This window comes from Lissotriton vulgaris, chromosome 5, assembly GCF_964263255.1.
Source record: "Lissotriton vulgaris chromosome 5, aLisVul1.2, whole genome shotgun sequence".
Lineage (NCBI taxonomy): Eukaryota > Metazoa > Chordata > Amphibia > Caudata > Salamandridae > Lissotriton > Lissotriton vulgaris.
Window position 1 is genome coordinate 177,910,692 of NC_141693.1, and position 72,089 is coordinate 177,982,780.

A 72,089-nucleotide genomic window follows, 5' to 3' on the forward strand; every position below is an offset into this window, starting at 1 on the left:
CAGGCACCATAACCCATACTAGGACCTGCCTGAGCTAGAAACATACATCTAAAAGGCCTGACAACCGGCTAACCACCAACAATGCAGTCCGATGTTCGCTGACCACTCCCAAGGAACATTCGCTTAACTGAAGCAACTGGTAACATACCCTCAATTAATCCATATAACCTTTACAATAACTGCATGATGTGCTCTTGTGGTTGTCCATATTAGTGCTCTCTCCCATCTATATCCACCCTAACCAGGCAACCTGCTCCCTCTTGGGACTGGCACACTCACACCCCAGCTGACAGAAAGTACCTATTCGTGTGTAGCCCATAAACTTACATGTATTGCTGATGGTATACCAGGGTATGTCGAAACCCAACTAGCTCTACGCTGAGTGCGCGTTGCCTCCTCACAGGTATGTCTTTGCCAATCCATTTCTGGCTGCAAAGTAGATGACATTTCCAGCCCTAATCCCGGGCGAAATAGAAAGAAGCTATACTGCTACCCACGTGAGCCGCTGCAGGTGCTAACGATGGTACAGATAGCACTGGCAAACTAGATGCTGTACTGTAGCATAAGAGGGCCATTGCAGCCCTTTTTTAAAGTCCATGGCTAACCTACTCACAGTATGGAGAAGCCAGATAGGCTGAAGGTGTAAAGCCCATTGAGATGATCGCAAGATAGACCAAGCAGGGGGTGTATTTGAGCACGCTGTCACCCTAGGGGTCTGCTGTCTCTGACAGGGAAGTGACAAGATTATGCCTGCTAAACTGTCCCCAAACTCCGCAGCACACCCATGTGTGCAAGCTAGCCAACCACCACGTCTGCAAAAGTATGCCAACCCATATCATGCTTACTTTCCTTTGCTCGAGGCGGGGCAGTCCTGTCCAAAGCCGTTTGTATTTAACCACATGTGTCCTGTGAGTAACTATGATCTGAGTGCAACTGACTAACTCATAGTACCTGTTGTTGTTGTTTAAATAACTAATAGCAGGCCAAAAAACTTCAACAGGCATCCTCCGCTTCTTTAGGCGTGTTGGATTAAGGGGATCCAATGAAAAGGAAGGTATCTCCCTTGGCATGCCATCCCTTTTAGCACCACATTTACAGCATTATGTAGTTCGCTCAACTAGTATACATCATGAGTTTAATGCCTATTAGTTTGAGTCCTGCTCTTAACAGCATCCCTTCTAACCAACAGCGTTGGGAACCACTCATGTTTGCGTTTAGTACACGTCGTCCCTGCTAACCTGGCACTGTCCGACCCAATGCACCTTTGAACCAACTTCCTATTCAAAGGTATATCATGTAGCACAACCTGGAGCACTTACTTCCTCCCTACGTATGTTCTGGCCTGGCAATACTGCCAAAGGTATCCCCTTTAGTCCTGTTTAACCACTAAATAAGCTGTATAAGGGAACACAATGTTTCCCGTGCACCTCGCCCTCGGCATGAGTATTGTCAAATACATAACTGCGGCGCGAGCTACACGGTTCCTAATTTAACACAGTGGTGTTGCATGAAAATCCTCATCATATGCAAAGCTAATTACTAGGAGAACATATTGATTTTCATAAGCATAAACATGGAACCCACAAGTCTTCATTCTATAAGAGCCCGTGCTGGTGTCTCAGGCTTGGGGAGGGGCAGCTTACACCTGATGAACTCCCCGCTGGCTGAAGTCGCAGCTAAACTTAATACAAGTGTATGTGCTCGGGCCTGTGGAAAGAAAATGGAATTCCATTTCTCTTGTTGTGCCAGGACTCACAGCCGTTGCTTTCTATGGTTCAATACTGTCCTGCTGCAATGGCTTCCTTGAAGAATATTGAAAATTGTTATGTTCTGCAATGAAGGGACTACGAGAAACAATGAGTTACTAGAACACTACAACCTCGTTCAGCACTCCACAAGATTACAGCTATATCGAAGTGTAGCATGGGTAAGGGCAATCTGTCAAAGTATCCAAACGCAACTAAAACTTCGAACCTTACCTTGAAAAGTAACATCACTGACCCGGAAACTAGGCAAACAATGCTATGGGCACTCAGCAGCCTCCCTTAAACTTCCCTGCAGGTTGTTTGCTCAAAAGACTCGCAGGTAATAGCTCATTCCCCCGTCTGAACCCTGATTGTCATCCCTGCCAGAGGATGGGCCCAAAGGTCTACCTCACATGCACCATTTTTCACCAGCTCCTTAAGACCTTTGTCGTGCTGCAGTCGCCAAAGAGTCTGGCTCTGCACTAGAGGCTCTCACTTCGGCATTGGATCAAAACAATTCACCCGGAACATTCCACAATCTGAACCGATCAGACTGAGAGAAGGAAGTCGTACCTTATGAGATTTTCAAATACCCTACACATCTGTGTTTCTACCCTCCCCCAAACAGAGGTCTAAACAGGGTTGTGTCTTTGTCCCAACTTATAAACTGTATGTGGCTGACATGGTCTCCAACCTTTACAAAAGACAGTTCCCATCCACACTCAGGATCATTGATCCAATTGGAAATGGCCTGCCACCTACACTCCCTAATGCGCAGCCGCAAAAGAATGAATCCGGAAAGGCCAGCCAGCATCCCCACACTGGCTAAAGATCAACTGGAAGGGTGGTTGGCGCATAACAAGGCCATAAAAGATGCCGACTAGTACCTGGGCCTACTGTTACCATCAAAGGTTTAATCTCCAGACACTACGGTTTGCCATCAAAGGTTTCATCTCCAGACAATTGGAGGACCGCAAATCATACGAGAGCGGCTTGATTCATGCTTCCTTGCTTATTCATTAATCTGTCAGGGCCCCGGATACCATAATGTTGGATGGCCTGATTTGCATGCACCTATTCAAATGTGCCCCTGCAGGTATACAATTATTCTGTCGTGCCACTCTGTGGTCTAGTGATTCAGACCTGAACAGATTCTCTGCCTTGGTCATAGGGTCAAAACATCATGCTGAATGTTTCCCCATAGGTCCTGCATGGATCACCCTCCTCTGTCATTGCATCCATACAATAAATCCACGGCTAACCTTCTGCCTACAACACACCAGGGCCCTTGCGGTGGTTGCAATTGGAAGGGCTTAAAAGGTATCCTATTACCTCACTGGAGGGCAACCTCTTAGTCCAACCTCACACCAAGACAACGCTCACAAACGAGTTCATGCGCATGCCAGGCGGGAGTGAATAATGTATACCTGTGCATGTACTGCTGACAAAGGGTGCATATTTTCCCTATGAGCTTGCCAGCCTACCACCTGCCGGACTGCTAGAGGAATCACAGCGGCCTTGGTGACCCGGATTTTGAATTGTAGCCAATGCAGCACTCTATTAAAGACCCTGGGTAGCTGTCTCCCAGGTGGTATAAACCAAGAGTCTGTGAATTTGAAGCCTTGGTCGAATATGTAAAATGTGAATCACTGACTTGTGGCAGGGTGAAATATGTTCGTGCCCTTCCCTCTGCAGTATTCCCAATGTCCTCACCAATTGAATGTAGCTGAATGAATGTGATACTCAACCCTGTCAATCACATGTCACAGAGGAAGCTGAGCCAATATGAACAACATAGCCGCACCACCAGTACCTGGTCTGAGGAGACGGTGGAGTGTGCATGACACGGACTACAATGAGGTACCTGTGATGATATGGAGTGGCATCACCACGTAAGATACGAACAGTGGGTCTTTACATGCCTTTAGGGCTCCCCACTCAGCCTTATTTGCTCACGCGGTCATCCAGCATGCTGAATCGCTAGGCCCCCAATAGTACGTTTTTTTACAGTGCAGGAAGCTGTCGGCTGGCCTAAACTTCATTCCCTGGTGATCGGGGGCACACCAGACCATCTCCTGGAGAAGATGGTCTGGTCTCCACCACCTGGATGGCGCTCGCCTGGTCGATAACAACGCCAGGCACATCCCAAAGCACGCACCATGTTCCTTTCTCCTAGCAGCATGGCTCCTTGGCTCACCTCACTCTCCCGTTCTGTATGCTGCTTACAGCGCTGGGCAACTGCTGCTGAGCCGTATCACCGATGCTGCCTGAAACATGCTACACGACAGCCACTGGGTGCCGCCCAATCACGCGCCTGCAAACAGAGTAGCATGACCCTGCCACCAAACTACTGTGAGCTTGTTGCTCACTGCTTCCCCAACTCGAGGCTCCCCGTGCCCAGGAAACCTCCCGGGGGGGGTGAAAGGCCTGCCCCGAACTGTTTGTACGGACTCCACCATTGCCTATGTAATGTTGTTCTTGTGTTTGAGTGTCCTCCATTTAATGCAGTATTAAACCTCTACTTGTACATTGTACACTTATGTAACCTGCACACATGTCACTTTTTTCCTCCTGTAATGCACCGTTTGCTGCCTCTTGTATTTTGTTTGCTCACGATTGTCACTTTTGCCTCATGTAATGAACGTTTGCTATTGTAATTTGTTCACTTGTAATGTTCTCATGTATCAGTACTGTTCCTATTGTGAAGCTCTCTGACGTCTTCGGGTAAAGTTTGCACGAGACAAAAACTCATAAATAAATTCCTGGGGACCTGAAGCAGCTGGAGCCAACAGTGCGCCGCCTGCCTCCCACCTCAGACCCTGCGAGGAATGATTGGAGGTGACACTAGCTTGCACCGCTCCGAGGCTCACACTGCACCACAGCGTTTGCTGCCCCCATACGCCCCTTACATTGGTCGCCGACTCGGGGAGGGGCACGGCCTCGCTGACCGCTGTGTACGCCACTACCTATGTGGTCCCGGTCAATAACCGTCCTGAGCGTGTCAGCCCACCGGTTGCCCGCAATTACCGGGAATGTGCCTAGAGCAATTCCCGCGCGCCAAAGAAGAGGATCTGCAATCAGTGAGACCTACAACTGCTGTGACAACGATCGGCGCATACCCCTTCTAACCCAGTGCTACCCACAAGACCAATGAGGCCCCTCTGAACCTACCAGCACTCCTTTTACATTGCTGCATAGCTGAGCAGGCAGACCCAAAGCCACAGCACCCACCGCCAAAAGAACCGACCGATAAATGCCTCAACAAGGCCAAGGCAGCGCCCAAATAAGGGTGGAGAAGCCGCCGGGAGATCAAGACCTTCCCCCGACGAGTCCAAGACACGCTTCCTGGACCTCAACGCTGCCATCGTCACCTGAGTGCAGCGCGGTATCGAGGTGAGTCGCTCAGTTGCCCCCCCCTCGTTTGCCAGAGCAACGGTGGTGTTGCCCTCCATTATTTGGCAGACGGAGATGCCGGATATTGCCAGAGACCCAGTGGTGGGTGATCCTTCCTAGCCAAACCAGCCTCGCGGTAATGATGTCAGCCGCTCAAGCTGTGAGCATGACGGCATGATAACTGCCGAACCGGCATCACCCTGGAGCACCCGCCTCGTGTCCTGCACCTCCCCCCCCTTGCGTGCTGCCCCGTCACAACACCAGGGAAGCAAAGAGCCGCGACGAGGCTCGGAGACCTGTTGCGTGCTGATAACAAATTGAGGAGCAGTAAATGCCAATCCCGCATGTTGTGATTACTATTGTCCCTCCTGGAACACCGCAGCCTATGTATAGGTGTGGCCCTCGGTCAGGGAGAAAACGGGGTCATGTACCGAGTGCCCCCAAACTTAAGGAGACACACGGCTGGGCCCAGAGCCATCCGGCCCCACGTCATGTCCCCCCCCAACCCCCAACTCCATCCGAAAATGTTTTGAGCTTTTCGGTTAATGAGGTTGAAAGGGGTATCCAGGGACTAACTAGTAATAAGGCCCCGGGCCCGGGTGGTTTACCACCGGACCTTTTTAAGTCCAGTATTTCCTTTTGGGCTCCCGTCCAGTGATCTCGGGGTGCCCAAATGCGTGGGGGTTATCGACCATAGTCCCTGTTTTTAAAAAGGGCGACCGTAGTAGCCCATTATGTTACAGGCCGATATCTTTAATAAATTCAGTAGCTAAAGTGGTAGGTGGAATAATTCTAAACAGGCTATCTACATGGGCTAAAGAAAACAATATTTTATCATCTATAAAATACGGATTCAGACCCGGTCATTCGACAATTACACAGTGTCTGAACCTGTATTTGATTTTAAGTAAATATACCCTGGCCAAACAAGGAACTGTCTATATGGCATTTATGGACTTATCGTCCGCTTTTGACTGCGTGGACAGAGGCATACTATGGGCTACTCTGATAAAAATGGGCGTAGATAGGAATCTTGTCAACTTTTTGGCCGATCTGCACTCGGATACAAGAGCCAACGTTCGTTACACCCAAGACCTAAAAGTAACGGGCGAATTTAGAATAAATCGGGGTGTACGACAGGGGTGCATCCTGGCTCCATTCCTCTTCAATTTGTACATCAACGAATTGGAGGAATTTCTTCTAAAGACTGAAGCAGACTACCCCTTTGTAGAGCGCAAAGGGGTTCCTGTGCTGCTTTACGCAGATGATGCTCATTTCTAGAACAGCAAATGGCCTTCAGAAACTATTAAATTCCTTCTTTAAGTTCATGGAGTCCCGTGGCCTAAGTATTAACAATTCTAAGTCCTACGTTATGAAAATAGGACAGGGTACACGGAAAACTAACTCTTTCTGCATAAATGGGGAGAAAATCCCTACCACCAATACCTTTTCATACCTTGGAGTCCTCTTAGATCATAAATTATCCTGGGGCCCCGCAGTCATCAAAAAGAAGGGTGCGGCAACACGTGTTAATGCGGCCATTCTTGGCTTTGCGAAAAAAATAGGAAATTGCCCAACGGCCGCCCTGCTCAAACTATACTAGGCAAAAAGTGTTGCTGTCGCCTGCTATGGAAGCGAGCTTTGGGGCTACTGTAAGATAAAGGACCTAGAGGTCACAGAAAATAACGTTCTGAAAAAGATACTGAGGCTACCAAGGGGCACTGGGAATTTTTCGGTACACCAGGAGTTGGGTGTCCCCTATTTAAGTGACAGAATAGCAGTGAACCCGGTACTGTGCTGGTTGAATTGTTGGCTTAACAAAGATATACCTCTCACCCAAGCTTTATTAAAAGAAGCCCTAACACTTGATGGGAGGTTTAAAGTTCCATGGTTGAAGTATATAAAGGACTGTCTGACGGCAATTGGCCGGCCTGATTTGTTTTTTGCTCCCAACTTGATCACGAAACCCGATGTTATCTTTTGTAAAAAATGCTATGTTAATACTAAGATGCTCAGACAGAGAAGAGGTTGAGCTACAGAAGGTCAGCGTCAGGAAACACCTACTTCTCAAAACCTGTCTACAAATGGAACCTTATTTGTCATGGCACATGTCTGGCTATGAACGTTTTTTGTTAACAAGGTTCCGCTTTGACCTATTCCATCTCTTACTGGCGGTTCCAAGTGGGGCTCATCGGGGTGAGGTGTTGCCAGCTTGCGGCTGCGACGGGAAGTCTCCGCAAGATATGGCACACTTTTTATTTATTTGCCCTTATTACACTGTACCACGGAAACTATATCTTAAACCGTGCCTCAAAAAACTGAACTTCGCACAAATCAAACCTGCACTTTACTATATCCAATTGCTGAATTGTGATTGCACTTTATTTGTCTGTAACTTTTTAAAATCAGCCATCACTTTCAGGAAAAGTATGGATGGATAATTATGCTGCTAATGCCTTAGGCACTTTTAACTTTTATAATGAAATTATTTATGTTTTTAATGTACTTTTAATAATGCTCTTGCTCATGTTGCCCGCTGCTTTCTCTTTTCTACCTTATACTGTGTATTGGATCCCTTACTTGTCAAATGAATTATCCGGATTGTTTTTAATTGTTTGTTGATGATATGTACTTTTATGATTCTAATGTTTACAATCGAATAAAGTTATTTGAACTTGAACTTGAACTCATGTCCCCCCCAACCCCCAAGTCAGCATGCCTCACTCTTCAAACCAGCCAATATCGGGCCTGGCAGACCAAAGAGACCGTTGCAAGGATGAAACCCCCAGGGAACGCACAGGAAAGGCGGTGGACTGAATCAAGTCTACCTATACCGTGGCCCTGCCCCACATCGCTGAAGTGCCGACGGTGCCCGGGGGCAGGCAGCGTACTAAACGCAGGTAATATCACCCTCCGTGCAAACCCCAGACTGCAGCTATAGACCCGCTGCTGCCCGCGAGGGAAGGGTGGGGGTGGGGATGGGAAACAAGGCTAAGACGCGCCGTGCTCAGCTTCTGACCTGAAAAGAGAGGCGACGGGCCCAGGCCTCTACCCTTGACACCACGTGGTGCCCTCAAGTACGAGCCCACCGCCTCACTGCCTTCGAGTGCGGTGATCGCTCATGGTGAGAACTCCCACACATCGACGGCCGTGCACTTCAAGTTCCGTGCAGGCCAGCGTGGCTGCCTCCTACCGGACCGCACCCCCCTACCGCACAGGCCCATCTGTCCCACTAACTTGCCCCCAGTCACCCAGGACGTGGACGCTCCCTCACGGGGACTAGGGGCACAATATGGGAGGGACGAGTCCCCACCGAGCCTAGCCCATTAGGCTGAAGCCTGGGTGGAGGGGGGAATGGGGGGCTGATAACTAACCTCATGGTCCTCGACGGTAGAGCAGGGGTCACACGACCAAACAGCGCGACGGGCAGCGGTAAAGAGACTGCTCAATGGACGAGGGGAAGGTTTTGTACCCTTGTCCCCCCTCCCACTGCCAGACGTGACGTGGCTAGCTAGACCCCTTTGGTCACTCACCCAGGGAGCCTGGGCAGCCAACTGCTGTGCCTTCCTGTGGCACTAAGGCGGCTGCCCTGTTGGGAGGGTCCCATACGGGGCCCCCCGGGCAGCCTTGGCAATACAGCTGAGGGATTTTCACCTACTTCCGGTCGGGGCACACTAGAGCGGCCACTGTGGCAGGGTGACGCTCTACTGGTTGTGAAGCCCTTGACTATTTCTGGACAGCATTGCGCCGACACGTAGCATTTAGACAGCCTGAGAAGTTGAGCGGCTGCAGGCTGCGCTAGCGCTTTACTGCTTACTCTTTTAACAAATATCTGCTTTTAATCCTTTCACAATATATATTTCATGTGCTGTGCTCACCATTTGTAGTTTCCTACTGACGGCCTCCCCGGTCCACCGCAGCTCATTTGTGCTGTTTGAGTGGAGGGAGTGTCAGCTCTCAATACAGCTGAGGGATTCTCACCTACTTCCGGTCGGGGCACACTAGAGTGGCCACTGTGGCAGGGTGACTCTCTAGTGGTTGTGGAGCCCCTGTCTATTTCTGGACAGCACGGTGCAGACGCGCAGCGGGCACGCCACTGGTGCTCCAAAGGCAAGCCTGTCTGCGCCCGTCTACGGCAGAACGGCGGCCAGGGCCAGAGATGCTGGCCAATCCAGCACGGCTACGAGGTACATCTATACACAGCTAGAGCTGCTAGATCTTAGGCCCTACCCGTGCCCATGCCTGCCCTCTTCGAACCTCGGAGACACCACTGTGGTTTACACTTGTCGCTACTGTGATTTCTCCATCAATGGGGTTAGTCCGCAAAGCTGCACTCCACCGATGCCTCTTCAACTCCCTCCGGCCCCACAGGTAGCAACACTCAAGGCCGGGCTGATTAACTGCAGGTCCCTGGTCAAACATGCACTGGATATTTGGAAATCCATCACTGATAACAACTGGGACTTGTTATTTTGACAGAGACGTGGCTCAGGGAAGACACCAATCCCGCCCTTTCCTTAGCCATCTGGGATGGCGTGGGCATTTTTTGCACCAATAGGCAGAATGGGAAATTGGGGGGGGGGTGGGGGGGTGGCCATTATTTATAAATCTAAATGGGAGGATACAGCAGCTTCCTTTGAGTTAGTGGATTCTATGGAGGGGCTATCTTTTTGTATGAAGTCCACTGCAACTTCCTCTTTCTCAGGGCTCCTGCTATAGAGACCACCTAGCTCTAGCATGTCTGAAATTGCGATGATTGCCGACCACATCACGCAAGCAAGTATACGCTAAGCTAAATTTACTGTTTTAGGGGATCTGAATTTACATGTGGGCGATTCCTTATGTCCATATGGCTCTAATTTTATTGCCACTTTAACAGGTTAGAACATGGCCCAACATGTCTTGGCCCCAACTCACAAAGCTGGCCACACGTTGGACCTCAGTTGTTCTAATTTGCCTGATATCACAGTATCTGCGCCGATACCTGTGATCTGGTTGGATCACTTTTTGATCCCGTTTCAATTGAGATGGCCTAGTCCTAAGAAAGCTGCCTCCTGCTCCAAAGAATTCAGAAGGAATTGGAATAACATCACTTTAGACTCAATAATGCAACTCACTCAGAATTCGAAACCCATCCCCTCCACTGATCTTGAGGTCAGTATTCTTCACCTGAACAAGTGGGTCGGTGGGGCACTGGAAGCCCTTGCACCATTGAAAGTAGTAAAATCACCTAGGTCCTCTCCCTCTGCGCCATGGTTTTCGGAGGAGCTTAGACAAAAAAAAGGCGGAATGCAAAAGACTAGAACGTAGATGGAGGCTGACGTATTCTGCTGAAAGTAAGATAGGCTATCGGATACCCTTTAAAGAATTCCGTAGATTACTTATAAAATTCAAAAGAGAGTTTCTAACGGACAGAATAGACAATGCTAGAAACGCTTCCACTGAGATTTTTAAAATTGTCAAATCCTTTACCGACCCTTTAGCTCTTACCCACAATCATTCCCCCTCACAGAACCTTTGTAACAAACTCTCTGAGTTTTTTGAGGAAAAGATTGCCGTGATATATGCATCGTCCCCGGAGCCAGGAGATGAATCCCAAATCTCTATTGATTCTGGCCCAGGAGAGCCTCCTAGCTCAGTCCTTTCTAAGTTTGCTGAGGTTTCAGAGAAAGCCTCGCTCTTAGAATTACAAAAATGTAAATTGGGATCCCCGAGTGATCCGTGGCCAGCCAAACATTATAAATCTCTAGCGGGGTTCCTTAACCCTCACTTGAATCCCATTTGGAACTCATCACTAAAGCTGGGAATATACCTGATGGCTTGGAAACATGCCTTTCTCTAGCCAATTTTAAAAAAGTAAAATGCGGATTCGGAAGTGCCGTGCAACTATAGACCCATCTCCCTTCTGCCTGCCCCAGCAAAGATCTTGGAGAAGCTAGCTTATCAACAACTGGCTGGCTTCATTGAGGCAAATGATCTCCTTCATGAGTCACAATCCGGCTTTAGGGTCGGATTGTGATAGCACAGAGTCTGCATTAATTGAAATGCCCGACTCAATACGATGGGCGGTAGATGGGGGTTTAAAGGCGGTGCTAGTGCTGTTAGACTTGTCTGCAGCATTTGACACCGTCTCACAATCTATCCTCCTGAAACGACTTAAGGCCATAGGAATCCAGGGCATGGTACTGACTTGGATTACGTCCTACCTCTCAGACCGTACACAGCAGGTCAGGACTTATCCTTTTACATCGTTGGTTAAACCTCCTAAATGGGGCAAGCCACTGGGTTCTGCCTTGAGCCTGCTTCTTTTTAATGTCTACCTAACCCCGCTTGCAGAGATAATCTCTAAAACTGGGATCAAAATTGTTTCTTATGCTGACGATACCCAGCTGTTATTCACTTTCAAAGAGGTATTTGTCACTACTTTTGATCCCCTTAAAACGTGTTTTAAGAATATTGCGGCCTGGATGGACCGCAATTTCTTGAAGCTTAATGCTGATAAGACGGAGATCTTATTCTTTAATGAACCCTTGCCTCTATCCCCTAATCTTTGGTGGCCTGAGGAGTTGGGTGCACCCCCTATTCCCAAAGAATCGGTTAGGAATTTGGGCGTCAGATGGGACACGCAGATATCCCTAGGAGTGCAGGTGCAAACAGTGGCAGCTGTCTGCTTTGGAAAAAATTAAAACCATCAGAAAATGTATTAACTACCTGCCCAACTCTGCGCGCAAAACGGTAGTCCATGCCTTAATAACCTCCCATTTGGACTACGCGAATGGCTTATACCATGGCCTATCCCGGGGGTTGATACGCAGACTACAGACAGTACAAAATAAAGCTGCCCGTTTAGTCTGTTGTGTTCCTCTCAGACAACATATCTCCCTCTTTTATCGCCACCTTCATTGACTCCCCATCGCTAAGCAAATCGAATTCAAGGTCCTGATGCTGGCATTTTGGGCGGGCAAAGGGCTAGGTCCCGTCTATCTCAGAAGGAGACTTCGCCCTTATGCCCAGACCAGAACGTTACGGTCTAACATCCAAGGCCTGCTGATTACACCCAGATTCAAAAAAGCCAGATCTGGTGGAAAATCATTCGAGGTGGGGGCCACTAAATATTGGAACAAACTTCCCATGCACCTACGCCACATCCAAGCGGAACCTCTGTTTTGTAAAGCCCTTAAAACCTTGTTATTTAGCCATCCGGACTGGTCTAGCCGGGCTGTCCTGCCCTCCCCACTGTCTGCGATAGCGCTGGGACACCCCGTTGGGGTAGCTGCGCGCTTAATAAGTGCCTGTTTATTATTATGAATATGTGGCACGACTCAGAGAGTTGGCCATCAAATGGAAATTTGGCCCGATGACAGAAGAACTCATACGCAACCAGCTAATTGTACAATGCTGCAACAAGAAAATCCAAGAGCCGCCGATCCCTCGTTGAAGGTAGTCATCAAATTAGCAAAGGTGGTGGAGGAGTCTCAGAAATGCATGAAAGAAATGCAACAAAATGGCAATAGGGAGCACGTTGAAGTTTCCGAAGTAAACAGTGCTGCCAATTCTATTAATTTTGTAAAGAACAAGCCTACCACTCCTTCAAGTGTCTGCAATTCTTCATCTAGATCTTTTGTTCCTTCTCAAGCCAGATGCAGTACACTGATCTCTTTCTGTTGTGGCAGCAACTCACATCTTGCCAACTCCAACTGGTGCTTCGCTCTGGGCCAGGTCTGTAGCCTGTGTGGTAAAAGAGGACATTTCACCCACATGTGTAGGACTGTCTCCAACAAACCTAAAGTTTCTGTTGTCAATGAGTCAGAAGAACTCTTTCAACAAAAAGTAATGATGATGGTGGACTCAGACTCTACTCTACAATGTGCAGATACTGAAAACTTCAAGAGATACACTCGTCCCAAAGCAGACTTTCTTATTGATGGGAAGCTTGTGACTCTGATGGTTGACTCGGGTTCTTAATACACCATAATTGCCAAAAACGCATTTGAAACTGTATGGCCCACCAGAACACTGAATATTACTAATGTTATACTGAAAGTTCACCAAGGGCCAACATAGGCGTTAAAGGCTACTTTGAGGCTAATATCTCCTTCCGGGAACGTTTTGTTGCCACTGAGGGTCCAGCCATTTTAGGGTGGTCTCATCAGTATGATTTACATATTGTAGTCAACCCTAGGGCTGACGAACAAGTGATGGTGGTGTGTTAAGATGACGTCAACCGTGTACTAGAGCAATTTGCTGTTGTTTTTGACAACAATCTGGGTAGGGCTAAAGATTACACCCACAAAATAATTTTACACAAGCATTGGCATAGCCAATAGGTCTCGCATTTGGCACCCGCGCTTTGCTTTTAACATTAAAAGTGAAGCACGGGTGCTGCGATTATAGGAAAAGTAAAGAAATCGATTTTGTTTCTATTTCTTTACTTTTGCTATAATCTCAGGACCCGCGCTTTACTTGTAATGTTAAAAGTAAAGCGCGGGTACCGCGATTATAGTAAAAGTAAACAAATAGAAATAAACATCTATTTCTCTACTTTTGCTATAAACGCGGCACCCATGCTTAACTTTCAACATTGAAGCGCGGTTGCCGCGATTAAAGCAAAAGTAAAGAAATAGATGTTTTTTTCTATTTCATTACTTTTGCTATAATCGCGGCACCCGCGCTTTACTTTTAATTTTAAAAGTAAAGCGCGTGTGCCGTGATTATAGCAAAAGTAAAGAAATAGAAGAAAACATCTATTTCTTTACTATTGCTATAATCGCGGCACTCGCGCTTTACTTTTAAAAGTAAAGCGCGGGTGCCGCGATTATAGCAAAAGTAAAGAAATAGATGTGTTTTTCTATTTCTTTACTTTTGCTATAATCGCGGCACCCACGCTTTACTTTATTGCTAAAAGTAAAGCGCGTGTGCCGCAATTATAGCAAAAGTAAAGAAATAGAGAAAAACATCTATTTCTTTACTTTTGCTACAATCGCGGCACCGGCGCTTTACTTTTAATTTTATGACGAGATCTGTGGTGGGGGAGGGAATTGAAGTGCGGAGAGAGGCACGCCTACATGCACTCAAGCTCTAGGCCGCCCATGGCAGCATTTTTTAAAGCCCTTACTAAAAGTCTCGCCAGACCAGTGCATGTGCTGGGTCAGGTGTGACCTAAAAAGGATGCCATTCCTGTTAGCCACACCTCTAGGAAAATTCCTATTGCCATTAGGGGAGGTGAATAAATTTATTGATCAAATGGTTGCCAATGGGGTGATTGAAGCTGTTGTATCCACTCAATGGTTATCCCAGCTGTGATCACCAAGAAGGCTGATGAGTCTTTAAGGTTCTGTGTTGATCCATGCAGCCTCAATCAGAATGTTGTAATGGACCGTTTCCCTCACCCAGATATTACAGAGCTAGTTTTCCTCTTGGCTGGTGGGATGTTCTTCTCAAAACTGGACCTCAGGAGTGCATACCACCAGGCCCTGTGGTACCCTGACTCTAAACACCTCACTGTCTTTGTCACTGCTGAGGGTGTCTTTCAATTCAATAGATTGCCCTTTGGCTTGTCATGCGCAGTCAGCTCATCTCCAAAGTCCTGGTTAGTGTCAAGGACGATATATTGATTTTCGGTGACACCATTGAGTCACACAATAAAACATGGCGAATTGTCCTGCGCAGGGTACTGGAAGCTGGTCTCACTTTGCGCAGGAAAAAGTGCAAATGTTTGGTCACAGAGGTGGAGTATCTGGGCTATTGAATTTCGAGTGAGGGGGTCAGGCCAAAACTCAACATCGTAAGTGCCATTGTGAATGCACAAACACCCATTGACAAAAACATGCTGCGCTCCTTTATGGGTATGGTCGAGTACTACTTGAAATTTGTTAAGGACTTTCCGACAATATCTGAACCTTTACAAGTTTTACTTAGAAAGGGGCAGAAATTTGAGAGGGGTGTATCTTAAAAAAATGCATATTGCACCATTAAGAGTGATATTTCTAATGCTAAAATGTTGGTTCATTTCCAGTGCAACCTGCAAACTATACTTACTGTCGATGCCAGTTCTGCCGGACTGGGTGCTATACTTTCTCAAATGCATGCAGGTACTGAAAATACTGTAGCCTTTGCTTCCCGATCCCTCTCTTCCACAGAGAATTGTAATTGAGTGGGAGGCGTTGGTGGCAGTCTGGACCACTTCCCACTTTCGCTCTTTCATATTGGGATCCAGGGTCACCTTGAGGACCGATCATAAACCTCTTCTAAAAGTGTTTGCACCTTGTGGTTATGACAATTACTCAGCCTGCCTTGCCAGGTTGGCTGTTAAGTTACAGGAGTGTGATTTTTCAATTGAGTATGTAACTGGTTGGAAAAACAAGGTTGCAGTTTGTCTTTCGAGGCTACCGGATAAAATGTGTGAGGATGTCGAGTTTCCTACAGAAGAGGTTGTTGAGATCATTGGAGAAATTCTGTCTGCGGCACATAGTGCCATTTCTAAAGGGGGGTGGCTGGATGCTTCTGCCAAGGACTTTAAATCTTTGCTCTTCACAAAAATATTAACCAAGGTGTATTGAGGGAGAGTGTTTATCCTCACAACGTCAGACCTTATTGTAGAAGAGCTCTCTGTAAATTCTGATGGCATCATTCTTAGAGGTGAGCAATTTATTTCTCCTGAGGCCCAGACTCATTACCTTGGTGCATGAGGGTCACATGGGCCAAACATTTACTTCCAAAAGGGTCAAGGAAAACTTTTGGTGCCCCAGAATGGAATCTGATGTCAAAGACTGGATTGAGAAATGCCTTCCTTGCAAAAAATCTGAGAAAAGGTTGAAATTGGGGGGAAGTGTTGCTAAGGATTTACCTTTTCACACAGCTGAAGCCGATTCTGTTTGGGAAAAGCTCAGCCTTGATTTCATTGGTCCCTTCTCATTCCTCTCTGAATATGAACGCTTGCAGCGGTCTTGGTTGATGCCAAGCCACGTTGGTTTGAGGTCATTTGTATGAGGAACATTAGCTCCAGATCCACCATGTCATGTTGGAGGACATTTTTAGAAGGAAGGGTGTCTGTCTTAAACTGGTTACCGACAATGGCACGCAACTCACTTCTTCTGACATACAGTCATTTTATAGTCACATTGGTGTTAAACAAATATGCACTTCCTTGTACAACCCACAAAGTAACGGCCAGGTTGAGAGGATAAATAGGTTAGTTAAGGGCACCATGGAGTTAGCCATCAGAATGGACAGAGTGCAGTTAAAGACATGCTCTGGGCGTATTGCACCAAACCCAATGCAGCCACTAGTAAGACTCGTTTTGAGATGATGAGGGGTAGGGTGCCCTCCTCCAAAGTGTGTCCTTTTTTGATGTGGAAAAATGAGAATTTTGTTACTCCCAAAGATACTGTTGCACCTTCCAGCTCAAGTTTCTTCAAGGTTGGTGACTTAGTGAAAGTCAAACCAGGTGGTTTTAAAGCTGGCCTTTCCAAATTTCATGGCCCCTTTAAGGTCATTCAGATTGGCCACAACTAGTTGAAGTTAGACAATATGCAAATTTGGAACATGAGAAGAGTTGCTTTGTTTCAAACGGCTGGCACTCGTTCCACCTTACCCAAAACCTCTAGTATTTCAAACTTTCGCACTATTGCAAATGACAAATATAATGATAAACGCACAGTATTGCCTTTTGACAGACCCAAAAGAAGCATGAGACCTGTAGAGTCTCCCAAATGGCTCAATCATTTTGTAACTCATTGACTTGATGTTTCACTCTGTTTTTCCTTTCTGTTCACAGTGTTCAAATGTCTTGCCTTATCATTCATTCATTTTCTCTGTTTCTCTTTGTGCATCTATTTGTCCGTGGGGATGTGGGTGGTGTCCTGTGCCAGGTTCCCTGTGTTTTTGCTTTGTCTGTTTGGAAGGAGGGGGGTGTGTTATTCTGTGCTGTTTGTCTTTCTTTACCCTCTACACCTTATGTCATGTCATCCTGTGGAATGTTATCCTCTGACTTCGTAGGGGTTCTAATTCAGTAGTGTAAGAACCTGATGTACTGTGCCTCATTGGCATGGGGCTCCTGTTACTAATAAACTTAGAGCAAGTTTACTCCGTTTCTTCTCCTTCATTGGGTGGATGAGCTTACAACAGAGACCTGGCAGCGAAGAGTGCTTTCTGAGTCCCTGTAGATAGCTTAAAATAGGCTGTCTGCTTTGTGGAGGACCCACGGTCTACAATGGTGTTTCATTTTACCTGAAAAAGCTTCCAGGAATAAATATTATGCCCTTTTTGACCTTTCTTCAGAGCTGGAGAGCAGAGCGAGGGCTACTCAGTAAAGCATGAAGAATCCTCTGAGGAAATGCATGACTCCGGAGAATTCCGGTCTGTTTTTAAACATTTCCTTTCGGTGTGAATTTGCTTAATGAGGGCTCACATTTCGGACTATTATTAAACTTACCTTCACTTCTGTTTTTCTGTCAGCTGTGTGGAAAAACACATGTACTACCAGGTACTTTGTTTCAATTAAATTGAGCTGCTTAAGAGAGATTCTTCTAAGTGCCTAAAAAATGTATTGAGTTATTTGTAACAAAGGCAGGTTTATAAAGACTATTTTTTCACTGCCTCACTTCAACTTGAGGAGAAAATTACACACTTTGTTGGTGGATGCCTTTCCTGCTTGAAGACCGACAGTACGAATTTGTTTAATAAGTGGCTTGCATTTCTGGCTTTCATTTGTCTTCACTTCTGTTCCTGTCAGATATGTGGAATAATATGCACTACTGGCCACATTGCAGCAATTAGTCTGTGTTTCTCAGGAATAATGCACCTGCCTGATTTCTATTTATTCTATTACCAGTAAAATAGTGTGCTGGGTTCCTCGTGTCACAAGAAGTTTCATAATTATGGTAACCAGACTTGCCTTTATTTCTGTTCCAGTCAAGGTGTGAGAAATTATATGCACTACTGACTATAGTGTTGCAATCAGTCTGAATTCCTCAGGAATGATGCAACTGCCTGTCTTCTTATTACTTTTCTATCAGTAAAATAGTGTGCTGAGTCTTCACATTACAAGAAGGTTTATAAATACGGACTATTTGCTGCCTAATATCAATTTGAGCAGAGGTGCTACATATTCAGCTATCAGATACCTGTACTGCTGGAAGCAACTTTAGACATATGAGCTAATATATTTTCTGCCAGATAAGAAGGATTCTGTGCTTACTTACAAAAACTGCTCTTTCCTCCTGATACTACGTTATGGGTTTTCTGTGGGTGTTAATATAAAATATTAAAAAACTGACAAAGTGGTAACGCCCTTATTTGATGCAAACAGTTTTATCACAGAAACCTACGTCGTTGTGAGGAAACACATTACCAGAGTACGACTTTTGCACAGTGGCGGCTTGGGATGTGTTCTAGAAAATCAGCTAATAAATCTTCCCAACAATCCTCTTATTCTGAGGTATTAAGCCAGATTTGTTCTGCCTCAGACACCTGCAACACTGTCCCAGCAGCTCAAAAGTCATCTAATCCTATGATAGCAACTGGTTCAGACTGTACTATGGACTGAATACTTCAAGAAGTTATTGCTGTTTGACGAGGTTTGAATGGAATGGAGACATCTATCTCTGCTCTTATGACGGAGACTAAATCCATACGTGCTGATATAATGCAGGATTCCAGAAACGCCTTGATGGACTCACCGACCGAGTAACCAGAGTTGAGAATTGCCTCCAAAATATACCAGACAGAGACCAAGAACTTCTCTTCCTAAAAAATGAATTAATTGATTTAGAAGATAGAAATCGCCGGGATAATGTGCGCTTTTTTGGTTTTCCGGAAGGAATAGAAGGATCAGATGCTAAATCCTCTCTAAAAGCAACTCTTCCGAAAATTACAGACCTCACTTTTGACCTGCCATTAGAAATGCAAAGAGCACATCATATTGGCCCCCCTAAAGTGGGAAAGAATATGCAGCCACGTACACTCATTGTATGTTTTTGTGACTTGAACAAACGCGACAATTAATCACGTCATGAGATCCGAGTATCTGCAGATTTTTCCAGAGAAACAAATGACCGTTGCAAAGCCTTTCTCTCTTTTCGACATTGCCTGAGTCAGTTAGACATTAAGGGGCCCATTATGATCGCGGACGGACTTGAGTCCGTCCGTGACCATAGAGGATGAGGGAACCTACGCATGGCGTGCGGAGTTCCCTCCTGTCCAATTAGGATGTGAACGCCACCCTGGCAGTCACATCCTCTATTTTTATCATTGAAGTGGGTGCGGCTTCAAGCTGCACCCGCAGCAATGCTAAAAATGCATACATTGCATTTGTATGCAGAAAGCGGCAGGCACTGTGCGGTGCCTGCCGATTTCTGCATACAAAGGCTGGGGGGGACCATAGGTACCCCCCATGTGCACCCCCTACCCTCCCTTCACCCAGGGAGCCCGCAACGGGCCTCCGCAGTGAAGTTCCACATGCTTTTCCACGGCGGAAAACCCGCCGCGGAAAAGCATTTTTTAAAGCCCATCCTAATATGGCTGGCGGTGTCTGAGAGACACAGCCACCATATTAGAGCTTTTCCGCCACGGTTGTAAGCTAACCACTGCGGAAAAGCTGTCGATGGAAACCAGGACCCACCAGCCATCCTAATGTGGCGGTGCGTCTTTGGTGGGTCCGCTGCGGTTTTCCTGCATCTTCCGGCCCGGCGGTGGCTTCTGCCTGCCGGGAGGATGTGGGAAACCCGCAATCGTAATAGGCCACTTAATATGGTCTTTTTGAACCAGCACATCTACGAATCACCAAGGATGGCATATCAAAAGACTTCTTCAATCCAGAAGACATTCAACGCTTTCTGGACAATGTTTCCACCCAGCAAATGGAATATACTGATTAAGCATGGGCGGAAAATCCGTTCCGCTCTGGGATTTTGCGGATTTTCGGTAAATTTGCAATCCGCGAACGCTCGCGAATTTACCGAAAATCCGCAAATTCGCACGCAGCGGATTTTTTTTTCTTGGTGATACAATTTTGCGGCGTGCGGTATAAGTTCGCAATTGCGAACATGTAGGTGCGGTGGGCAGCAACAATCTCGCACTCGCAAAATTACAAAAATTGCAATTCTGCACAAGAAATCTACTAGCAAGCAGCATAGACCTTCTGAAAATGATGATTTTTATCAGAATAACTCCTCAGGTTGACATTTGCCTGCACTTATTTGGATTTGAGGCCTTTTGATTTTCTTTGGTTAACTTTTGGATTAGAAATCAACTTTCTCATATAAGCTTGCTTGGGACATTACAGTTGCTGTAATGCTGTTCTGCAGAAAAACGAGTTTTGCAATAGTGAAAGCATTCAGCAGGTTCAAAAGTTCAAACTCATCATTAGTAACCATTCCCTGTAGTGTTTCCTGACAAGGGCCCCTCCAGAGTTCAGTTGCTAGTTGCAACAAGTGTATGACCCTGCTCTGACCCTCACAGCAGGCTCATAGAATAGCTACAAGTAGGCCACAAAGGTCCTGGAAAAAAAAAATTGCACTGCAACAGAAAGCAAATTACAGATAAGGAAGCAGGTGCCAGACTGGAATTTTAAAACAGTGACACATTAATAAATCAACCCCAAATGAATTCGTGTCAGTTGAAGCAGGCAGGTGCGCTTGCTTTTCCCCCCCATAATCTACAGTGATGATGAACCAGAGGGTGGCATTGATGTACCAGAGGGTGGCATGGGTGAAACAGAGGGTGGCAGGGGTGAAACAGAGGGTGCTGGGAACCTGTGATGATGAACCAGACGTAGAAACAACATAATCGTGACCGTTGCGAGCCGACATGTAAGTTCGCAATTGCGAACTGGTACAAAACCCTCGCGAACTGGCAGAAATCCTTGCGAACTGGCAGAAATCCTTGCGAACACAAAAAAAAATCCGCAAATTCGCGAGAATTCGTGGATTTTGCGGATTGCGAGTTCGCAAATTTGCAAAATTTGCGAACGCCAGATTCGCAAAATTCGCCCATGCTTAATACTGATTCCCTATCGGAGATCCATTCTTCACTTACTCCATCACCAAACAAAAAGATCTATAATGTCCAGAGTAACTCACTTCGTTTTCACAGCAGAGGAAGAGATCCAGATAGATGTACACGCTCATTTGGTGACAGTAGCTACTCACGCAAGAGAGAGACAGAGACAAATCACGCTCCTCAATTAAACCTCTTCTATCACTTGATGACGCTGCTCCTTGAACTTGCTCTACTACTCTGTTATTGATATCTTGAAGAATGGACAAAATAGGTATATACTACTATCTGTTGAAGTCTTGACTTGATGAGTATATACTTATTTATTTACTCAATTGTGCATTATTTACTGTTAAATGATATATTATATTTTCTAATCTATTTTAATTAATTTTCCATCCTTCTCCCTTTTCCTCTAAAAAGGTATATAGAATATTGTTTACCTGTACTTATTTTCACTATGTTATAACATTTTCTGTTTGAGGGCAATGTTATTCTTATTATAATCCGTTGATATATGTATGTGTATGTATTTATATATATTGCGAAGCTCGTCACTTTAAAGGTAGAAGAACAACTGTCGGTTCCACAGTGACAAAGAGTCGACCCAAGAAAATGTTGGTGCAAAGGTGGTTTATTAAAATAAAGCCAGCGCTGCCACCATGATTTATATATATGTGTATGTATGTCGGGAATTTTGCCTGTGGAGCTCCTGTAATCCCCTAATCCTCGAACCACACAGGAACAAACAAATATGTGTATGTATATGTATATATATATATATATATATATATATATATATATATATATATATATATATATATATGGTATGTGGCGCTCCCGAGATTCAACCAATTCAGCAAATTCAGCCGATCAGCAAAACAGGAACCAGCAAGCAAGACCCGAAGATGGTGCAAATTTTCTTTTTATTGAATGTTAGCCCACACACACATATATATATGTGTGTGTGTGTGTATATGTATATATATTTATTTTTATTTTTCATGAAGGAATACATTACACATAAGAACTATTGCCTAAAAGTTATGCATTATATTCTTTATTAGTATTTTTAGAATTATGCATTCCTCTTACTATACATTTATTCAATTCTTTAGATATTCTGTTCTTATTCTTATTAAATGTTATTTACATGCTGTTTAATTGTTCTTAACTTAGATTTTACCTCAAATTTCAAAATAATCAGTTTTTCTCCTTTCTTCAGATTTTTTCTGTGACGCTTTACTTAGATTCGGATATTCTTTATTCTTCTCTGCTTTCAGTATTGTTTATATCCTTATCTTATATGTCCTTATATTTATTATTGCTTATATTTAAGGAAAAATGTAATTACCAATTGTATGACCTACTTGATATGTTTTAGCTTATATAGATCAATTTTGATAAGATTCAACAGTTACACTAATTATTACATTTTTTATCCCATTTAACTGTTATTGAGTCTTATAATGATTGTATTTAATACTTAATTCTTCCATTACTCTCTTACCTCTCTCCCTTTCTCCTCATACTGTATCTTATTCTATAATATTCCATTTGTCATTTATATCCACACTTTTTCAAATCTTTCCTTTACTGTTCACTGCTTGCCATATCCATACACTCTTTCTATGCCTCTCGCTGTGCCGGGCTTCCCCCAATGCGCATAGCTGCAAGCCAGGACCCGCAGAGCGCAGTTCTACTTCCCTAGATTGCTCCTTTTTCCCTGTGCAGTATTTATTTTACCCTTGATCTTCTTTTTGTTCTCTTTCCTAATTCTTGTGTCATTTTGATTTTTCTACTTTATGTCATTTTGAATTCTTCCTCTATATTCCTAAGTAACATACACTCACTCTATCCTTTTGTCTGGACCTTTATTTTGTTACCCACATTGATCCTTGATTCTTTCTCCTCTCTTTATTTTCCTACGTATAATCTGTTACTTTCTTCACTGAACCGCACATGGCTGTGAATAATTCCTCTGCTTTCCATCCTCTAGGCATTATATCATGGAATGTTCATGGCCTTAAACACTTTATTAAGCGTAAATAAATACTTTCCTACCTCCAAACAAAAAAGACTGACATAGCTCTTTTACAAGAAACCAATTTAGATGCTCTAGAATCCTCTAAATTGCGAAGAGATTGGGTGGGAAAAGTCATTCATTGCGAGCTTACGACACATCTTCCTCCTCAAGAGAATCATACACAAAAATGCGGTGTAGCTATCCTTCTTCATAAATCCTTACTGGTAACACTAATCAAGACTTGGACTGATCCAGATGGCAGATACATCTTTGCAAAGCTGAAGACAGGTGACAAGATCCTCTGTGTTGGCTCGGTTTATGCTCCAACAGGAGCCAAACATGCTTTCTTTCTCAGTTTAAATCGTTTACTGGTAGGAATTGGTGCTTCTAGTTACATTATTGGGGGTGACTGGAATCTTGAGACCCTATAACTGACAAAACAGGTGCCTTAGATAGATGCAATGAAGGAGACCGAGGAGATATAACGTCAGATCATGGATTAGTGGACCATTGGCGTCTTTGTCATCCTTCTGACCAAGAGTACACCTTTCTCTCCTCCACCCATGGCACACAGTCTAGATAAGACTATTTTCTCATCTTGCATCCATTGGTAGCAATCACCACTGAATCCTGTATTCTTGAGGCCACACTATCAGACCATGCCCCTATCCTTATTACTCTAGAGATTGGTTAAGCTTCCCCAGGCCGTAAACCATGGCATATGAATATTCAAAGATATCGCTCTCCCAAAGGTAAGCTTTTACTCTGTACACCCATTTCTGAGTATTTAACAGTTAATAAAGTATTTGTCTCTTCTGGAAGAATTGTTTGGGCAGCTGCTAAAGCAACCATTTGAGGTCAGTTGGTGAGAGATGCTGCGGAAACTAATAAGTCTAACTCTTTACGTCCTATTAAATTGGAGACTCAAATAACTTCTCTCACACATTTATACACATCCCATCCCCCATCACCCAACCGTTGTAAACTTGAACTGGCTAAACTGGAGCTTAATAACTTATATACTTCTAAAGCGGAGTATGCTCTTCAACGCCTAAAGGGTAGACATTATGAACAGGGTGAAAAGCAGGCTGTCTATTAGCAGCTCAATTGAAACAGCATGAGGCAGCTATGGCCATTCCTGCCTTACGCTCGGATACCTTTGCATCTTTCTATCAAAAACATTATACCCCTGTAACATCAGTAACGGTTCAGTGACTAAATATCGAGGTGTACAACAAAGGGGGACCTAAAAAGGACAATATTTATGGGTGTCCAGTGTACCTGTCCTAAGAACATGCAACAAAGTAATGTACAAAGTTCCCCAAGAGGTAATGCTAGTGTGGCAGTGTAGTCTCTCTCTCTAAGGATGAATGTGGAATCAGTAGTCAGGGAACCAAAGGGGTCCCTTGTCGGAACTAGGAAGCCTCACACAACTAATTAGCTGGATGACTTGTTTCATCCCGCACGATGGTTGTCTTGCCTCATCAACTGCTTCCTGCTCCAACGTCAAGCCGGCGCTGCAATGCCTGACGGGTAACACAAAGTGATACACTTTTATGGAGATCTTTTGTTCCTTGCCGTTGTTGAGTGCGTGTGAGGGGCCTGGGAAGGTGAAGTAGTGAGCGAAGGGAAAGTGTATTAAAAAAGGTTAGTTTAGTCCACTAAGTCAACTTTATTCACGTGGCTAACTGCCTTATTAAAAGAGTGAAAGGAGGGGTACCGAGGCCCAAAGTCAATGTAGTTTGGCCTCGTTCAACCCTCGCCTGTGGTCAACATGTTTCATGCCCTATAGGCAATTCTTCAGGACCTAATTGTGCTCATAAACTTAAAAGGAGCCCAGAATGGGCAACAGTGTATGCAATATACAAGCTGGTGGGTCAGTAACCAGAGCAGGCCGATGGTCCTGCGTAAAAATCAGACCCTAATAAACCATGGGAAAATCCCCGCAGACTGTTCTTGTGGGACCTGTGCTTCTAGGTGATTACCTGGTCAGCGCGAGGCCAGTGCCTCTAGGAATCTACCCCCACACTCCGGCGTGTCACGACACGCAGAACAGCTGGTTCGAGGGACATAATATAGAATGCCCAAAATATCGACTCCAAAATATCGATGTAGGGAATATAGAATCCCTATCTACTAAAATATTGAATCAAACATATAAAATGCTAAAATATAGTTAACTAAAATATCGAATTTTTTAAATGTATTAAAAATAATATAAAAGTAATTAAATATTAAAAATGATTAAATAAATCATACTTAAAATAATGTAAAAAATCTTATAATGTAAAAATAATAATTGTAATATAAAAAAAGTTGAGATTTTGTTGGATAGTAAGAGTATAAAAATTACTATTCCCACTCCAGTGAGTGCAACAGTAGGGATAGCGTTGGATAGCGTAGGGGTAACAATTAGTATTTTCACTCCAGTGAGTGCAACAGTAGGGAAACCGTTGGATAGCGTAGGGGTAAAAATTACTATTCCCACTCCAAAGAGTGCAACAGTAGGGAAAGCGTTGGATAGCGGGAGGGTAAAAATGACTATTCCCACTACAGTGAGTGCAACAGTAGGGAAAGCGTTGGATAGCTGGAGGGTAAAAATTACTATTCCCACTCCCGTGAGTGCAACAGTAGGGAAAACATTGGATAGCGTAGGGGTAAAAATTACTACTCCCACTCCTGAGAGTGCAACAGTAGGGAAAGTAATGATTTAATATTAAAAGAAGATTACATTAATTATCCATACCAATAAAAAATTTATAAAAAAATTAACAATTAATAAAAACTAATTACCAATTAAAAAAATGAATTACCAATTAATACAAATTAATTACCAATTAATAATTATCAACTATGTGTCAATACATATAAACAAAAATAAATATTTACTTTATTACAATTAAATTACTTCCCACCATATTCCCCTATAAACCCACAACCCGCTCCAAGTAAATGATACAATTAACATAATTATCAATTAATCAATTAATAAAAATTAATTACCAATTAATAACAATGAATTACCAATTAGTAATTAATTTTCAACCAGTTAATTATCAATACACATAAATAAAAATTAATATTTTATTTACTATAATTAAATTACTTCCCACCCTATTCCCCTATAAACCCAGAACCTGCGACAGAATTAAATTACGCAAAAATTAAATTACATAACATTCATTACTTCAAAAAAATTAAACATACATTACAAAATTAATACATAATTTTAATACATATACTACAATACATAACTCTAAAAAAAAGTTATTATGGAAATCAATATTTTAAATTTGATATTATGGAAATCGATATTTTCTACCCCAAATTTGAAGACGATGACTGGTCAGATATGATAGAAGCCCTAGATAAGGGTACCTGAGAGGCTCATTTGAAGTTCTGCCTTTTACGACCCTACACAATTGGAATTGGACACCTCTAAAATTACAAAGAGCAGGACTTCTACCTCACTCTAAATGTTTGAGGTGTACTGGAGTTAATTGTTAATTTCCCCATATATTTTGTGACAGTCCTTCCATGGAGAATTTTTGGGCATATGTTGGGAACAAACTAAAGGATTTGATCGCCTCTCTCCACACTCCTCTAACCCCTTCTATTATTTTATTACATGATTTTCGAAGTCTTATTTCAATTACACGCCTGCAACGTCATCTTTTACATACTGCACTCTCCACAGCTAAAAACTCTGTCTGGAGACATTGGAAATCATCTAGTCCCCCTACGCAAAAAGAATATATGGTAGCAATGATTCAAACTGCTTCTCATGAACGTATTATTTATAGATTACAGGAATAAGAGGAAATTTTTCAGCAAGTTTGGGCTCCCTTTTTTCACAATCCTTGAATTCTTTTCTTTTCACTCTTATTATACGATATAACCTTATATTCTAATACTTCTTTAACTTATAGATATTCAATTACATATATTTATACTTTATTATTGATCTAATTTTTGTGTATTGATTTAGGTTCTCTCTATTACCTTTTCCTTTTTCTACGCTACAAAACTTATATTACTTATTTTCTAATATATATATACCAAAATTATTTTCATCCTTTGCTCTATAATTTTATTTAACTTATCTATTACTTATTCTTTATTATTATATATGATGTTTTGTTACTTTCTATGAACACAAGTTATTTTAGAATATTGTATTCATATTCTTGTTTCTATATATTGTTCATTTCTTTTTCTCACTAAATAAATATGAAACAAAATAAACATAGACATGGGACACAAATGTATGTGATTCACACATGGATGGGATTCTTCATCCTTTACTGGCTTTTTATGCGCATTGACAAACATCTTGCATAGATGGCATAACTTGGGATGGTAATTATTCCAAATGAAAATTGTTGTTTTTTGATATTTTGTTAAAACTTAATTCCCTCTCTATCAGAAAATATACATAATAATAATTTTTGCCCGGAAGAAGTTCATTGTCTAGTGAACGAAACGCGTTGGCTGATTATAAGAACAATTACAGGAAGCATAAATAAAATAAGATTACTGGATTGTGTAGGAGTTATTATTACTCGCTTGCTAACAGCAGTTGCGTTTATCGATTGTTTATGTATGATGCACCCTTGGTCTTTAAATTTTATGATCCAACGCTTGTCTGAATAAACATATGGAAGAAAGTACCCTCTGCTGTGCATTGTAAGGATATTGCAAGTCACTGAGGAGCTCTATGACCACATAGAGGAAGGAGGCTGGAGGCTGAGCTCCTTTATGAGGGTATGGAACTCTGAGGTGCCTTACAATATCCTTATCATGTATAGCAGGAGGAAATGTATTCCTTATAATAATACATAACCACACCATCATCTTTCCCACAAACCATTTAAATTCTTGGTGTGTATCTCTTTTAAGGGATAGAGAGAGCATGTTTGCAAAGTTGAATAATAAAAATAGAATCTCTAGTGCAAAATTAAACATCAAAAACCTGTTAGATATTTGTTGCAAAAAGATAAAACAAAATGAACAGTAGAAACATGCAGTAAGATTGTAACGTTTCTATATTCACCCAAAAAGTGCAAAAATGAAGTATATTTTCATAAATATCTCCTTTATTTTTGTCATTGTACAACTAGAAAAACAGAGCAAAAGAAAGAAAAGCAACTTTCGTGTTTTTTTTAATGGTTTTTTAAAAACCTTCTTTAATTATGCTCTGTAATCTTACCTGCCTTTCCCCTTGGCTGCTGGCCCTGGCTGCAGGCATAGTGACATCAGAACCGAACTGTAATAAGTTATTGCAATTGAGTTGTGGCGTAACTTCTTTTTATTATCAGATAAAAAATAATTGAAGAAGGTTTTTACAGGGATTGCAGCATCTCAGGGTATATTTATATATTTAAGTTTGTGGAGGTTGCTTCTGGCGAAACATTCACAATGCGTTCAATTTCGAGTAAAATGATATAAATATGCATTTGTGACTTTATACTTTTCCCCATACCAGTCAGATGTGTTTAATATGTGATCGTGTATTTTTTGCAAGGATGCGATGCCACCTGTCTCTGGTGGAAGGCCCGGCCTCATGCTCGCACTCACTCTTCTTCAGCCTCGTGGGGCTTTCCAAAATTCTTAAGGAAAAAAAAGCAGCAGCGTGTGTCAGGAGAACGGAGCCAGTCGGCAAGACATCATTACATCTTCCTTTGAAATCCAAGTTTCTGTTGTAGGCGGGCCGCTCCCTCTGTGACAGGGTGACCTTTGTTGTGGGGCGGGCACTTCTACAAGGAACTCTTACCGCACTGGGGAAGTGGCATTTAAATAGGACCGATGCGCCACACAAGGCACAGAGTAAGTTGGCTGGGAGAGTCTCGGAGGCCAGCTCACTGAAGCCGCAAGCCCCGGCCATGGATACCATGCTGCAGGAAGAGAGTGCACTTGTGCAACAGACTGGAGGAGCCCCGAAGAGAGTCAGGAAAGCCCTATTGGCTGCGGCGTGCTGCCTTCTTGCCTTGTGCATCCTGGGAGCGCCCACGGCGTACCTGCTGTGGAGGAATTCGAACACAGCGAAGCAGAGCGCGAGCGCAGTCCAGGTAATGGTTAACTTTCATTGGGCGGGAAATAGGTGCAATAATAGAGTCTATGCCAAGCGGCGGTTGCCGGAAGCTCATTGTTATTTGTTATAGACTCTGCGTCTTGCTGCACTTTCGACGGTCGGCAAGAGCTGCACAACTCGTGCAGTAGATAAGCTTTTAGTGGCACGTGCCTTTAGAGTTTATTAAAGGCGTGGCCGTCAGCGGGTGAAACGTAACCGCACCTGTCACGTATTTAACAACCTAAGGCTCTCCTTACGAATAGCCCAGCCGAGAATGCGAAAATGATTGCATCATTAAAATCCGATGCCCAGGGGGTTGGAATCTAAAAGGTGCGATAACCTTCGCCTATGAAAATTGTACGTCCTGGCGAACGGATTTTCAGAGGTGCGAAACTCATCGCCTGCAACAAACTGGCGAATACCGTGGGGTAGATTTACAAGCCCCTTGCGCCACTTTTGCGTAATTTTTTGAACATGGGAAAAGTGACGTATGGGTGGCGCAAGGGGCTTGTAAATAAGCCCCAGTGTTTTTTGTCCTTTGCCTACCAAATTCTGCTAATGCCCGTTCCAGTCCCCAGTAACTTTTCTAGCAGGTTTGACTTGCGAAAATTAAGTTTGGGAAGTCCTGGCATGTGGTATTTCCTGTGGAACTCAGGATTCCGATCCCTGGCCACTCATAAAGAGGGTCCTGATGGAATTATGCCATTGTGCGACTGCAGCGTTTTTTTTTTTTGCATAAATATAGATTTGCCGCATTTGCCATATAATCCATCATCTGCAGCATAATCTGCAGATTTTAACAAAACTAAGGGGCATATTACCAACGTTTAGCGATATTTATCGCTAACGATGCTTAGCAACACATTTTTTAACGCTAAGCATCGCCAGCAATTATCGCAGAGATAATTTGCTATTAGCAAGGTTTATCTCAGAAGTGATAAAAATCCTCGCGCTAACTGCCAATTGAGAGATTATCGCTGGAAAACCAACGATAATCTCTCAAAGTTTGGCGTTAGCTTGATGATAGGGGCTCACAAACTTAGCCATGATATCCACCTTCCATAGGATATCATGGCTAAGTCAGGAAAATACCAAATGTAAAAAAAGCAGTGCTAACTGCGGTTAACGCTGCTTTTTTTTATTAATAACAGGGCTAGCGAAATCCTTGATAATAGGAGAAATGTCGCTTAACAACATTTCTCCTATTATTTTTCTCCGGAACGCCCCCTTTGCATCTCATTAGAGATGCAAGGGGAAGCATAGAGAAAAAGGGTGCTAACATGCGAATTTGCGTTTTAGCACCCTGTTGCTGATAGGGAGATCATTTTATCTCCGCTTTCTTTGCTTTTAACCCCTTCACTGCTGGCCCGTTTCCGCCGCTGTGCGGTAAACAAAAGAACAGGGGCGGGCCATGACGAACTCCAGCCGTCATCAGCACACGAGCACCGTAGTGCATGACGGCTGGGGTTCGTCATCAGCATACAAGGGGTTAAAGCCAAAAAAGCAGAGATAAATCCCTTGATAATATGCCCCTTACTGTTTCTAGCTCAAACGGTTTAAAATGTACTAAAAATGTAGCAGCATGTGTTGCTGTGCAGAGGAGACCAATTTGTAACTGGTCACATTTAAGTTGCTTATATGGATATTTGGGTATTAAACTGGCACTAATGATGTTCAACTAGTGCCCAGACAGAGTTAACAACTATAAAAATGACAAAATACTTAAGTAGTACTATCACAAAACTGCCGCATTTTGCTGCAGTGTGCCTTTTCTTGCCGCATACTTTTACTCAACCCTGATGCACAATTTGACCCTCCCCTGCCACATAATTCCAGGGCCTCTGTGTATACTTAAACAGAATTGTATCAGGTTACAGTAGCTGGCAAAAGAGAGGTATGGTTAGCTGTCTGTGGCAACGTGTTATGATCTGAGAGTTTGCTCTGCGCTATGATGGAGACTCAGGGGCATATTACCAAGCAATAGCGATAATTATCGCTATTGCTTGGTTAGAGACAAAAATTTAGCTCTGAGCTGCGGCGATTTTTACCGCAAATAAACCTTGGTATTACCAAGGTTTATTGCAAATGCGATAAAAATCGCCGCAATGCATGAATATCGCTGAAAAGTCAGCAATATTCATGCATTACCGAGCTAATGCTCTTAGCCATGTTATCCAGCTCCCATTGGATAACATGGGTAAGAACTGCTCAGGGCAGGTGTTAGCTTTTGGAGATATTCGCGCTTTGCGCGAATATCTCCAAAAGTTGGTAATAGGAGATAGCGATGTTAGCGACTGTTTTCAGTCGCTAACATCTTGGCACGCCCACTTTGCATGTCATTAGTGATAAATATCACTGACATGCAAAGTGGGGCCCAAGATGGTCGCTATCTCCTACTAGCTGCCGCTAACTGGTGTTAGCGACAGCTAGGTAATAGGGAGATAATTTTATCTCCGCTTTCTTGGCTTTTAAAGCCAAAAAAGCGGAGATAACCCCCCTTGATAATATGCCCCAAGGTTACAAGATCGAACCACCACTACCTCTAATGACTTTAGTATTTGTGAAATCCGAGGGACAGTTCTGCTGTGTAATGCCTGAACTTGTAGCACCAACAGAATACCTGTCCACGCAACAAACCGGTGATAACTGCAAACAAAAAGCTATATATGTGGTCTGTACACTGATGCAGTAAATCAAGGCAACAAGAGAGATAGCACAGCTGCCTAAAGTCTGTAAAACACTTTAAAACTGAGAGTTAGTACTTCTTAATACTTTGTGTGATCCTTGTACATGTTCCAGTTAATGATGACTGAGTTATGTGCAAACTAAGAAGTATTATGAAGGGCAGTTCCACTGACTAAGGATTGGTCATGCAAGATGCGTGTAATGAGAATTTATCACAGATCGAGTTTTAAAGGGCAGGCATAGGATAAAGGATCGGGTTTTAAGGATGGAAGGTAGTTTTATTTTCTTTCTACTTATGTTTATGCTTTTTCTTGTTTAATTATTATTATGCACAAGGCATATACGTATACACCAAGAGAGCCAATAATAGAAGATTAAAGGTGTTTTTCCAATGAAGCAAAAACCTAAAATAGTTTTCCAAAATATGACATGCTATTCATCTTGATATAAACATATATAACGGGAAGTCGCACTTTACAAAATCTGTAACTTTTCTTTTAAAATTTGCTACTAAATTAGGCAACAAACCTGTGCGAGAGATGCTTACTATTTACAAAGCAAAATGTGTCTCTGTTGCTCTTTCCAGGGCTGGCCTTTGGAGCTTCCATTGTTAACCATCTCCGGATGGCTGATAATGCCCTCTTTAACCCCTTGCATGCTCATGACGGAACCGCTCCGTCATCAGCTGTGGGTGCGCTGTGCTGATGACGAAGCGGTTCCGTCAAGGCCCGCTCGCCGCTCATGTGCGGCGCGAATTTCACGCCTGCGCTGAACGTTCTATTGAGCGGGGCGGGCCATGACGGAACCGCTCCGTCATCAGCACAGCTCAACAGAGGCTGGTGACGGAGCGGCTCCATCACCAGCATGCGGCCGCCGCGCGGCCCCCCGCCCCATTAGCGCTGCGGTGGAATAGCCGCTGCAGCGAAGGGGTTAAGAATCTTTTGTCAGCTCGTAAAAGCTGTTCCACTACTGTATGCCATTCCGGCTTGGGGGTTAGGTTTTTATCTGACCTGATCAAAATCCAGCCAATTCTACTGTGGCACAAGGAATGAACCTCCGAATTTACAGTTTTAAATCGATCACTTATTGATTCCCATCTTACACCATTGGTTTCAATTTGTTAAACAGTTTTTATTAGGCATTGGCCATGCATAGTAATAATAATAATAATAATAATAATATTTAGCATTATACATTACACATGGTTGCAGTTTCAAGTGCAAGTGAGAAGGAATGGTTTTTGTAAAGTTTTAAAATGTTTTGTCAAGTCTGAAATGAAAATAGGAATCCAAACCCCAAGGTTAAAAGTTTAGCCTCCAAACCACATCCTTGAATTTTTAAGATTCCAATTACGAGTTTGGAATTGCGCACCGGGTCCGCACCACCACCCCATCGCCAAACCTATTGTGGTGCCGCCCACTGAGATTACAAGTTATTCTCATGTCTGGAGGGCTTTGTTTTTGACGTTCTCGCGGCGGTGCCCTTAAAATGGGCACCGTAATGGGAATGCCAAAAACAGTTTCGGCACGGCATGGACTGAAACATCCATGGCGTGCAGAAACTGGATGCATGCAAACTTGGGGGCACAAGTTGTGCCTACCTTGGGGCATCCCCATGCGGAGGAGGCACAGAGGGCCCTGCAGGGCCCCTTTCTATCCTCTCCGCCACGGTGTACTTGGAGTAAGAACCTCCATGACACGAGAGGAAACTCATAATATGCTTGGCGGGAACACATCGCTTCCGCCAAGCATATTTTTGCCCTTTGACCTCCACAACACCACTAGGGAATGGGAGTTCCATGCCAACTGCAGTGAAGCAGTGGCGGTCGCTCTGCCTGACTCGTAATTGGGTGGTCATGAGACCGCTACCGTCACGCCCCACGAGTCTGGCGGTCCGTGGACCACCAGACTTGTAACCAGGGCCTAAGTCTTTGGAATGTGGAATATATAATAATTTACTCATACAGGTAACAGGTCCACTTAATCCTAAAATTCCTAAAATTACAAATATGTTGAGAAATCGTGGTGAACCAAGAAAAGTCTACAAAGTTGCAGGTTGATTAAAAAAGGAATAAAAGCAGGAATGGCCATCTGTGCAGGGTGCAGCTAAACCTTGCTTTCAGGTTTATTGATAGGATGAGCTACTCTCCTGATGTAACTCAGGTCCTTCCTGAATTTCTTTCTTTACCACCTCTGGAATGCTGTATCACTTAGTGCTGAATCAGAAATTGGGCTAAAGTTTCTTTTTAAAAGTGAGCCAAGGGATGCAGATATGACACATCACCATTCTACTCCTACATTTCATGCACATCTCCACCCTCAGTTACATGCATTTGAAGTGCTTTCGAGGATGTGGACTGGTTTTGACCTTTATCTGTAGGAGAAAACCTTCCTTGTCCATTTCAGATTTCAAAGCCTGCATTTTGTGATCATGGAGGCAGGCTATAGCCTGAAATCAAAGCCTTTTCAAGTATAGCATGTGTACTATCAGACCAATGATCTTGGGTTGCAATTGTATCACATCTATGTAATATATTTCAGCGAGTTTCCAAATGGGGTGGTAAATGTATTGTAGAAATATGCAGTAAGCTGCTGTGGAGTGTTAGATGGGCAAAATTGGCTAAGAGTGTGATGTCACCTAGAATTTACTTTTGGTGATGACTACCTTCTTGCACTGCCTAGCACATTATCAGTGGTACTAATGGCTGAGTCCATCAAATGGGACCTTTGTAACATTAATGTGGCATTTCTAATTTTATAAGAAACACCGTATTTGTATGCAAATGGTTGATGTCAGTATCTCAGTGCTCGAGCATATTCTGTTTCAGCTGTTCATGAGTCTCCAAACAGACCAAGTCCCACTGAAACTAAAGTTGTATTTTGTTGAAGAATTAACTCCTCAGATCTCAGAGGGAAAGGGCAAATAGCAACTACTCTTCTGAAAAGTTCATAGAGAGTATGAAATGATGCCATTTACGGTCAGATGTTTGCCAACAAGCACTGTAACCGATTGTCCACTCAATCTTGCGCCAGGTACCAAATAGTTCTTAGACATTTATAATGTTTAGAAGTAAAATATGAAGGCTGCCATTTTGTCCGCCACAGTGTCTGCTTTTACACAAAGAGAGCCCTTTGGCAGATGCCTATTAGTTAAGGACTTTTTTTCCAAATATTTTATAACTAGATGATATGTGATCCAAAAGCAAAGAACACCCTGTGAAATGTGCACTCACTGACTTCATTGGTCGCAGTTCTTACTGGATGAAAAAAAAAGCATTACCTTCATTTCTCCTCCCTGTCTCTGATCACATGTTTTGGATGTTCTGCATCTCTCTTTCATTTTCATGTTAAATTGTCAAATTGTGTTATCGTTTCTTTTTTCTGATCCATTAAGTGGTTCTTTTCTCTTAGAGCATGATAACGAGTTTTGGTGGTCCTGGAGCGGGTGGCACGTCACTGTCCTGCTCCAGGACCGCTGAAACTCACCGCCGCCCGCTCACCAGATCACAAGTAGTTTTGTGGTCTGGCAGGAAGGCGGCATGCATGGCAATACCGCAGCGGTGTTGTTTAACGGCTCATTGTGAGCCTTACACAGCACCACTGCGGGACCTCTAATGCTCCTTTCTGCACGGGAAAGAAAGCACCATGTTTTGCATTCCTTCCCATGCAGGAACCTGGGGTACAAATCAGGGGGGTACAACATGCACCCTCCTGCATGCACCCCCATGCACAGGAGCAAGAGCGGCCCTATAGGCACCTTTTCTTTCCTCATCGCCTGCAGTTACATGGAGGAAGAACCTCCATGACACTGCTGGTGATGAGGAAAGTTGTAATATGCTTGGCAAGGCCTTTGGGCACCACCAAGCATATTGCAGCCCTCAGACCGCTAAGGTACCACGAGGGAATGCGGTTCCCTTGCAGGTGCAGTCCATCCGCCAAGTCCTAATAGGGCGGTTGGACTGCTGCGCCCCGTGAGGCTGATGTTACTCGGACCACAAGATTCGTAATCAGGGCCTCAGTGTTTGAAAGCTATTGTTTATATTCCAATTTACCATAGTGCTTTATTTTATCTTTCTGTAGATTCAGACTCGAAGCCTGCACGCTCACATGCATCAACTGAATGGAGGTAAGTTTTTTGTTTAGACCCTCATTAAATTGACACTAGTTCCTAGGCTCGCTCCTGCCTCTTCCCCTAACCTTTCATTGAGTCCTTATGCCTCAGTAATCAAAAGAGGCACATCCCATATGATAGTGCATGATATCATATGGGTCCATGATATCCATGATATCCATGATATCCTTAGCACAACTGCTACATGCCCATATCTTCCGCCTCCCCTTTGGCTTTTTATGCAGTCAGTAGATATATGAAAGAATCAACCAGATATCCACACACTATCTGGTTCATCAGTAGAAAAACTGCATCCCTTCCACCCGAGTCTTTGTCTAATGTCAGACATTGCCTCTAGGTTTGAGTTCCCATTCTGGTACCTCAGCGCCTCATGCTTAACTACAAACCTGAATAGCAGGAAAGGGGACATCGACAAGCATCTGTTTGGGTGGTACAATCTATCAACATTTTAAATAAATTCTCGATGAGCGTTCTTCTACGTTTATGCACTGCCTTTTACCACATATGTATTAATACTTAAAATGCCACATTATTATCATTTTGACTGATTACTTATCCAATGTAATTTCCTTACTTCTTCTTGCAGTAAGTCAACCACAAGAGGATAAGCCCAGAGCACATCTCACAGGTACAAATTTTAGGAATCATTATTCCCTCAAAAGGTCTATTTCAATGTAATAATAACGTTAAATGCTTCAAACCATTTCCATTCACCAATATAACTTCATAACAATGAATTTCAATTGTCCTTTTCAAACCTTTATTGTTGCTTTTTTGGCCTGTAGTTCCCCCTGCCCATTCCTCTGAGCCCACTCTGACACACCTGCCCTAGTTAGTTAACCTCTTGTTTGAAGCAAGTACAGATATTTAAATTGGAGCAAACTTTGAGGACCAATAGCTTCTGTTCTTGGGAATTCACAGCGGTGAATTTTTAAAACTTAATGGCGATGTCAGTAGGTCTGGCCTACAGTTTGAGTCCTGGTGAAAGCATTACAGAAAAGGAGGAGTCAGTGAAAAAACAGAACAAAAAGGATTTGCTTTCTGTATGTAGTGCATCTACGAGATAAGGAATTTAGGGGTATATTTACTAAGAAACTCTTGGAGCGCCGCGTTAAGCCAAGAAGGCCAATGCTGCACTCCATTCCAAATGCAGGGAGGCACTGTATTATCAAGCATACAGTGTACCCCTGCTTTCCCTTAGCGCTGGCACTAAATGTAGCTGCCTAGCGCCAACACAGGCCGTCTTGCACCACTGTGCAAGGGTGCCTGTGTTGCAAGGAAAGATTGTTGATGTGCAGGAAGGTGTCCCTTCCTGCACATAAACAATCAGTAATGGTGTTTTGTAACTTCTATGTGTGCTTCACAATGCAGCACACACTGAAGTTGCAACTCATAATTTTTTATAATGATTGTTTTTGCTGGAAGGGATACCTTCATGAACATAATCTATGTTTTTGTTGTTTCTATGTGTGCTGCACAATGCAACACACATAGAAACAGCAAAAACGAAGTGAAATAAAGCATTTCTCCTCATTTTACCATGTTAAAACCAGGTTGCCTGGTCTTACTTTTGGCGCTGCTCCATATTTATGCCCCCCTTGTACATATGGGACAGTGTCAAAATCAATAGGTGTTGCGGCGGAAATCCCACTGCAACATCCATTGCCCACCCCTTTCACGCTTAGGGCCTGATTCTGATGCGGGTTGGAAAGCTTCCCGACCGAATCGGTTTGGAAATGGTTTCGGACCTACTCGAATCGGGAGAGTCTGACCGACGGAGTAGGATGCATCCGGATGCTTCCATGTACGATATGGTTGGACTCCCATTGACTTCAATGGGAGCATATGTTCCTAACCACATCATAATTGGGCCCTGGGTCGGGAAGACATGTTCCCGATGCGATTTGTAAGGAGGCCTTCCTAACCGCATCAGAATCAGGCCTAGAGTGTAGTGTGAAAGGGGGCCTTATTCACAAGGCGCCGCCTTGTGAATAAGGCTTTGACCTTGGTAGCCACAGTCAACCAGGCCAGTCATGTAAAGTTGTAACTGCGAATGTGTTACAGTCAGTGACATTAGGCTGAGAGGTTTGACATGCAGACTATTAGTAATAAACCATGGTAAACAATGCTTTCAAATTAGCACTATTTGTGCTCACAGTTTAATTATCTATTCGGTGTCTCCATTCATTTTTATAAATGCTACGTTTAATGGCCATTGCCCAAGTCCACCAACAATCTCTCCAGGAAAAAACAATTATGTTCCTAAAGGATGGATTTTGCATCATTAAAAGGCACACATATTGCAAAATGAGTTTCTCTTATGTGACAATGGGCTCTCCTTTGTTAACCCTATGGTGTCATGGTGAAATTCAATAAAGTTAATAGTGTTCTACAGGTGTGGAGTAGAGTAGAGTAGTAGATCAAGACATATGCCAATTTTCTTTTAGAATAATATCTTTCTATGCAAATGATTTCCATTATGTAAAATATTTTTTTGTGGCTATTATGAAAATCTGACAAGGACCAGATCATTCTGGAGGTACATAGGAGAGGTTTTCTGTTGCTCGTCTGCCATACTCTCTTGTCTGTTGGCAAGGTATGATGTGGATGTTTATGTTGGTGTCCTCTGGCTCAATTTATTGCCTTTAGGCTCCACATCGCTCTTCTGTCAATCTTTTTTTCATGTTTTGAGAGATAAGAGGTGTGTTGCAAATTAAACAATAAGAATATTGTGCAAATATCTTAGATGACACCAAGCATTCAGTAAAAGATAAAATATTATGTTAATTTATCATGTACCATATTAAAATCACGATTAATCAAAATTGTTTAACTATTTTTGTGCAGCAGATGAGATTATTTTGTTACAAATTCCCAAAGTTTTATCAACTCCTCTTGTCTTTAAAATTACAAAAAACAAGAATTGACTACTGTATTGTGCTTTTCTCAGCCTAACAGGGTAACACGTACTCTGTCCTGCTAGGGCCTCCTAAAGTGCCTTGGTACTACTATCCTCATTGTTCAGGAGGAAAGACCTTCTTTCTTCTCTGGACAGAACTTTTCATTGGTTTCCTGAAAGGGAGCGGACATGTTTTAAGTTACCATGCTCAGACTTTAAGGCCCTGATTAGGAGCTTGGCGATGCGGCCCGGGTCCACCCTGCCGCCACACAGCCCAACCTGTGGTCAGTCTGCCCATCAGATTACAAATTAAACTCTCGTCTGGCGTTGTTTTGTTGTTGTTCCCACACTGGTGCCTTTAAAAACAAGCACCCCAATGGGAATGCCAAAAACAGTTCCTGCACGTCATGGATTCGAAAGTAGTACCCCCTGTGTGCATACACATGATGTGAGGCAAAAGGGGGCCCTGTAGGAACCAAGAACACCCTGGCGGAGAGAAAACTCGTAATATGCTTGGCTGGACCACAGCAGTCCCACGAAGCATGTTGCAGCTTCTAGACCACTGCACCACTTCCAGGGAACGGGGGTTCCCTAGCGGCAGTGGTCCTATGGCGGTCTGACCCCCCGAGTTGAAGTTGGATGGTCAGGAGACCGCCTCCACCGCACCCCCACGAGTCTGGCAATCCGTGGACTGCCAGACTCGTAATTAACCCCTAAACGTCAGTGTATTGTGGCAGAATTGTTCCTTAAGGTGAAAATCACAAAGCACTCAGGACAGACCTCTGTGGCCCTGTGCTCAATGTCTTTTCGATAGTTATTGTTTACGAGCCCTAAAGGGCAACAGTGTTTGCCTGCTGGAGTCTCTTTAATTGGAAGCATGCTGCCAGGGCAGATTTTTCAATATTAATTGCTTACCACGCTTCACCAAGGCATTCCAGTCTAAGTGTAATTTTTTTTAGCATGAGCGGATGATCGGCTGCTAAGACGACAGTTCTTGATTAAGAGTTGATATGAATATTTTCATTAAGTTAATTATGAAACACTGGACTGCCAAACTCAAAATAAGCCTTATGTCATGGCCTTCATACAAATTATTTCGCCTTAAACCTTGGAATTGTGCACACTAGACCAAAAAGGTGCCTTACATAGTGATTAAATATACAAAAAGGAGCAGGAGAGGGAAACCAATCCCAAGGTTACCCTCCACTCTGTCAATTCAAAAACCAAAAAGCCCTAGGAATATTACACACACCTAATCATATTCATTCCTTCTCTGGGGACCTTCACAAGTAAAATAAGTGCAAACTCTAGTGCAAAGCTACAGGAACAACCCCATGTATGTGTCAATGTATAAAACAAGAAAGACAGGTCAGTGTCAAGGAAAAGACCAAGTATACTCTTAAAACAACTGTGCAAAAAAGCAAAGGAAGGGCCTCACATAAGCTAGCACCGAAGAGCAATTGGCATAATCTCGCTAATTTGCTCAAATATCAGCACCTCACCTCTGCAAAGGAGGGAAAAACACCCACACAAATTCAAGAGGAATGTTGTGTTTGTGTATGTATAGTTAATCTAATCGCATTTTGTATGTACAACACATCTCATTCAACCCCCAGAGGGCCCCTAATTGCCTTACAGGCTGAGTCAGCAGACTTCCACAGGAATCCTATGGGTAACGTAATCGTCAGACAATAAGGTCTATGGTAGGTGTAAATAGACATGGCTCGTAAAGGCATATCTCGTAGACCCTTTTATCTAAGACAGTACCTTTCCTTCCCTTTACACATGACAAAGTGTACCTACCATAAAAGGGCATTAAAAGAAAAACAGAAAAATTTATCTGAAAAATCTGTCTCTGTTATGCACTACAGGGCTAGGCATTTTATTCTAAATATTTTTTGATTCTAAGTGTAAAATATGTCACCTAAATTAAACAGATTTTAATTGAAATAAAAACATTGAAATACATTGAAAAACAGAACCCAGTGCCTTCTTTATTCTACTCAGGCCAGATGTAGGTGGCCATTTACCGACCGGTAACGGCCGATTTCGGCCGTTACCGACCGGTAAATGGTCCTTTGTGATGTAGGGGCCCTATTTTACCGATTTGGTAAATTTACCGAATCGTTAAAATACCGAATCGGTATTTTTACCGATTCGGTAACATGCAGATGTAGGTGGGACTCTTCTGAGTCCCACAGGCCTTACAGAATTGGTATTTTACCACCCAATCCAATTGGGTGGTAAAATACCGAATCCAGGTGTGCATGCACATGTGTGCATGCACACCTATGCCATGTGACAGACAGACATGCCCTTAGGGCATGTCTGTGTGCCACATGGCACACGTGCCTGAATTCGGGGTGCTAGAGGGTGTCAAAGGGACACCCCTTGCACCCTTGCAACATTCGGTATTTACCGAATCGGTAAATACCGATTCGGTAATGCCCATTGATTCCTATGGGCTTCAATGCCCATAGGAATCAATGGGCATTACCGAATCGGTATTTACCGATTCGGTAAATACCGATTCTTACAGAATCGGTAATTCAATTACCGATTCTACCTACATCTCCCCCCTTCTATTTTACCGATTCATAAATACCGAATCGGTAAAATTCGGTATTTATGAATCTGTAAAACAGAATTACCTACATCTGGCCCAGAGGATTTTCATTGTTCATGTTGTGATGCACATACTTCTGGAGAAACTGCTTTGGAACGCTGTATTCCAGGTTTGACTTAGAGAGGGCAGGAAGGAGGAGAGCGTTCACAGAGGAACAGAGGGAAGAGGAAAGGGAGTCAGATATAGTGCGTGAGCAATCCTGTTTAGTTGTTGGTCCTGGCCTTAACTGGCACAGTGCTGGCCTTTCGGTACTGATTGGGATGTATGACGTTACAACGCATACCATTACAACTACTTACCATTACAACGCGACCATTACAACGCATACCATTACAACGCATAGCGCTTAGAGGTGCTGGATAGTGGTAAGTATAATTTACTATTCCAACTCCAGTCCCCGTGGACACTAGGGAAGGTGTTGGATAGTAAATTAAACTTATTCCCTATCCTAGAGCGCCCCCCAGCGCAATGCGTTGTAATGGTATGCATTGTAAAAGTTGCGTTGTAATGGTAGGTAGTTTTAAAAGTTGCGTTGTAACAGGTGTATACCACTGATTGGTCAGGATTGTGTGGCTTATGAACGCCACTGAGTTTGGGGTCTCAGCCAGCTCAGTTTGAGAGTTTATGCTCCAGGCAGGTGCCAGTTCTGTACATTTAGAGGTGAACTACCCTGTGTGTCAAGTGGAGGAGGAGACATGTGGAGTATAAGAGGTATGAGATTGGTTGAAGAGGACTGAAGTTCATCCTTTGTCTTTTGATGCAGAACTGGTTTGGGTTGGCTCTCCTTTCAAATGTCTTTTCCAGGCAGCTCACTTGACACAGCCTTTGCTTAGTGATGCCTCTCCCAGAATGGTGGCATTATGCCAAGAGCACCTATAATAGAGGCACAAAAAGTTGTGAGGTTTCTGTGTTTGGACGTCAGCAGCCCAACTGAAAAAGTAATCAAAGAAGACAAAAGACTAGGCCTCACCAAGGGATCACCTTCACCTTGAAAACAGAATCTGCAGTCCCACACCTCTCCCCTTCCATTCAGCAATGGGCAGCGCTTCAGAAAGTCTAATCATTAACCCCTTACGAACAATTCTTTGATTTTCTAAAGGGAGTCCAGGCACAATCCTTCTCACGTCAAATTCGGGATCTACATCCTTCAGCCTCAAAATTGCAGACAGTACACTTCCCTTGTATGGGGGAGCTGTCCGTGCCCTCCATTTTGATACATGATAAACGGTGGATGTCAAAAAAACGGATCCCACTTTGCTTTGTAATTAATAGTGTGAGTCAAACTTGAGGATTAACATCAGAAGACATCCCCTCCAGCACTTGCAGATTCTCCTTTTCAATGTTAACATTATTCCCCATATTTCATCTTATTTCTATCATCTTGACATTAATACTTCATTTGAGTATAGCTGAAAACTCATCATATGTCCAACCATTACCTTAAGCTTCCAAACCCTGAGCTGGTTAGTAAATGTAATGTAAATGTAAATTGATACTTGTATAGCGCACTACTCACCCGCAAGGGTCTCAAGGTGCTTATACGAATACCGCTGTGGAATCCGTCCTGGCTTTCCCTGTGAGGCGTCCACTCCTGGGCACTCGCAGGGTGAAGGCCAGGCATCCTTAGCGTTGTGGGGCCGTTGTGGAGATTAAGCAAGCTATTGCCCAGAGTTGCAGAGTGGGACTCCATGATTGGAATAGGCACCGAGGCGAGAATTATCAGGTCCGTGGAATTTTGAGCCCAAGACCCGCCGAGGCGGGGAATTGAACCCTGGTCCCGGGCTAGACCTCTGCATCAGGGTCTGCTGCTCTAACCATTGAGCCACACTTCTCCATTAGCTGTCCTTTATGGGACAGTGGGCTAGTAGTAGACTAAGAGTGGACAGACTCTTCTCTTGATTCCACTGTCATCAAAAATACCTAATAGAGCACTATCTTCACATGCAGATAAAGTTGTTTCTTTCTACATTGTTGCAAGCTATCTCACAAGGCGTCCTCTATATTCTGAAAATCAGGAATGAAACACTATCCTTTACTTAAAAACCTCAGAGAATCAATTCTTCTATTTCTTTTAAATGGGCCTCTTCTCCTTTCCATCCTCTATATGCCTTCTCTCTGAGCACAACCTACCTTCTCAAAGTTGCATACATATCTGGCATAATCTCTGTTTCTGCAAACTGCCCGTTTGAAGGATCAAAACCTCTCCTTTGAAAGCAACCTAGCAATACCCAATTCCCTCTCGCTCTTTTAATTTCAGCAGCCTTCTGCATGAACTCACATAACCACTGCCCGACCACTGATGCTCATACCTAACTGCACTTCATTTAATCTACCACAAAAGAAAAAAGGAAATACATAGATTGGTTTAGCCTGAGCACACAAAACTAATTCCAGTAGCCAACAATACCAATACCAGTGGACTAATCACTAAGCTTGGGTTGCGGAGCAGTGTGCTGCCCAGTGTACATCACTTCAATAACTCATCAGGGGTAATAGGCGCTATATAAATGCAATTACTATTGCAATTACACATGCAAACAGGCTTTTTAGCAGTGCAGAAACTTTTTTTTAACTCACAACAGTTTTGTTTGTACTCGTATACTTCCTTAAGTCAGTAGTGAGTGTGGGTTCAGTTGTTTAAAACTCACATATTTCTGAATTTTCACAACATTTGTGGGGAAGAATATTTTCTGCAAAAAGCAAATCCCCCTACACTCCCTGAAGCATGAGACGGAGAAATATTTGCAAGTGCTGGTTACTACAGCCAACAAAGAGCATTAGAAAGTCAAGCACCACACTTGGCTAACCACAGATAGCGCAACACCCATAACATAGAAAATGTTATTGTTATGTTATGTTATTGAGACTTACACAGCTCACAGCTATTCTAAAGAGCGTCCAGCGCGCTAAACAGATATAACAGCACCTGCACCAATGACCTATGCAGATTGTCATAGGAGCTAGGTTTTTTAGTTGTTTCTTAAAGGTGAAGAGATCACGCGCAGTGCGTAGCTCCAAGGGGAGTTGATTCCATGTGACCAGCCCCAGTATCTGCCGCTTTTGCGTGGGGAGGGGGTCATGTGGAGGGGGTTTAATTTAATTTAAATGAAACTTTACTTACTGTTGCATATTCAGCGAACCGGTACTGCATCATGTAAGCAGCAGCATGAAGCAGCCGCAGGCAGTCTCCCTCCCCTCCCCTAAGCCAATCACAGCGCTGCAATGGCAGTGTTGTGATTGGCTGGGACACCGACCGCACAGGCATCTATGGGAGGCCATTTTCTCCAAGTGGTCTGCATGCAGCCCACATGGAGAAAATGCATAGTGCGTATGACTGGTTTGGTCAGCTCTGGTGCAAACCAAACAGTCAGCGCCTTCAGAGTGGGCAAGCCACTCCAAACGGGCAGGGAGCGCCGCGAGGCAAATTTGAGGAAATTTTCAGGCAGATTCCTCAACCAGCGCCAAAGGTATTCACAATAGAATGTTGCGATTTCCCTATTCAAAATAATCCTAACTATAACTACCACCAGTAGGATATATATATATATATATATATATATATATATATATATATATATATATATATATATATATATATATATATATATATATATATATATATATATATATATATATGTATGTATATGTATGTATATATATATATATATATATATATATATATATATATATATATATATATATATATACATATATATATATGTATATTAGAAAAAGAAATATTTAACCAAATATGTGATTACCTTGTTTTTACTAGAAAATAAATCGACCTATTTTTTAAGAAAGAAAATTTAATTAATTTTGATTAAATCTAAACATAACGTTTTAAATTATTTAATACATAAGAAAATACAAAAATACTTTAGGTGCGATTGATGTCAATAAATACATTTAATAATTATGTAAAAAATTAGGTAATAGTTTAAAGCTACTACTAGTACCGTTTCACATGTAGGCAATGGTCTTTGACACTAGGACAGAGATCCAAAGTAAAAAATATGGTTTTACTATTGAAAATGATTAAACGGAATTAATAAAATCAATGTAAATATTATATATTTTAATAAAATTTACATTAATTTAAAACCAGTAAAAAGTGTGTTAAACTATGTAAAATGTGAATAAAATATTTCTTATGTTTAGATAATTTTATTTCTAGTTATTTTTTTAACATTACAGTAAATTCATGTCTATTTTTAATAATTAAAGTTTAATTTAGTTCAAATAATTTATTTTAGTTTAAAATTATTTGCTATGGTGGTTGGAATGTGTGGTGCTGGACAAACTCCAGCTCTGAGTTGTGGTACATTTTTTACTGTTTATGGGTCCTTCTTGGTAGTTGAATTGTTAGAAGTGCAGCTTGTGAATAGGAATGGGGCTACTCTTTTGTGGATGGACGCACTTCCCTCCGAATAGCCCTCCTTGCACGTCAGTTAACTCCACCCCTTTATTTGTAAGTATTCTCCATTAACTAGCCACTCTCTTCTATCAATAATATATGAATTGTCAGTTTGAGCCCCTACTGGAATCTGGTTGATTTGGACAGTGCAGAAGAGGACACAATATGGGCCATTCTGGAGCCAAACATCCCTCAGATCAGAGCTTGGTCCCTTTTAGCTATCCAATCAAAGCGCTAACTCTCAGATATTCACTGAGAGCATGCAATGGGCGGTTCCCCCTAGATTCCCCAGGTTGTTTTACCTATAACAGGCTGGCCCACTCCTCAATTCTTGACTATATACTCTTGGAGACTAGAGTATGGTCGGTAGCCTCTGATTTTAGTGTTATACCACGTTAGGACAGCGACCATAATGCGCTGATGCTAAATCTTGCAATCTCCCCAGGGGCCATACATAGCCCGGACCAAATCGACCAAGATGATGGGCTTCTCCTTAGTAACAACAGAAAGATAGTGAAGTGGTCATGGTTAGAGAACTCCCAGGAAAAAATGGCCACCTTATACAGGGAGTTTATCCCAGATCTTGAGGCTATGCTAGAATACGAGCTCTATGATATCTTAGCACCCCATGTGAGTAAGGTTGCTGAAATCAATCGCCAAGCTTTCCTGAGGCTGAAAGATGTCTTTTGGAAGGAATGTCGTAGGACTGGTGCCCACAAACTCCGGCAATTCAAACTGTAGGAAAATGAAAAGTGCCTTCATAGAGGCCATCAAATCAAAGTGTAGTACCACACTAAAAAAGGCAAGGCTTTTTTATAAAAATGCTACTCATGCTGCTAAAATCTTGTGGGGTGAAGACCAGTGAGCAAATCTCCAACAGGCTCTGGAAAATAAAGACTTAAAATCTTTTTGGAATATAGTAAGCTCAGGGACTGCAAGAGGACAGGTAGCTATCGAACCCAATATAGCAGGCGAAAAGTGGAAAGCCCATTTTAAACTCTTATATGCACAAAGTCCCGAAGAATGCTCTGGCCATGGGCAGGAAAACCACAGTCCTCCCAGATACAGATAGCATAAAGATCACCTTGAAGGAAGTGTATAATTCCTTAGACAGGATAGTCCCAGGGAAAGCAGCTGGCCTTGATAAGGTTCCTGGCGACTTGTATCGGGCTGAACCTAAGATCTGGGGTCCCTATTTGTGGGTAGTTTTTAATGCTATTCTGGAAGGGAGGATCCCCCTGAGACCTGGCTCGGTGCAGAGGTGATACCAATATTTAAAAAGGGTTTGCCTCTTCTCCCAATTTACTATAGACCGATCAGTTTGATCGACGTCTCAGAGAAGGTGTTTGCCAGGATCATTTTGGATCGCCTGCAACTATGGATGGAGGAAAATAATATCCTCTTCCCCCTCCAGGCGGGTATAGGGCCAAAATGTCAACGATAGACCAGATTTTCAGGCTGCAGCTCCTCTTCTGGAAAACAGTAACAATGGGGGGTGGCAGTCTGTATCTGGTCTTCGTTGACCTTCGATTTGGTTCCTAGAGAGCCCATATGGAAAGTGCTCAAAGAGCTGGGTCTTCCATTTTATCTCTTACCCCTACTTAGGAAAGTACACTCTGGTGCTTTTGCTCAAATTAGATTTGGTAAGAATGGGGAACATACTAATCGTATTCCGGTCAATAGGGGAGTGAGGCAAGGATGCGTGTTAGCCCTCACACTGTTCTGCATCTTCCTTAATGGCTTGGTGGATGTTATAAACAAATTTCAGAACATCGACGCCCCTAAGCTAGCAAACAAGAGTATTACTCCAATGATGTTTGCAGACGACACCTTGCTCCTCTCAAAATCCCTATGGGCTTACAGAAAATCATGGATGCCTTTTGCGATTTCTGCAAGGATAGGGGTTTAGAAATCAATGTACTAAAAACAAAAGTTATGGTTTTCAACCCCAGTAAGAATGTTCGATCTAATCTCCGCATGAATGGTGTTCTGGTTGAAAGGGTAACAGAATTTGATTACCCTAAATGAAAATATGACATGGAAACTCCAAGTGGCCAGATCTAATCTAAGGCTAATACAGACAGCTGGGGGCTTGGCCAAGCACTATAGAAAGTTCTTTCATAAACCCCTGACCCCGGACATAGAGATTTATAAGATGCAGGCCAGAAGCTCAGCTCTTTATGAGGCTGAACTCTGGGGGGACTCGAACCTTAAGTCAATTTCGCATACTGAAAACAATTTTCTTAGACAACTGATAGGGCTTCCGCGAACCTCGCCATTGTTGCACTTGTACATGCATTTGGGGGTGAGACCAATCACACAAGAAATTGCAAGGCGCCCGCTATTGTACTGGCGACGTCTGTGGGCAACAAACAAGCTAGCGGAGTACAGAGAAGAACTGCAAGAGGTACTTAGCCTACCTGGGGCAGCAAAGCTTCCCTGGCTTTTGCATATCAAGAAAAGCTTAAATGAGATAGGCTGTCCCGAGCTATGGACAAGTCCTCTAATTGCCCACAACAGGGTCACACGAACATATTTAACCACTAGGTTTTGGAAGGCAAACTTTGATAAAATCTCAGAAGACCCCACGATTGGCTCTTTAGCTCGCCAGTTCTTGGATATAAAAACCATATACCAATTAGAGCCGTGTTTGGACTTTATTCGTCCAACCATTGCCAGGAAACTCTATTTGCAGTTTTGTCATGGTTGCCTCCCCTTGCATTCTTTTATTAACAAGTGGTCTAAGGATGCCCCCATGTCCTGCTCTACTTGTGGTCTAGCTGAGGAAACAGAATTGCACGTTTTTTTTGTATGCCAAGGCTACTCTATTAGAAGAAGAGAATTACGGCAAGTATGCAAGAACCTTGGTGGCATCCATTGTATAGATGTGTTTAGGCTTTTAAAACATGACACCAGTATGCATATAGTTTTTGCTACCTCACGATTCCTTGCTGCTATGTGGTGGGCTCATATGCAATTTTTAAAACCTTAATGAAATATATATTTTTTATCTGTGATTTTTGACTAATAGCAAATTTTTATCAATGCATTTTATTCTTTTAACACCCTTGTTAAAATCTTTTTTAATTGTTCACATGAAATGCTGTCTTTTATGGTTTTAAGACCGAAATAAAGATTTAATAAAGTAATAATATATTTATCAATAAAACCTATACTTAAATGGACGGAGACTCCACAGTTGGGCACAGATCTCCGCACAGAAAAAGTTAGAAGAGGCAAAGGCAAAATCTCTACAAGCAGGTTTGTGAATAGCATTTTGTACATTAGTAGCACTGCTATAGTACCATTAGACATACGACAAAATGCAGTTTGTGAATAGGCCCCATACTTCTCAAGAAATTTGCATGTGCTACTTGAGAAAAAAAGTCAGCAATTCTGCCAAACTTAAATAAGTATGATACGATAGACAACTTGTGTGAGTGTTGATTTTGGCTTACCTAGCAGTAGCTTTACATGTTCAGGCTGCTTCTGATTGCTTTTGGTACAAAAAGCACTTCCAAAAATAGATGTGTTGTTTTAAACAATAAGGGGCTTATTACGATGTCGGTCAGAGTTGCCTCCGACCAACACAGTCTTGGTCTCGAGACCTACCAACCTCCGGTTGGTGGTTCCGACCGCCTGATTATGATGTGACTGAACACTGTTCGGTCACATACTCACTTTTCTCTATGGGAGCTTGTGTTACAACCATATACCGGCCGTAATTCAGGATCGTATAGAGCCACAGGGGGTGTGTGTGTAAACCCCTGCCCCCTGTGGCAGGCACCCCATGGTGCCTACCACACAGTGCAGCACATGATAGGGGGTACCATAGGTACCCCCTAGGCCACCAACCCTAGGCAGTGGAGCCAAGGGGGCCCTCTCGGGCCCGCAAAGTCACTGTAGGGCAGCTTTTCCGTGTCCGAAAGGCCAGCACGGAAAGGCTGTCAGAAAACAATATCGTAATCCCGACGGCGGAAACGCCATCCATAGTGGATTATGACGTGGTTCCGACCAATTGGAAGACTCCGAGTGTCAGTCGGAACCGCGGCGGAATGACCGGCATGTTTATGTTCCTTCTGCTGACATATTCGGCCTCTAAGTGTACGCATAGACAATGAAGCTTATTTTGTAGATCCGCAGAAGCAGCAACTAAAATGTTTCTCCTTTAGACTAGTTCATTGTCACTCAGTGTAGTTCGGAATAGCTGATAGAGTGCGCTTTAGGCTCCTCATGGGAACTCAACGTGAAACCAGTGTACATAAGCATTTGCAACTTAGTATTTCACTTGAAGATAATGTTAGCTGCTTTCGTATGTTACAGTGGGAATGAAGAATGATGCAACAGACCATCGGATGATCCTTTCACCATGTTTGATAATAACCTGACAGGATGGATACATAAAAATTTTGTTCAATATAAATATTCCTAAATTAGAATTCAGTCAGTCTAGCAGACCCTTTGCAGCACCCATTTCTTAGAAATGCTTTGAGAGCTTTTTGCTGATCCAGGCTAATTGCTTTGTGACTATCTCCTACCTTTACACTGTAAGCTACTGCTGATGGTGTTTTCAGAACCTTCTTTAAGTATACAGCAACTGCTGTGACTAATTCCTGATTGAGAGAAGAATCAGACAAGTTTTCCAGAACTATTCTTCATGAGAAGTACACTAAACTTTAATTGCCATTTCTAAATGATCCTACATATTCTCGCTCTTTTTCAAAATGAATCTTTACGGGTTTTATTGCGTTAGAATCTATTAGAGTAGAGTAGGGATTTAGATAAAATTCTTTATGGAACACACAGTGATATATATCTGTTTGCTTCTAACCATTATTTTTCTCGACATTTCTGTAAACTGGTTTAACTAACTTAAATTTTAAATAAAGAGAATAAGACTCAAACCACAAATTTAAAAAGGTAAAGGCAACTTTTAAAACTTACCTAAACTCTCATTATTGAATGAACATGAGAAGTAGTGTTGAAATTTGATATTGATTCATGTCCCATTCTAAAATGGTGGCAAAGATTCAGTCAACCTGGACAAGATCAAGGCGCAGAGTTAGAGACCATTGTTGTAAGTTAAAAGGGGTGAAATGATTATAAACTACTCACATGCAAGCACTTTATATGTTCAGGCTGCTTCTGATTGCTTCTGGTACAAAAGCTTTTTTGAAAATAGATCTGTTGTTGCTTCTGATACTCGTGTGATTTTATCTGGTTGACGTTTCATCTCGTAAATAATTGGCTGTCCATGTAGAACCCATCTTTTTTCATTTGTTATTCACAGAGGACATGCATATTTCCAGGGGGTTGTCACCAATATTTCTGTTGTATACTCCATACATCACCATATGTTACAATAAATATGAAAATGAGCAAGAAGCTATTAATATCTTTTCAAAGTGAGTTGGATACATTCTTTATGGCTAATCCTTAGGAAAATCATCCTTACCAGGCTTTGTGCCAGTTTTTTTTCAAATAGTCCTATTAAGGAAGCCTAAATCGAAGATCTTGCAATAATAAACGTTAGAACATGAGGAAAGTAGGGCAGACACAACTGTGTCTCTGAATAAAATTGATTCATTCATTCAGCTACACACAAGGTGAGAAATTCTAAGATGGTATAAATGCTGAAGCTGGAATTGTGTTTTGGATCAGTCATATGTTATGTTATGTTATGTTATTTTTATTTGTACCGCGCACAGCTGCCCCAGCAAAGGGGCGTCCTGGCGCTTTGAAAAGGTAAACACAACACAGCATTAAAAGCGGGCAGAAAGGAGAGGAGACACATCAGATGAGCTAAACAAATAAAAAGGTCTTGATATGGATGAGTTTGGAAAGCTACACACAAACGCAAGCTGATGTCATTGCCCGTTTTGTGTAATACTATAAACAATCCCAGGCACTTCTGTTCTATGGTAGAATTTGAGTTACAGTGACTGATGTAAATGCTTTTTGCCCTATTTGAACTGTGCCTTTCTCTCTTTTGTCTTAGTCCGGCCAGGGAAGGAGTGGCAGAAAATTCCAGAAAGGAATGCAGTCCAGTGGGAGGACAGAAAAGGCCTTGCCTTCAACAGGAGGGGGATGACCTATGTGAAGCCATACTTGAAAGTCCCACTGTCTGGGGATTACTTTATCTATACTCAGGTTACTTTCAGACACATCGCTGGAAAAGCCAAGCCTATTCATCTGCGCATTCAGAAAATCAGCTGGAGCTACGGCAAGCCTGAAGACCTCCTGGTCAGCACAGAGATTTCGTGTGCACATTGCAACTGGCCCCAGTCCATTTATCTGGGGGGAGTGGTAACCTTGGAGAAAGGAGATTTCCTCTTAGTGAATGCAAGTGAGATAAACATGGTGGACAACACAACAGAGCACAAGACTTTCTTTGGTGCATTCTTACTATGAACAGGAGAAAAATTCATCCACAGCCTGAGTCTTCTTGTCCATGACTCTCTCGAAGCATGCTACGCTAATCCATTTTCCTATTCTTTTCCCTCTTCTCGGGTACTCTACTATCTCAGACACAGGAGGGTTTCACACAGATCGATTGTGATTTTGCCTTAGTTGTATCTAATGTGATTACACTTTTGTGGCTGTAGGTTACTTACATTTCAGACCTTTTACTGTTTGGACACACATTGCTTTAGAGGACAGCGAATGTGATCCAATAACGTCAGGAAAAAAATAGGTGAATGGAGAGCTCCAATTGCTTCCAGCTTCCATGCTGTGTGCCACTAGCCCCAGGGTAGAGACACACACATAGTTCCAATGTTGTGAAAGTCCCTGCATGATCAATACAGCTTTCACTTAGGGACTTCTTACATAGACAGTGTAAGTGTGTGTTGAATCAGCATGACAATTGCATTGCACCCCTGGAACTCCTATGGATTGAGTGGTAGAGTAAAACTCGTGGTAGAAATGGCTGACAGATTGATATGTTGAGCAAAGAGTTCTGTTTGCCTATCTGCTCCGGTACTGGGCTCTCATTAGAACAATAGGGCGAGTCCTGCATCCAGATGCGAGATGCCACAGTATTACAAGTTATCTTCGAGGGATGGAGAATAACAACAGAATCTGGCTTACTTCTCAGATTCCTGCTGGTCGTTTCTCCACTCTGGGCTATTTCCCACATGCATAATTTGTTACGTTTGTTTTGGTGAAACGTTATGTTATGTTAATAAATTTATGAAGCGCGCGAATACCCAGAGGTATCTTGGCGCTGGTGGTCCGGAGTAAGCAAGGGCCTCTCATGTGGTCCATTTCCCACATGCATAATTTGTGACGTTTGTCTCGGTGAAATGTTATGTTATGTTAATAATTTTATTAAGCGCGCTAAAACCCAGAGGTATCTTGGCGCTGGTGGTCCGGAGTAAGCAAAGGCCTCTATTTACTAAACAGCCAGGTTTTCAAGGCCTTCCTAATAGCAAACAAAGTCGGAAGTGTTCTAATGGGAATCGTTCCAGAGTTTAGTGGCCGCCACCCTAAAGCTTCTGCCACCCCAGCTGTTTTAACAAAATCTCAGAGTTGCTATCAATTTAGCTCCATCAGAGCGAAGATGTCTATTAGGGGCATGCCAATGTAGAAGGCGTCTCAGAAACTGAAGACCAGTATCATGAAGTGCCCTATAAGTAATACAAAGGGCCTTAAAGATGAACTGCTCTTAACTGGGAGCAAATGCAACTTCTGAAGGTGTTTTCCAACTGATTGAAATTTGGGGATTCCTAACTAGAGCCTTTCAGCCGCATTTTGAATCATTTGCAACTTATATAGTTGTTTCTCAGGCATACCAAGATAGAGCCCATTGCAGTAGTCTAGTTTAGCAAGAACCAGTGAAGTAATTTCTGTTTTCTTGCTGTCTGCAGGGATGGGTGCCACCAACTCTGTGACCAGTCCAAATGGGTCCTGGGAAGATAAATTAGGGTGGGGAATTCTTGCACAACTCGTAATTCTGAAGGAGACTTCCCAAGAGTCCGTTTTACAATATCACTCGTAATGAGTGCCTACAACCTGTGATTTCAGTTTCTTTTACCTAAAACCGCTGATTCCGTTGAAAAACACGAGTGTGGTTTACAGGGAAGGTGGAAGCAATATGTAACTTCAATTCCAAAAAAACATTTAAAAAAGTCACAATGGATTGTATTTATTTTTTTAGCACATAGCTTATACACTACTTTTCTTACGCGTGGCCCCCATACTCCATGTCCTTATGGGCAATATTCCAGTCCTGGGCTTTACTGTTACTGCCTGATTTATTCTGTGTGTTGTACTCTTCCTTTACTTGTATTAAGGCTATGACACTTACACACCTGAAAGTACTGATGTTTAGGTTAAAAGTTCAGGACTGGAAACTGTGTCTGCAGCATCATGAAGTGAGTCACCCTACTTGTCTTCCATGAAGCAGTTCATCAGTGTCCCTTCTATGAAGGGTGTTTCTAAAAAAAATATGCACAGAGGATAACGGGAGATAAAGCCTGAAATCAATGTACCATTTGCTGAAAGACCTTTTGAATATGAAAAGGTTTTGAACATGTATTTCATTCCTGCTGTGCAGGTCGATCAAGCAACCACTCCAGGAGTGTAATGCTGAACCCTTTTGAGAACTGATGCTCAGGGGGCTCCCACTGTTTTGTCCAACACGGTACCAGTATATCGTGTACTAAATATTGTCTGACAAAAATTGTGTGTTATAAATATCATGTATATTTGCCCCACTGGAGGTAACAATATAAAATCTACCGCCAATAGGCCAATATGGGTATACACCTGTTACAACGCATTTCTTACAACGCAATACTGTTACAACGCTACTTTTACAACGCATACCATTACAACGCATTGCACTGGGGGGCGCTCTAGGATAGGGAATAAGTATAATTTACTATCCAACACCTTCCCTAGGGTCCACGGGGACTGGAGTTAGAATAGTAAATTATACTTACCACTATCCAGCACCTCAAAGCGCTATGCGTTGTAATGGTATGCGTTGTAATGGTCGCGTTGTAACAGTAGGTAGTTGTAATGGTATGCGTTGTAACATGGTACATCCGCCAATATGTTGCCAATGATATTTAGGCCACAGTACTCTAACAACCGAACGTCCAGGCTGCCATCTGTGGGGCAGCAAACCTCAGGGAATTTTTAAGGGACTGCCAAAAGATTTTTCCCTATGTTATGGAATTGCAACAGACATCCCTTCTAGGGTCAAGCACTTACACACATGCAGACTTAGTAACCTGCTAATATCCTGAATTCCCCCACCCTGTAATCTTCTCCAAACTATTTTAGTCGTTTTTAAGTAATGTAGGCTTTTTTCTGTGAGCCTCGTATTCAACCCTGCTTGCTGTGATAACCCAGAAACGTGTGTCAGAGCATCTGCTCTTCTTTGTACTGTGATGTCAAAAATGTTGAACCATTTGTTATTGAGTGGGGTTACCATAAGGCACTTGCTCCCACTTAGAGACATGTTCGTGGAGGTAGTGTCCAAATGAGGGTGACCAATGTGTGGGTGCTTGCAGCTTTTGGCCATTGGGTATTTTATAACAGTTTGCATCACTATTGCTGCTTATCCCTACCTATGCCATACACATGGACTGTGAATGCCTAGTTGATTATCTGCTGGTTTCAGCACTGACACAGTGATGACTACTGATTTGGGATCTTGGTGCAATGTACTGAAAAATGACAAGTTAATTTCCAAAAATATGACTGTTATTGCACTTTTGTAACTTTCAGAAAACAGTAATGTCTTTCATTGTTTTGATTTCTAAAACACTGACAATTAAATTAAATCCATATATGAAACGTGATTAAACAACTAAAGCTCACATTGATCTGTATATAAGCCTACTTTCTAACCTTGAATGAACTTTATTCTAAGAAAGCCTTTTCTCAAGGGAGTACCATCCTATGAACACTTTGCAGCAGCACACTGAGCAAGTTGTGTATGGTTTAATGTCTTTATAACCAAGTCTCTTGTTCTCATAATGATGTGCAGAGATGGGCAATATAGAATAACTAAACATGATCTAGAATGTCAGGTCAAACTATCTGAAAAGGCTGATGCTCTTCTTGGGAAAGTGAGAGCAGATTGGATCCCTGGCATTTGGCAAGGTGCCTGATATGCAGCTAGCCATATCATGCTATTTACTTAGCCGATATGACCCAATGCATTTCGGGGATGTTCAGCCATGGCTCTGACATATACATGGCCGGCCAGTAAACGTGAGTGAAAGAGCTGCATTTATGCTCTAACCCTTTTCCCAGTAACTCCGTTCAACTATATATATATATAACCTGTTGAGCAAAGAAAATAAGCCAGACAAAGCAAGACTTTCACTTTTTAAGGGCCTGATTAATATTTGGGTGGTAATTGAAAATGCTTCAGTTAAATGGAAAATCCAAGAATGGAACTTTACTCAACATAGGCATATGGATGAGGCATCACTACTTTTTGATTCAATTCCAGATTTAGCATTTGCTCCAGAAATCAGAGGGTTTTGAATTGCTAACCAACTTCAAATCAGGCCATAGGTCTCTTGTATCATTCTTCCCTCCTTGGGCTAAACAGTATATTTAAGTATTTCAGTTGGTTTTGCCTTGGTCTGATTCTATTTTCTTTTTAAGCCACAAGAAACTTAAAGTTTGACAAGACAAATGACCAAGGAATGAATTTATTTCTGCAAAAATTTGAAAATAACTTCCTTAAGACCTTCTGTACAGTTCAACCTGCATCGCAAATTCATTGGATTTCTGGAAATAGTACTAAATACAGAGGTACATCAAAATGACTCTTTCCACCTCCTTAGTGATAACCAACAGCAAATTGTATCAGTGGTTTTTCCTTCAAATTTAGCATATTCTTCATCAATTGGAGAAGTTTCCTCTGGCCCCCATCTCTAAATCTGGCCAGCACTTTAAGAAATGTTCATTGCTTTGTTGCACAAAGCAATGGAACAACATAGAATGTATTTTCCTCTAAACTAGATGCATCATATGTTAATTTATATTAATGATCCATTCCGATTCTGTACATGAACATCAATTTTAGTTATGCATACTGTGTATTTGCTATCACCTTGTTAATATTTAATTTATTTTCATTTTTTGAATTAAAGTTGTCTTGTTATACTTTCAATGATCTAGTCTCGTGTTGTATTTAATGCATTCTCGTGTCTGCGTATATGGCTAGAGTGTTGACTAGTAGTTGCTTGAGATGCAGTGATATGAGTAAGGCTGCTTCCTCATTTTTGAGTTAAAAGACGTGGGGCCATATGTATCAAGCAAAATTGCATTCGCAAACGCCAAATTTCCCAGAATTTCGACGTTTGCGAATTCAATGTTGCCAAATGGTATGTATTAAGGCAAAATAAGGAATCGCAAAATTTGCGATTCCTTATTTTGCGATTGCATTTAAGGAATTGGAAATTTTGCGATTCCTTAAATGCAATGTCAGAAGCACCAAAAAAGTGCAACTTGGCCTTGAGAATTGCAAATTACCACCAACTTCAAGTTGGTGGTAATTTGCGATTTCTTTGAAAAATGCATTTTTTTGCATTTTTCAAAGTGCAATGTGAAGCACATACATGCCCTTAGGGCATGTATGTGCGCCACGTGTGCACCCATGCTTATTTCAGGGGTGCAACAGGGTGTCCTTTTGACACCGAACTATGGGGGGGTGGGGGGGGGTCCTCTTCGCCCCTGCCAGTTGCACAGCCAAACACACCTTCATGGCGATCAAATTGTTAGTCCATTTCCATTACTATAATCATTGTAAACAACTTTTTGGTTAAACTGTTTTAGTTCCACTTATATTTTGAGCCACATGCAGAGTTTTTGCCATTTCCCAAGTTTCTTATGTTCTAATCGTGCCCATCCGGGCCTCATAAAAAATCACGAGCAATGCAACGATTCATACAAGGCAGTGTTTTGTTAAAAGAACGCCAACACAAAATCAAGAAGGCCTCATGGTTCAACGAGGACCTCAAGAAATCCAAGAAACTATGCCGCTCCCTTGAAAAGGCCTGGAAAAAAGACTCATCCACCAGCAACAAAGTCACCTTCAAAAACGCCATCCGTACTCACCACCAACTGATCCGAAAAGCCAAAAAAACAGCATTCAAGGATCGACTCGACAACAACGCCCACAACAGCAAGGAACTTTTCAACATCGTCAAGGAATTCTCCAACCCCTTGGCCAACTCCAACGACATCACCCCCTCTCAAACCCTCTGCGACTCCCTAGCCTCTTTTTTCACAACAAGATTGCTGACATCCACAACAGCTTTGACAACCAACCCGGAAGCCAACCCACCCCACCATCAGCTGACTATCTTCCCCCCGTTAACACCCTTAACGCCTGGAACCCAATCACCACTGAGGACACCATCCACCTGATGAATTCCATCCACTCTGGATCCCCCACAGACCCATGCCCTCACCACATCTTCAACAAAGTAGACTCCGTCATAGCTCCGCACCTCCGAGACGTCATCAACTGCTCCTTCAACTCCGCTACCTTCCCAGAAGACTGGAAACACGCTGAACTCACCGCCCTTCTGAAAAAACCAACAGCAGACCCCACCGAACTCAAAAACTACCGCCCCATCTCCCGGCCAAAGTCATCGAGAAAGCTGTCAACAACCAGCTCGCCGCCTTCCTCGAAGCCAACAAATCCCTCGACTCTTCACAATCTGGCTTCCGAGCAAAACACAGCACTGAGACCGCCCTCATCGCAGCAACAGACGACATTCGAACTCTACTGGACAATGGAGACACAGTCGCCCTCATCCTCCTCGACCTCTCTGCAGCCTTCGACACAGTCTGCCACAGCACCCTTTTACAGCGCCTCAGAAACATCGGAATCCAAGGAAAGGCACTGGAATGGATCACCTCGTTCCTCTCCGGAAGAACCCAGAGAGTCCGCCTCCCACCATTCAAGTCCGAGGCCTCTGAAATCATCTGCGGCGTACCACAAGGATCCTACCTTAGCCCCACCCTCTTCAACGTATACATGAGCCCCCTCGCGACCATCGCCCGCCAACACAACCTCAACATCATCTCTTACGCGGATGACACTCAACTGATCCTTTCTCTCACCAAGGACCCCAGCACCGCCAAAACTAACCTACACGAAGGAATGAAAGAAGTCGCCGAATGGATGAAACAAAGCCGTCTGAAACTGAACTCAGACAAAACAGAAGTCCTCATCTTAGGTAAATCCCCCTCTGCATGGGACGACTCCTGGTGGCCGGAAGCCCTCGGAAAAGCACCCATCCCGACAGACCACGCACGGAACCTTGGCGTCATCCTGGACTCTTCACTTTCAATGAACAAACAAGTCAGCGCCGTATCCTCATCCTGCTTCAACATCCTTCGCATGCTCAGAAAAACATTTCGCTGGACCCCCACCGAAACCAGGAAAACAGTCACCCATGCCCTGGTCACGAGCCGACTGGACTACGGAAACACCCTCTACGCAGGTACCACCGCCAAACTCCAGAAGAAACTACAACAAATCCAAAACGCCTCAGCCAGGCTCATACTAGACATCCCACGCAATGAACACATCTCTGGCCACCTTAAAGACCTCCACTGGCTACCCGTCAATAAGAGGATTACTTTCCGACTGCTTACCCACGCACACAAATCACTCTACGACATCGGACCAGATTGCCTCAACTCTCGACTGTCCTTCTACACCCCCTCCCGCCAACTTCGCTCTTCCAGCCAAGCACTCGCCACTGTCCCTCGCATCAACAAAACCACCATGGGAGGCAGATCCTTCTCATACCTGGCTGCCAAAACATGGAACTCACTCCCCGCTTACCTTCGCCTCACCCAGAATCACCTAGCGTTCAGAAAACAACTTAAAACGTGGGTATTTGACAAATAATCCCCCTCCCTAAGGATATCTAGCCCCCCTCCCCTCCCCAAGCGCCTTGAAACCCTCCGGGTATGTAGTGCGCTATATAAATTTTATGACTTGAATGCATTTCGGGCAATCAAGTGCCCTTCGTCAGGGGTAAATCGTAAAAACAATAATGACAATTACTGTTTTTTGTCCTCAATTGTATGTTTTACATTAAATCAACATTTACATATTCTTTTCTTCAATGTGCCAATCACGATCTCCCCCTTGTCTATACGCCCACTAAATCTCCCTCATAAGCAGTGCTGATAAACACCCACCATACACTTAAACCAATTTTCCGCCTAAAACATTCCCCGGTCATAGCCCCATGGTTACTTCTGACCTGCTGAATAGCCAGCTTTCTCACCCTTTCCCACGGATTCCATTCCAAACGACCTCAGCAGCTCCCCCAACTTCCTTTTTATCCTGCTTTCCACACCCCATTCCAACCTGACCAAAACGTTCTCTCCCCCAGGAGTTCAATCCTTAAACTTGCCTCTGTTTCTCATGTAATTTTCCCGATCCTATTTTTTTCACACGCTCTCTTTCAACATTTCCCCAACTCCTCCCTCTTCCCAATGCTTCCATCATACTCTTGTAATCACCATTCCTCCCAACATAACTTAGTCATTAACCCCACATTCACCCCTCAGTTATACTGAACAGAGCTGCTCCTCCCGTACCTGCCGTGAGTGTTTAAAAACCATCCAGCATCTTCTCCGTTCCAAACTGACTGTTCACCCTGTGTCCCTCCCTTCTTTAAACACATGTGTATTCCATTGAGGCTTTCTAATAGGCTCTTTATAAACAATTTCCCGCCAGGGTGCTGCATTCAAAGCTGCCTACAAAATAACACCAACTACATCACCCATAATTTATTTATTTATTTTATTTTATTTATTTTATTTATTTTTTAAACTTATAGAGCGCAAACAAATACCACTAATGGTGTCTCGGCGCTAGGCTGATAGAGAGGCAGATAAAGAGAAAACTTCTTTGCATTTATTGACTGAATAGCCAGGTCTTTACTTGTTTTCTAAAGATCATCAGTGACGGGCTGCATTTTATTTGATGGGGCAAGGTGTTCCAGAGCCTCGAGGCAGCTACCAAGAAGCGTCTGTCTCCCCATGTAACTGTTCTAACTCGTTGAATACAAAGGGAAGCAGATGAGGCAGATCTTAAAACTCTCTTAGGGACATAAACCAACAGTGATTCCCTAAAGAAGTCAGGTCCTTGGCTGTTCAACGCCTTGTAGATAATACACAATGCCTTAAACTTAGTTCTTTTTCTCACCGGAAGCCAATGAAGTTGGTAGACAATGTGGGAAATGGGCGCAAACTTAGGAGTTTTGGTCAGGATTCGTGCAGCAGCATTCTGCACCATCTGCAATTTCTTAAAGACCTGCTCCTGGGCATTCAACAGAAGCCCATTACAGTAGTCCACCTTGGATAACACCAAGGAGGACATAAGTGTTTTCCCGGCAGACAGGGGAAGAAAAGGTAATAACTTTTTCACTTTTCGTAGCGTGTAAAAGGAGGAGGAGACCACTGCATTGGCATGATTGGTGAAACTCAGTTTGCTGTCAAACAGCACTCCTAAGTTTCTCACCTTCGAAACTGGGATGGGTGGGTTACCCATTTCTGGAGGCCACCAGACCGGGGACTAAGCTGGTTTTAGGTCCCCAAACACCATTACCTCAGTCTTATCGGTGTTCAATTTCAGACAGTTATTGTCCATCCAGTGACTAATAGCTCTCATGCCTATCTGAAAGTTGGCCGCTACCTCACTCCCATTTTTATGCACTGCTAACACCAACTGAGTATCGTCGGCGTATGAAGTCACTCCCATTCCATGGATTTTAATGACCCTCGCCAAGTCCGACACATAGATGTTAAAAAGTGTCGGACTTAGCGAGGATCCCTGGGGGACTCCACAAGGCAGCGCAAATGTGGGTGAATAAAAATTCCCCATCTTTACTGATTGTTCTCTGTTGGATAGAAAAGAGACCAGGAGCTCCACAGCCTTGCCCTGTATGCCCATAGCTGTGACACGGTCGATCAAGATGTTGTGATCGACCGTGTCAAAAGCCGCCGAGAGATCGAGCAAGATCAGGATTGCCGTGCCACCCTGGTCCATGATCTGTCTGATCTCTTCGGAAGCCTTTATAAGCGCCGTCTCCGTTCCATGGCCTCGCCTAAACCCGAACTGGGAGTTATCCAGCAGATTGTTGTGATCAATGTAACTGGCCAGCTGTTTATTTATAACCTTTTCAAGTATTTTGGATGGAAAAGGGAGGGCTGCTATAGGGCGATAACTTTTTAATTCCAAGGTGTTAAGAGTGGGTTTCTTTAGCAGTGGCTTTATTATAGCAGTTTTCCATTTTTGAGGATAAATACCTGATTCGCAAATGGTACTGCAGATATTCTCCAAAATTGGGGCTACTACCTCGGTTGTTGATTTAATGATGACCGGTGGGCAGGGATCCAAAGGAGAACCTGACATAGTTGTTTTAATAAGGTCTTTTATTTCTGAAAGTGATGGGGGGATAAATTCATTCAGAGAAGAGGATATGAGCTGTGCGTTCTTGTGGCTCTCTGATGATTCCCCTGTTATATTATTGTTGAATTTATTATAGATTTCTGTGACCTTGGTCCTGAAAAAATCAGCCATCTGATCACAGAACTCTTGAGTAACATCTGTAGTATTTGCTGTTGGAGTATTTGTTAGTGTTGCCACTACCTGATATAATTGTTTACTGGAATTCTGGGCTTTTTCTATCTGTTCGGTAAAATATTTACTTTTTTCCAGTCTTAACAGCTTCCTGTATATTGATAATGCTTGTTTGTATTTCTCTTTATCGTTGTTGTCGTAGTTGATTCGCCAGCACCTTTCTAGATTGCGGCATTTCTGTCTTTCTAGTCTTAGAGTTTCGGAGAACCAAGGGGCTGATGGTGTTGCGCGATTGGGGCGCAATTTCTTAATAGGCGCTACTTGATTAAAAGTATCTGTAAGCCATTGGTTATAGTTATTTGCTGCCAGTTGAGGGTCTGGCGTTCTAGATGGCTTGTTATTTTCCAATTTCTCAGATAGTGTCTTTATATCTATATTTTTCCAGTCCCTGCACGTTCTAGGTTGTTTTTTGGCCGAATGTTGATTTTTATGATTTTTAACAAGGACGTGAAAGACCACTACTGCATGGTCTGACCATACAATAGGGATAACAGTGGGGGAAGTAATGGCCTGGTTATTTGTAAATAGGCCATCGAGAACATGACCTGCTTTGTGCGTGGCTGTAGTGACTAGCTGGTTTAGGCCAACGGCCTTAAAATCCTCAATTAGGCAGTAGATTGGTGTAAACTCGAGCTAAACTCTCATAATTGCATTATTCAATGGCCCATGAAAACAAAGTAAACAAATAATAAACGTAATCGCCATTTAGTAACTATGGACAACTATGAAACAAAATGGTGTGCTTCCCAAGCCTCAGAATTGTCCTTTTGACACCCCTGCACCCTTGAAATTGCATTCTCAATTTGCGATTCGCTATTTGCAAATCGCAAATTGAGAATGTCTTCCAGGTCATTCCTATGGGCCTCTAGGCCCATAGGAATGAATGGGGAGGTATTCCTTAATTGGGAATCACAATTTGCGATTGGCAATTAAGGAATATGTAGGATTCGCAAAATTTATTGCGAATCCTACATACATAGCATTTTGCGATTCTCAAATACCGATTCACAAAAAATCGCTATTTGAGAATCGCAAAATTATTGCAGATAGCCGTTCGCTTTTGGAGTCCCTGCATGTGGTACAATGCCACATGCAGTGACTCCAAAAGCGAACTGCTATCTGCAATAAAGGTGCGCAAATGCAGGGAAGAGATTCAATCCAGGAGAAGGGCACATAGGAAGCTCTTGGTGAACGCCAAGGCTGAATGGGACCAGCAATACTGGGAGGAACTTTCCAGGGCACTTGCCACCAGAGACTCCAGTAAATTCTGGCGTATAGTGTCTAATGGAACGGAGGAACTATCCTCGGCAATCGAGCCCAACATTGCCCCCAGTATATGGCAAAATCATTTTCAGTCATTGTACGCCATAGAGGAAGGGGTTCTGAATGAATCCCATAATATGATAGCAACTGATTCTGAAGGAGAGCTTTTTACAGAAAAAGAGGTGAGGGTGTCAACAGGGAAAGCCCCAGGGCTCGACGGGGTACCGGGTGACCTATTCAAGCAGGAACCAGGGATTTGGGCCCCATACCTCAGGCTGATATTTAACGCTGTTCTGGGGGGGATCAATCAATCAATCAATCAAAGACATTTATAGAGCGCACTACTTACCCGTACGGTCTCAAGGCGCTTGGGGGGGGGGGGAGGTGCCGTTACTGCTCGAACAGCCAGGTCTTGAGCTTCTTCCTGAAGGAGAGGTGGTCTTGGGTCAAGCGCAGGTCGGTCGGGAGGGAGTTCCAGGTCTTGGCGGCCAGGTAGGAGAAGGACCTTCCTCCTGTTGTCGCTCTTCGGATGCGGGGGACGGCGGCGAGGGCGTGGCTGGCTGATCGGAGGTGGCGTTTGGGAGCGTAGAAGTTGATTCGGTTGTTGAGGTAGCTCGGGCCTTGATCGTATAGGGCTTTGTGTGCGTGGGTGAGGAGACGGAAGGTGATTCTTTTGTTGACGGGGAGCCAATGCAGGTCTCTCAGATGTCCGGAGATGTGGCTGTTTCGTGGGATGTCGAGGTTGAGTCTAGCTGAGGCGTTCTGGATTCGCTGGAGTCTCTTCTGGAGCGTGGCGGTGGTTCCGGCGTAGAGGGCGTTGCCGTAGTCCAGTCGGCTGTTGACGAGGGCCTGGGTGACAGTCTTCCTGGTCTCCGTGGGGATCCACCAGAAGATCTTCCGTAGCATGCGCAGGATGTTGAAGCACGACGAGGAGACGGCGTTGACTTGTCTGGTCATGGAGAGGGAGGAGTCCAGGATGAAGCCCAGGTTGCGTGCGTGGTCCGTCGGTTTGGGTGCGGTGCCCAGGGCGGGGGGCCACCAGGAGTCGTCCCAGGCGGAGGGCGAGGAGCCCAGGATGAGGACCTCCGTCTTGTCTGAGTTCAGTTTCAGGCGGCTGGTCGTCATCCACTCGGCTACCTCTTTCATCCCTTCGTGCAGGTTGGCTCTGGCGGCGGCGGGGTCGTTGGTCAGGGAGAGGATCAGCTGGGTGTCATCGGCGTAGGAGATTATGTTGAGGTTGTGTTGGCGTGCGAAGGCCGCGAGGGGGCTCATGTAGACGTTGAAGAGGGTGGGGCTCAGCGAGGATCCTTGAGGGACGCCGCAGATGACTTCGGTGGCCTCTGACTTGTACGGTGGTAGGCGGACTCTCTGTGTTCTTCCGTCGAGGAAGGAGACGATCCATTCCAGTGCCTTCTCCTGGATTCCGACGTTGCTGAGGCGCTGCACTAGGGTGCGGTGGCAGACAGTGTCGAATGCCGCGGAGAGGTCTAGGAGGATGAGGGCCGCTGTTTCTCCGTTGTCCATCAGGGCCCGGATGTCGTCGGTGGCGGCGATGAGGGCGGTCTCGGTGCTGTGGTTGGCTCGGAAGCCAGACTGTGAGGGGTCGAGGGATCCATTCGTCTCGAGGAAGGCGGCCAGCTGTTTGTTGACGGTCTTCTCGATGACTTTGGCTGGAAACGGGAGGAGCGAGATGGGGCGGTAATTCTTGAGTTCGGTGGGGTCCGCTGTAGGTTTCTTGAGTAGAGCGCTGAGTTCAGCGTGCTTCCAGCTCTCAGGGAAGGTGGCGGTGTCAAAGGAGGTGTTGATAATGTCCCGCAGGTGGGGTGCGATGACAGCGTCGGCTTTGTTGAAGACGTGGTGAGGGCAGGGGTCGGTCGGAGATCCGGAGTGGACGGAGTTCATCATGCGGACGGTGTCTTCGGTGCTGATCGGAGTCCAGGCGCAGAGGGTGGTGGTGGGCGGCGTTACTGTGGTCGTGGCGTGCGTCGGTTGAATGCTGAAGCTGTTGTGTATGTCCGCGATCTTGTTGTGGAAGTAGGAGGGGAGGGAGTTGCAGAGGTCTTGCGATGGGGTGATGTCGTTGTTTCCGGCGTTGGGGTTGGAGAGCTCTTTCACGATGTTGAAGAGTTCCTTGCAGTTGTGTGCGTTGTTGTCCAGCCGGTCCTTGAATGCAGTTTTCTTGGCGGCGCGGATCAGTTGGTGGTGCTTTCGGGTGGCAAGCTTGAGGGTGGTCATGTTGTCCGGTGTTGGTTCCCTTCTCCAGACTTTCTCGAGGGCTCGGCAGTTCTTTTTGGAGCTCTTGAGTTCGTCGGTGAACCATGGGGCTTTCTTGCTGGCGGGTCTGCTGGGCGGGGTCCTCAGAGGAGCGAGTTCGTCCGCGCAGTTGCTGATCCACTTCGTGAGGTTGTCGGCGGCCTGGCTGGGGTTCGCTGAGCTGGCAGGAGGGTGCTGGCTCAGGGAAGCGGCGAGCTGGTCGGCTGTGATCTTGTTCCAGCTTCTTCGGGCAACCTGTTGCTGGTGGTGGTGGATCGTCGTTCTTTTGAAGGTGAAGTGGACGCAGCTGTGGTCCGTCCAGTGGAGTCCTGTGGCGTGGCTGAAGGCGATGTCTTTGCTGGATGAGAAGACGGCGTCGAGTGTGTGTCCGGTGAGGTGGGTGGGGGTGGACACCAGCTGCTTGAGTCCGAGGTTGGCAAGGTTGTCGAGCAGGGTGATGGTGTTGCAGTCGTTGTTGTTCTCCAGGTGGAAGTTGAGGTCCCCCAGGAGGATGTAGTCAGCGGAGGGGAGGGCGTGCGGGCTGATGAAGTCGGCGATGTCCTCGCTGAATTGTGTGCGTGGTCCCGGGGGTCGGTAGATCAGGGTGCCTCTGAGGGTGGTCTTCGGGTCGGTGTGCATCTGGAAGTGCAGGTGTTCGGCGGTTGTCAGGGTGTCGTCGGTGTTGGTCGTGATGCGGATGGTGTCCCTGTGGATGACGGCGATGCCTCCTCCCATCTGGTTGGCGGAGCGGTCCCTCCGGGTGATCTTGTATCCCTCTGGGATGGCGATGGCGATGTCGGACGCTGAAGAGGCGTTCATCCAGGTCTCCGTGAGGAAGGCAACGTCAGGGGCTGTGGTGTCGAGGAGGTACCAGAGTTCGATGGCGTGTCTGTGGACGGAGCGGGTGTTGAGCAGGATGCACTTGAGGTGGTTGCTGCTGGTGTTCGGCTTGGCGGGTGCTGGTGCAGGGCAGGTCCGGATGCAGGTGAACTTGCAGGCGTGGCAGCTGAAGGGTCCGTGGGTGCGTCGTGGGGTGGCTCGGTAGCATCCTGGGATTCGGCCGGTGTTGAGTGCATTGAGGGTGGCGGCGGTGGCACTGGGCGCGGTCCAGGCGCGGACGGGCTTACCTTTGGCGCGCCTTCGGCGCACAATCGGCGCGCCAGCTGCGCGTGGCCGCTGCGCGTTCACACGGTCGCCATATATGGCGAAGTGCGAGGGGGGGCGGATCAGCTGGGAGGCGGGAGCGGGGAGGGTACAGAATGAAGAAAGGGGCGGGGTTAGCGGCGGTGGCGGGAAACGGGGAGCGGGGAGGGATGAGACGGGGGCAACCAAGAGAAAACAGGCAAACAGGCAGTACGGGGGGACAAAATTACAAATTACAACAATATACAATTAAACAAAAACAGTGGTACAAGGCAGGAAAGCGAACACAGACCACGCCGCTCGATGGCAGGGGGCGTGGTCACTCGGCGGCAGCCGGAGCTGAGAGGCAGGCAGGCGGGGAGGCACACGCAGCAGCTGGTGGCCGTGCGGCGCGGGGGGTGTCCTGAACTAGGTCCCTAGGTAAACTAGGGATGGAGGTCCCGGATACTTGGCTGGGAGCAGAGGTGGTTCCTATCTTTAAAAGGGGATCCCCTCTGCTCCCAGCCAACTATCGCCCGATCAGCCTCATTGACGTATCCCAAAAGCTTTTTGGTAGGCTGATCCTAGACCGGCTACAGAATTGGCTGGAGGAGAGTGACATCCTGACCCCCTACCAGGCGGGATTTAGGCGAGGGGTGTCCACAATTGACCACATTTTTAGGCTGAACCTAATATATTGGAGGGCAGCAGTAATCGAGGGCGGCACCTTGTACACGGTTTTCGTGGACTTGCGTGCTGCCTTCGATTTGGTCCCAAGAGCAAAATTGTGGCAGGTCATGGAGGAGATGAATGTCCAGAGAGACATCTTGGAAATCCTGGTGAGATTACATCATAACAACTTTGCGCGCATCAGGTGCGGTAGAGGTGGCAATTTAACCGAAAGGTTCCCCGTTCGCAGAGGGGTAAGACAGGGCTGTGTGCTTGCACCATCCCTGTTCTGCCTCTTTGTGAACGGGTTATCGCGCATCTCACCAGGATTGCCAACACTGACGCCCCAAAATTGACTGGCAGCAGGGTGCCCGCAATCATGTTTGCGGATGACACCCTGCTGTTGTCCAAATCCCCGATGGGCATACAACGAGTCTTGGACGGTTTTCTGGAGTTCTGCACAGAAAGGGGACTTGAAATCAATCCCCAGAAAACCAAATTTATGATTCTCAACCCCATGCCCCTTTACCGCCCACCCCCCCTCCTGGGCACAGTCCGACTGGAACGGGTCCACACAATTGAGTATCTGGGGATAACCCTCAATGAAAACTTAACGTGGTCAGCACACCAGTCGAAAGCAAACATCAAACTGGCACAGTTGTTGGGTGGTACTATGAGAATAGCAATCAAATCACCTTTCCGACCACTTACCCCTGTAATCCAAATCTATAAGGCACAGGCCCGGGGTGGCGTTACATATGGGGGCGAGCTGTGGGTTCATATTCCATCGCCAAAACTATTAACCACTGAGAACAAATTTCTGAGGCAGATCACAGCTCTTCCGTTGAGTACTCCAATTCTGCCCCTAAGGCTGGATATGGGCCTCAGGACCATAACGGAGGAGCTGGGGCTCAAACCCTTAGTATTCTGGCGTCGCCTTTGGACCAGTCCAGACCTCTCAACTTATAGAGCTGAGCTACAGGAATTTTTATTATTGCCCAACGCCACTGGAACACCTTGGTTAAACTATATTAAGAGAACTTCCGAGGCAATTGGTCTCCCTGAACTATGGTCGGATCCAGTAAATACAAGTAACAGGACTCCCATAAAGGTGTTATCTAAAGCCTATTACGATTTAATGCTCACCCGTGATGGATCACTGACCAATCAATTCACAAAAATCAAAGACTCTTACCAACTTGAAAGCGTCCTAGATGGCATGACTCCGGTGTTAACTAGGAAATTATTCCTGCAATGGAGATATGGGACTCTTCCCTTGGCATCTTTTACTGCAACATGGTCTTCTCGCGCTTCCACAGAAATCTGCCCCGCATGTGCTCACACAAAGGAGAATGACGTACATGTGGTCTTCTTCTGTCGAGCCTATGAGAAAAGCAGGAAATACTGGCTCGTCCCTTTGCTTAAAAATATGGGATTTAGAACATTTTTACCCGCTTACAGAGTTTTAAAGACAGATTTAGCCCCAACTACTGTATTTGCACTATCCAAATTTTTAACTGCAATGTGGTATGCCCGAAATCGTTGCATTAAGAGACTTGGGGACCCTCGACAGACTTGAATCCCCGACACACCACCACCTATTTTGATCACTAATGTTGTTTAATGCGTTTTTATTAATCACAAAATGAAATTCTTTGTATTTTTTAAAAAAATGTGATGATATGTATATCTTTTATGATCATGTGATCGAAATAAAGATTTCTGGAATGGAATGGAATCACAAAATGACTTTTTGATACATATGGCCCGTGGTGCTTATTGCAAATTGTGTACTACCAATATGAATATTTATGATGAATAATTCATAATGATTGTTTTATTGAAACCATTGACATTCACCAAGGCACACTAAATACACCCAAATATGAATGGATATATAAAAATGAAAAAATACCTGAAAACATTATGATGCGCTAAAATGGAGCATAGAAAGAACATTTTAAAAAGGATACAAATTCTTTCTTAATACACGACTCTGCTGAAAGTCAAAGAAATAATATTTCTTACTTTCTCTTAAGTCAAGTGAGCATTTTCAAGCATTCCTAATGTAGTCTGGTAACATTTTCAAAATGCAACACTTTACACATTAGGGTGTTCTGTTCCTCAATATTTAGAGACAACGACATTTAGGCAACTGTTAATACTCAGGCTACAAGAGAGGAAATTCTAATTGTAATATTTTCTTTCATATTAGCCATAATTCCTCTAGATGGGTGTCCAAACACAGAGGTTTGCATTTCAGAGACAATCACTTTGCCTAGTTTTTCCCAATTTTTATGACGATCTTCTTTGAAGTATTTTCTAGTTCAGGGCAGTTCCAATTCGCTGGTCGATGTAACTCATCCCAAATCAGTCTCAAAATTCTTTCTTCCAAAGGGTGTCTACTATAAACGTTGAGGCATGTAAGAAAATCTAAACACATAGAAAAATGTATTCTGCTTCGACCTGCCCCCAGAAGACAGAAATGTTTTTATTTGCAAAGAGACTCCATAAACTTAGAGGCAATATTAAAACTTCCCTTTGAAGCCCACTAGGGACAAAACCCAAATCCCATTAACAGGATTCATTTGTAGGATTCAAATTTACAATTCCTATATTGATTTATTTCTTAACCCCTTGGCCGCGGCGGTAATTCCGCTGCGGCGCTGGGGGGGAAGGGGGCCGTGCGGCGCCGCCATGCTCGTGACGGAACCACTCCGTCATGAGCCACGGGCGTGCTGTGCTTGTGACGGAGTGGTCCCGTCACGGCCCCGCCTGCTCAATAGAATGCGCAGCGCAGGCGTAAAATTGATGCAGCGCAGGCGCGGCGGCCGGGCCGTGACGGGACCACTCCGTCACCAGCACAGCGCATCCGTGGCTGGTGACGGAGTGTGTTATATCCTAAGGTATACATGTATATGTGAATCAGACTAGGTCCTCCTAGCTGCTCAGTCAGAGTGAGAGATGGTGACTTACAACCTGGCTACCAGTGTCTTCATGAACGAAGTACAACAGAGTGGTTCCGTTCCCAGCACGCAACGAGTTAAAACATGAAATGTCTTATAATCAACTCATCATAAGGAACAATGGGCCATATGTATGAACACATTTTCCCATAGGCACAGAATGGGTGAACACATTTTCCCATAGGCACAGAATGGGTAAAAACCTTTGATACATCTGGCCCATAGAGGCACATGGTGAGCAGGACTCTTTAATAACTGTTGAATAAAATGTTTATTGAATGATAAAATAATAGAATCAGTATTAGCTCTGTGTTATTGACGGTTCTTTAGATATGGGTCCTATGTAATATGGAATAGTCTCAAAAGAGAGAAAAAACATTTCCCCAAACTAAACATCAGTCAAGGAAAAGGAAAACGTAAAACGACTATAAATCTTTGGCAACCATAATGGTAGGCACCTAGACATCTTTGGTTAGTAGTGTGCGGTATATATTTTCATTTCATTTCATTACAAGGCCTTTATTCCCGCAATGATGTCAGATGAGCGTCAGAACAACCTCAAATGATAATTAATGTGTTCCATAATGCGACCAGCATTTCACTTTTACAAAAATTACAAATGTGAAGGGGTTTGAAGAAGTATACTTTTGAAACCCCACTTGAAGTTGTGCTTGTGTGTCTGATGACCACCAAAATTCAGAGAGACTCCCACCTTATAACCCCAGGTAAAATTCATTCATGATATCCACCAAGGTTACTACTATATGAAAAGTTTGTCTCTTAAATAAATGGGTTTATTTATTTTAGAAGCTTATATAGCGCAGGAATCACCCCCAGGAGGTATCTCCATGCTGCAATCAGGTAGTGCTAGGGCTACAGACAGTTAAACCACAGAGAGTTCAGTTTTCAGGAGTTTCCTAAAGCGCAAGTGATCATCACAGCTGCGCAGAGTATGGGGTAATGAGTTCCACATCCATGGGGCCCTATAGGATAAGGCTTTGCCTCCTGAACGCGATTTCTTCACAAGGGGAATAGTAAGATAATTTTTCATACCCCAGCGTAATACTCTGCTGGGCTGGAAGGGAATACCTTTCTGAGCTACATAGCTAGGTACTTTGCCATTTAAGGCTTTGTGGACAGTACAGCACACTTTGAAAATAATTCTCTGGTGGATGGGCAGCCA

General features: G+C 43.9%; 1 protein-coding gene across 1 annotated transcript; it reads left to right on the plus strand.

Annotated features, from left to right (window-relative positions):
- Positions 1–28,964: 28,964 nt before the first annotated feature.
- TNFSF15 (TNF superfamily member 15) lies at positions 28,965–57,128 on the plus strand. Its single transcript, XM_086921104.1, has 4 exons — positions 28,965–29,228; positions 35,995–36,040; positions 36,633–36,674; positions 51,987–57,128. Exons 1-4 carry the CDS (start codon positions 29,043–29,045, stop codon positions 52,397–52,399), a joined length of 687 nt encoding a protein of 228 aa, XP_086777230.1. The 5' UTR covers positions 28,965–29,042; the 3' UTR covers positions 52,400–57,128.
- Positions 57,129–72,089: the final 14,961 nt, after the last annotated feature.

Excerpts from the sequence above, each read along its gene's own strand:
- TNFSF15 (XM_086921104.1), top strand. The coding sequence starts at position 29,043 with ATGGATACCATGCTGCAGGAAGAGAGTGCACTTGTGCAACAGACTGGA. Across the intron at positions 29,229-35,994 it reads AGAGCGCGAGCGCAGTCCAG|ATTCAGACTCGAAGCCTGCA; the intron begins GTAATGGTTAAC and ends ATCTTTCTGTAG. Across the intron at positions 36,675-51,986 it reads GCCCAGAGCACATCTCACAG|TCCGGCCAGGGAAGGAGTGG; the intron begins GTACAAATTTTA and ends CTTTTGTCTTAG.